General features: G+C 35.7%; 1 protein-coding gene across 1 annotated transcript; it reads left to right on the top strand.

The window, feature by feature from the left end:
- The first annotated feature begins 274 nt into the window (after window positions 1-274).
- Window positions 275-55863, top strand: LOC124645347 (inhibitory POU protein). The gene is made up of 4 exons (XM_047185157.1): window positions 275-364; window positions 456-635; window positions 42627-42809; window positions 53080-55863. Exons 1-4 carry the CDS (start codon window positions 275-277, stop codon window positions 53785-53787), a joined length of 1161 nt encoding a protein of 386 aa, XP_047041113.1. The 3' UTR covers window positions 53788-55863.
- The last annotated feature ends 10156 nt before the right edge of the window (window positions 55864-66019 follow it).

Raw genomic sequence — 66019 nt, forward strand, 5'->3', positions numbered from 1 at the left:
ATTTTAGGCACGTTTATCCAACTGCCCCGTCAGTCAGACTTCGAACCCACTATACATACGCTAGCCCGGTTGTCATGTGCACAACACAATACGCTGGGCCTTGCGGGCGCAGCGGGGCCCACGCGTATCGATTGTCGCACAATTAGTCGCCGCCGATCGTCGCAGGCCATCCGTCAACCTTTTTAGAGAAGCGTGAAAAGGTAACAAGCAGGAGAAGTGAATGGACCAATTAAATAATTCAGTAATTCGTGAACCCGCCGCCGGCGACGTAAACATGCGTGAGACGGCGAGGGGGGCGGTAGGCGGGGGCGAGTGGAGGGGCGAGGGCGTGGCCCGTGACGTCACCGCTTTCCTGCTTCAGTCGGTCACTACCCGGCGAAGCGGACGGTCGCGGCACCGCCGCCATTTATACACCCGAAAGTACGATAAAAATCGCCAAAATTTTCGACCGGCAGTATCACTCACCTTCCAAGGTGTTGAAGTTGGAGGACGACCCGTGGGGGTCATGTGCCATGTACTCGCCGGATAAGATGAAGTCCGGCGGGGGGCTGATGGCGCCGCCAGGGTGCTTCCCGGGGCGCTACAGCCCGACGTACCGGAGCTCCGACCCGCGCCGGTGCGTCCCCAACCCGTCCGTGAGTACTGCCTTTATACTACAGCCTCTAGTAGACCGACCGTGAAGGTCTCGCTTGTTGTCGTCGGACACACGGTCGCCAACGACGGAAAACAAAACAAATATTTTTTACACACGCAGAGACGGAAAATACATTCGTTACTAACCCTTAAACATTTTTTTCAGGATATATAAACTTCGTTTTAATAGATAAATATTTTAATATCTTCGTATATATTTGCTTTGCGATGTGTGTGATACCGCTCGCGCTGCGCTGGCGACTGCATGGAGCTCCATGGGGGGATTGTGTGTCAGCGAACTTGTCTGTGTGTCCGTCTTGTGCAGTTTTCAGTGATCTCTTGTATATCTTGTATTAAGCGTCGGTGGTCAATAATAGTATCGGTACTAAATATGGCATGACTGTTGGTTACTATTTACAAAATATTTATTAATTTTAGTTACCTATTTACTTTTTGTTGTTTTCTGAGAGACATTTTTTGTTTGCTGTATAGGGTTGTTTCTAACGAGTAAAAAGGTAATAAAAAGTTTATAAATTCCAGTAAATTCTGTCTTAATTATCCACCGGGAATCATTAATTAAATCTTCTGACTAGTATAAAAACATCTCTATAGAAATATTCCAGTATCTAATAAAACGTTCACAATCCAACATAAAAAAGGCTAATAATAAAACAAAAATTGCGCAACCTATTCGGAAATATTGCGAAACAAATGATTGCGGGCTATAACAGCAATTTAATTTTAAAAGTTTGAAAACGGTTCAATTGAACGGCCATTGCAGCCAATAATATACCAGGCCCTTCTCTCTTCAATTTCCATACAGTTTATTTAAATAGACAGTTATTTTTAAACCTTAAAATTACGCGCAACGTTCAAAGAAACCCACAGTTTGCCGACGGCGACTTCCAGTTTACAAATAAAGCTATCTAGCATTTCCTACTTAGTAATTTCATTTATTTTGTATGCAACAACCGGGTTATTTTTAGTAAGTCAATTCAACGTCCGTGTATAAACTGTAGATTTTTTTACTAGTTTAGAATTTCTTGGAAATTTAGAAATGAACTAGAATTCTAGAATAATTTCAGTAGTTTTCATTGATTCGCGTTCACCGTATAATGAAAATAATGAGCTACAATTTTCTCCTACAAATGACTATAATGTGGATCGGTAGGTAAGCGGCCGACGGCTACGGCGTAGCGCGTAGCGACGGCCGTAGCGACGTAGCATGCCTACGACGGCATTGTGTGGGCGGGGCTGGAATTTTCTTTCACTACAAGAATATAGAAAGCAGGTGTAATATTTCAAGCTGGAATGAAATAAAAGCAGTATTTTTTATTCAACTTTTCTTTTTCGAGTTTATACGTTTTTAACTGTTAAAATTCCAAGTAGGATTTATTTTTACTTAAGTATAAAGTATTTTAGTTTTTAAAGATAGTTCAAAATTGTATATACAGGGTGTATGTATTAGTAAATATTTTAGTGTGGTAATTAAATTAAAAAAAATAAATAAAAAAAATATATAGTCTGAAAAATAAGATTAGCTTCCAATTCCGTGTTCAAATAATTTGAATTAAAATACCTTTTGTTGTTTCATTTACTCGTAATGGATAGTCATGTCATTGGAACTTATTATTGTCTGAAAACTATGCAAGTGGACACATACTATAATGATGATTGGCGTGAATAATGATTAATTTTTCAGATCGCAGCCGGCGGAGCCTTTTGGAAGTTGACACCACGCTAATTGCTATTATGAAAATAGCCATCAGTTTATTTTAATTCACGAAATAATATTTTAATTTTAGTGTTGACAGTTTTTGTTCTACTTTTTTTGTTTCCTTCATTTAATGAGGATAAAAAAGGATATGTAGGTTTCGTTACGTCACTTTAACAGATAACATTAATAAATAAATGCTTCAGTTAATTTAAAAACAGTATCAAATAAATAAAAGTTAAATTAACAATAATTAGAGACAATATTAACAAATATATGAAAGTTAATTTAAAAATTATAAGAGTAAATATTGCCAAATAAATAAAAATTAAATCAACAATAATTGGAGACAATATCAACAAAAAAGTAAAAGTTAAATTAACAATAATAAATAAAATGAAAAACACAATAAAATAATTTTAATGTAAACTGACGGACTCGAACCTCATTTCAATAAAATATTGTATGTACTTTTATTGCATTATTTTGCATAAAGATACAATAAAGGATATAATCTGTTTGTTTTAAATAATAATATCGTACAAAATGTGGAAATGTGTCATCATTCGGGGATTTCATGCATTCATAATGTTTTACGTTCCGTTGTAAGTAAGAATAAAATTAGAAAGAGTTTACCGGAGAGTTAGGTTAATTTTTATATTGGTAATTACGGGTTTTTATATGGCGTTGCAATTTAGATTAGCTTCGTACCAAATTCGTACATATATTTTTGGGATTTTTCTTATTTTTTTTTCATTCAAACTGAAGGTTAGTTAAAATTAAGGTGGAAAAACTTATAGTTTGTTTAAAGCAGGCTTGGTGTTAATTGACTTTGATACCGTGAACAATTTATTTGTTGCACAGTTTTTTTTATGAAATAGGCATGACTTGAATATGGTTAAAACTATGAGAATTATGATGAGATTATAGAATTTTATGAGTTTTTTTTTTCATAATAAGTGTGGAATAAATAGCTCAAAATTTACCAAGTCAATATATAATTTAAATTATAAAATTAATTAAAAGTTCATACACGTATGTACTACATGGTACATACGTGTATGAACTTTTAATTAATTTTATATTAAAAATATTAAAAATATAAAATTGATTAAAAATGGTCAGGTATAGCTACCGAATATAAAGGCACAATACTTCAAGTTTCCCAAGTTTTCAAGTTTTCAAATATATAACTCATTTTCAACCAAGATGGCGTCGTCACAGCGATCAATGTAAACTAAACTAAGTATTACAGGAATAATAGTCTAGTTAAATATACAGTTACGACCGACGGGTGATAATTACTGGGAGAACGTTAAAATTAAACTCGTACGGGGAGTTGCACCATTTAACTGTAGCTATAATCGAAGCATTTGAGGTTGTCAAATTGCAAGTATACGGCTGGTTATGGTTTGGTTTTAGTGCAACTGAGTGCAGGAGTCGTAGGTACTTATTATAACCATTGATTCATGCTATATGCACTTACAATCACCATACCTACATTTATAATAAAGCCATCGTATTCAAGAAAAGATTTGCAATGAATTATCGAAGAATCTTCAAAAAAAATAGCGGCTTATGTGTACATGAGCTTATGTATCTGTACTTTTAATATTATCGGTGTACACAAAATAATGAAATCTTCCATCTTTGATATAAATTAGTTTGTTTGTTACCTTAAAAACGCTAATCTCAGGATGGATTTGAAAAAAACTTAGTTTTCTTTCGCTTATTTATAAGCTTAAGTATCGAATCGGGCTACTTTTTATCCTTTGAACAAACCGGTGATAGAAGCAAGCAAATAAAAGTAGACTTCGAATAGGTAATATGTTCAAACACTAAATCTATAAATTAGAATATATCTTTCAAAATTTTTGTACCAGCATAACAATTAATAAATCTATATTCGCAGCGACAATCACCAGTTGCTTATGTTTTATTGCGTCCCCGATAAACATACGTTAGGAACATAATGGTGCAATTTATGAAATTACTCGATACGTGCGATAAAGCTATATTGCTTTATAGTGTAGGATACTATTGCTTATGTGGGACAAACCCTAAGGTTGTAGCACAAACCCTCTGGCTGTACTTTGAACTTACGTGCGGTAATTCCCGTCGATCGATCAAGGATGTGTGGCGCTCGCCTTAATCTATGTATGTCATTAATGGTGGACGCACTCCTGTCAGAATCGACCGTGGCAAAGGAATTTAATTCTAGAATTCTTTATCGTGAAATTGTTTGAAGTATATAAATATAAGCCCGGTGAATGATATCATTTGAGTTACTTGAGTATAAACCTGGTGAGACTGGAAGCCGACCCCAGATTATGTTATTATGAAGTCGTTTGAAACCTCACATATTGAAACGGTAAATAATATTGTACCACCTTATTATCTCACACACTTAAGTATAGCACGCAACAAATCGGTCAAATCATTGTACAGAATTCAATTACAAAATTCTTTGCCACGGTTATGGCGGTAGATTCTGACGATGCGGTGCGTTCAACACAGGAGTTTTTCTTATCTTGGTAGTATTTCTTAAGTTAAGTCTAAAGAAAGTTGCACCAAGGAATGTCTTTTTTTAAAGAAAATCCTGATCCCTGTCAACATTGTTAGTCCGTCTAATATGATTTATGAGCCGGAACAAACTATCGGCCGACTAAAAATTTCCTGTTTGCCTTTAAGTTTTACCAAAAAAACGCATAAGTAGTCAATTTTACTGATACGAAAGACTTTTCAAACTAAAGATAAACAAATGGTTTTTCTTTTTAGTCGATTCGCTCGAATGTTCAGACTTGGCCTTGGACGTAGGTCGATCTTTTACTTTTTATATACAATGCAGGTTTCGATTAAAATAAAGCTATTTATTTCAAGTCGATAGCACAATTAGCCTAGTTTCTTGTGTTAGATATAAATAACTGATTATTATTAAGTAACTGTTCCATAGCACGTGCATAAATAAAAATATATTTTAGGTAGTGTTTAGTAAACTGATTTAAAAATAATAGTTTCTACTCATTCACATTATACTACACTACTATCTACAAAAAAAGTCAAAACGCCATAATTATTCCTCAGAATAGTACAGAAGATTACGAAAATGAGCAATAATTTGTGATTTATGTGGGAGTCAAACCCTGGTACCTCTGGCGTGGCAAGCATATACTCAAACTACTACATTACCCGGTCGTCAAAAAAAAAAAAAAACGTACATCTAATCTTAATTTTATACAGATTGATTAACTTGTCTTGTCGTAAAATAAGTAACTACACAACTACAAAAATTACATATCAACTGCCAGCCCAGGAAAAATACAGAAAATGATCCTTCAATGCTATGTGAAATCCACAGGTAACTACCGTTCAGTCGGAGCATGGGACGATTAAATAAATTACAGCGCGAACCAAAGTGAATATTCTTTTTATTTAAAAAGGAAGTTAAAAAAGGTTGTATGTCAGCAATTGTTGGCTCATCGAGGCAAGGTAATTGCGACTATTTTTCAGTCACATTTACTATTCCGTAGTCGGATAAGTGCATATCCTTGCGTGCCTTTGTTTTTATTTGTCACTGTCTTCTAGGTATAGCTAAGGAAAATTGCAAGGAGTAAGCTAGCAATTAATAAATGCAAGTTGTTTGTGTCATTTTTAATTGCAAATGAATGGCTTGTTGCTTGAGTAAACTATAGGGTTTTGTGGTAGTAGAAAAGCTACAGTTAAGTCCTTTCATAATGGTAATACAACATGGTTTTTATTGAAAAGAAAGGTGACAGTAGGAGGTTTTATTTTACGGGTTCTTCCGTGTCGCTAAACTTTTTGTAATTCATGTACCTACAAGATTCAAACATTGCTCTATCAGTATATATATGTTTTTATTATCGGCAGTTTAATCATTTTACTTTACAAAATAACATAGAACACAAGCTGAGAGGCACCATAAAGCTAAAAATACAAACAACAATATTAAGAACATATTTACTCTAATTTGACGGCTACTAAATCAATTGTCAGTCTACCGACCACGAATCAACATGAAAGTAAAATCAAAGTCTTTGAACCAACAGAAAATCAGTAAAGAGTTAAGTTAAAATCGATAGTAGCATTAACGTGACGCTACTCGAATAGCGTGACTGGCACTGACGCGAAATTGATTCGCCATTACTGGCCCGCACGATATGTTATGGTTCCATTACCAAATATTCCACCTGATTCCTACGCGTGGGTACAACCTTATCGATATATCGATATTTTTTTAATATAAAATAAATTGGTTTTTTAAAACAGCCCTTTAGATAATTTCAATTATTTAATTTAAATTTTCTCGACATTCCTAGTTTTTTTTCTAGAGTTTGTTCTTATCTGTCCAAGCAAACTATAGTCAGATTCGAATATTTTTAGTTCATGGATGGATGTTGCCTATTTCTTGGTGTAGTTTCGCCATTGCCGTCTCGCACGACATGTTATTGATTTGATTTGATTTGTTCCATTACCAAATATTCCACCTGATTACTACGCGTGGGTATAACCTTATCGATATATCGATACTTTTTGGAATGAAAGTTCATAATTCAAATATAAACCATTCATTTGCAAATAATGTATGTTTCAAAATAAGGTGGAAAATAAATTTATGTCTCAAAATACTAGAGCAGAGCTTAGAATAATTTTATATTTATGTAAATTTTGTCGACCCTTTATACTATTGTTTTATGATTTTACTAGGAACATATAACTCTTCTAGGCAGTTGGGTAATTTCAGAATGTTGTTGAAAGCAGGAGTTAGGAACGATTTATTCAATCAATCTATCTACACACAGCTCTTTACTAAATCTGACTACAGCACATCGATATAAGATGAATCTTTTCTGACATATAAATATTGTTTTTCTGGAAGATCCCTTAAACTATATTAACAAGTGTTTACTAGTTATAAGAGTGGCTCCATACTCAGCTCTTAAATTAATTATTATAAAGTAAATTCCCGAAGACATCTATCTTTCTTAAGATAATATTAATATGCTTCGAAGATAACAAAAATTAAGGAATGTCTTTAAAAATTGACATCTATATTTTTTTTTATCGAACAAAGTATACTAACTAAAGGTTACTTAGTTAGTTTCAGTATCTGGTTCGAGATAAGAAACATAGAGAAGAAATGAGAGAGGATTGGTCTTTCCTTTGCTTTCGATTACAGTATTCCTATGGCCATATATTTAATACTTTATTGCATTCCCTAATGTATACGTAGATAATAACAGTTTGGTTATATTTGTCCTGAAGCATAGATTATGTACCAGATGTGATTCGTACCGGTATGACACTCATTTCTATGAAATATCAAAACATTTTTGAAAATAGAATACTTTCGCGCGCTTCCATGTTCTTTGTAAGCTTGTATGGATTTGCAGCTTAACGAATATTGGTGCGTCTCTTTGTATAGGTTTCCATACTTTTTTGTATCAGTGCTCGGAGGTTTTAAAGTTCTTCACGCAACAGGATTAAGACTAAGCGCAACGATTCAACTGTCCCATCTATCAAAATCGGTGGAGTTTTATTTTTTTGGTAAAGTGTAAACAAAAAGAGTGATACATTTCCATATAAAATACAATGCACATATTATAGTGTCGACAATACTGTAGGTTTCCATCATTGATTGCATTTGAACTTGTAAGTCGAAATGTTAAAAATTCTGATGTAGAATGTAACTGTAAAAAAAACTACCAAGAAATTGAAAATAAACAAAATACATTTTGTTTCAATTAATCTCTCCACATGTTCCATGAAGAGGTCTAGTTAATAACGCTGCATAAACCTTACCTTTAACGCAAAACCATAAACATTATGTCCCCATTAAAAAGTAAGGACCATCGCAAAATTATCCAGCCATACAAGCCCAATAAATCATTTAAAATCTCAAACAATAATTCGTAAACGATTTTTACAAAGAGCAAGCAAATAAACAACATAATTATGTCAAATTAAATGGAAGTTAACACTTCCAAACGGTTTCTCTTTAAGCAAATAAAACATCCTCGCATGAAGAGAACTATACCACTCTATAGGCACAAATCTCCCGTGTAGGCATATCTGTTTTATTGCATTTCTACCCTTACTTACCGTCCCTCTCGCACTTGTTCCCCAACCCCACAAAAGAGCGAGACAGATAGCGGCAGTCAGTGTTATTTTATTCATGTTTGCTCCGACGTAGCGTGAGATAGGCATAGGGGTTGTACAATGGGAAAGAAAGAGATGGTTGCGGTGTCTGAAGGCCGTCTTTGAACGAAACGTGGGTGAGGGCACGCTACGGATTGTTATTCTTATGTACCTACGTACGGACGGTCGTAAAGGAGGCATGCTTATAATAAAAAAAATGCACTTATTGAATCGTAACCTTTGAAAATATGTAAACAAGTTATTGTTCCGATGCTGAGAGATGCTAGTTCCTTTATTGTTATGTAGTTACTATACATTCATGTTTTGGGTTATTGGTACATAGATTCGTACATTGTGGCCGGTTGGACCACGTTTCTTGAACACGGAGACTTAAAAAAAAACTTTTGGTTTTGTACTTAGATTTTCAAAATTTATGACACTTGACATCATTCTTCAGTTTTTTTTACAGTGAGCTCTTAAAAGACAGTATTATTGTAAATCGATATATTCGAAATTTTACTGGCATGTAGTCGAGTGGCAACCGATTAATAGTCGACTAATTCTCTCGAATAGGTATAATTGTTATAATCGATTCCGCTTTTGTGTGGTAAAGTCTGAAAGCTGAATTTAGTCGATATTGACAGACAAAATTGATTGTATTAAGTAGATAGTTTGTTTTGGGTTTATTTAGAGTATTATGGAGCTGGGGTATTTTATCTCTAGTTTTTTATGCAATCATCAGATTGTTAATTTTGTTTGGTTTATTGTTGCCGACTGTACTTTGTTTTATTCCGAGATTGAGTAGTTTAGATATTCATGTAGGTATTTGGTTATTTTTTACAGGAGGTCCTATGAATTTTAATGGAGTCGTCGAATTCTTGATACTTGCAATTTTGTCCGCAATTCAGGTCTAATTACAATAGTGAATTTTATCTTTGTTTATTTTTCCTTTGTAAGAGACACAGGTACTTTTAATAAATTACCTTTTAGAAAAAGGATATTTCATTCTCCTTTCAGAACGTTGTCGTCAAAGGTAAAATGTCCAACAAGGCTTCTGTGTGAGGCTCACTTCACACTAACTTTCATTAAGTCTAAAACAGCATGCCTGATATATCAACCTCTAGAGGGAATATTTTATTAAAAGGAAATATTACTTTAATGTACTGTAATTAATTAAGTAGCTAATACGCAATTCTTACGATTTTATTATTATTATGATAGGGACTTCAATTTAAATACTGGCAACTCTCTTTATTTTAAACGCAATCGAAAATGCTCTTTGACTAGCACAGAATAAAGTTCAAATTGATTCGTCAACGTTTTACAATTCCGCTTTTACAACCAAACTAAAACCAACTTTACGTGGTCGTTTCAGAGTTCATTTTTCACTTTGAATAATCCAAACACATAGGTTCTTTGTAATGTGGCGTTCTATTGTTTTGGTCGGTAAGGTTGACATTGCTTTCAACTATTACACCGTACTTACCTTTCTTTAAGTCGGATTTGTGTGAAACTTGCAGATGAAATTGAACCTTATTGGTTTTATTAAATGAGGAAGTATTTTTGAGAAAGGCGTTTATAAATTATTGATGAGTGTTTATTTGATGGGTTAAAAAAGCCTTTTGTTAGTCCTCTGGAGTTATACTTGTTTGTTGGTTTTTGTTAAGAGGTTAGGCTTTGTTGACTGTGGTTCTGCTAACTTTAGGGTCAGCAGCGTTTTTGTGAAACCTTGATGATTTCAAAATATTACTTGATATTTAAATGCTGTCACATTGGGAATAGGTACCTACAACTATTTACAAAAAGGGGACAAGTTTATTTGGAGATGATGATGATGAGATGTCTACTCATGTGTTGGTTAAATAAAGACTCTAAAGATATATCAATACGTATCCTGATACCTACACTGAAACAAATACGAATTTAATTAAGTATAGACATATCGATGGTTTCTTCAAGAAATAGAAAAAAATCTCTCAAGATCTAACTCAGCTCGCTGAAAATCAATTGGTTTTATTTAAGATCTATATTATTATGAACTTACATAATTCAAAAATATAAGGTTGTACTGTATAGGATGTAGGAATATTTAATCATATCTACCACTAAGGTATCCCCCAGAGATTGTGCACCTGATACACCATATTTTTCTTTAATTCCCAGGTAGGCAACATGGAAGCGAACATTCACACATATGTAAGTACATAAATACACTCTTCTTTTTATTATTTTAAAGCCTAAAAGCTGGATTCGCTAGGTTTCCAAAAATATCCCAAAAGAATGAACGAACAAAAGTAAATTTGTTTTTTGGATAAAAGTTAATCTAGAAAAATAAGTTTATTTAATGCTCTTTTCTTATCAATTCTTGTTTTATTCTATTTATCTCTATTACTTTTGAAATCAAAATCTTAAAACTTCGTATTACATTAGTATGCGCATGTCAATTATTATAAGTTCCGCTTCCAATAAAATAGGAAAAAATAATAAGTCCATTGCAAAACAAATAATTAAATAAAACCTAAAAGAATATAAAACCAACTAAAATAGTAATAAAACAACTTTAAGTCCCAAAGAAAACGAAGTCCGCAAATCATCAGATCATCAACATATACTTCATCAATAAATCCCATTTGACGATACCCACACGCCGTATCCACATGATTTGTCAAACCCAATGTACTAGACTTTACAAATGAACAGTCACGTACAATATCTAGGCATCAATATGTCACTCGCTTAATCCCTAAAGCACTAGCCTACTATCTATATGTAAATCTGTAGCTAGAGCGGGTATTACGAAGGATTCAATTCAAGATGATATTCTGTATCTCATTTATTCATCAGCATTGGTATATCAGTTGCTTAATCCTGCTATGGCTTTGTGCATTGATAGCTTGGGGGCCAAAATTTATTTAGTTTCAATACAATGAAACGATGGATGAATTGTGTGAAAGTCGACTTGTCTAGAAAGAATGTTACTTGTGAGATGACGGAAGAAAGAGTATTTAAGAAGAAAAACTTCTGCACTGGCCCGAAATAAAGAATAGGATAGAGGCAGGAGGTTGATGACAAAGTAAGACCGATGGTATAGTCTGAGTGAATTTGCGATTCTATTTCTAGTTATAAATTATGAATTCGTGTACTACGAACAATTTGTGTTTCAAATTCTAAACATATTCATTGTTTTAATACGGTGCTCCACCATGTTGTTATATGTTTTAGTTAGAATATGAAATGGAAGTTTGATTTCTAGCAGCACTAACTAACATTTGTGCAAACATACTCACCATAAAAGCTGAAACATTTCAGGCACCACACAATACTAAAACACATTATTCAAAATACCAAATTGAAAATTAAACTCGCAGTAATTGCATCTTTACTTCAAAATCTTAATTGAAAAGCCGCCACAATAAACGCAAAAACCGTCAGTTAAATTCCAAAAGCTTTCAAATAACTAACGAACCACGTAACTGTACAGTTACTAAGTTCAATTATGTGCTAACTGTACCCAATCACAGGTTAACTGGCCTGTCGCTAACTGCACTTTTAATATTTAACCAGCATTGTGTTGAGTGAGCTTTCCACACTTGGCGACTATTTGTGGAGCCAGTGTCGCTCGCTACTTTAAGATGTGTTTGCTTTTTTATTTCGTAGTAAACTATTTGATAGATATACTGAAACATATCAGATATTCAGTGTTTTTGGTGACAATACTGTACAGTATGCTTCTATAAGTGATTTTGAAGTTAAACCACTACAAGATTTCTCATCTTGTAACTATTGATCAAGAAAAAAACATACACAATAAATAGGCACCTAAAATAAACGACAAACAAAACCTAAGTCCAAAGCACCACCATATGAATAACGAACTTACCATTAATAACAGCAAACAGATACATTAACCGACTTTATAATTCAACAATGGTCCGCGTAAACGTGTCACGGTTTGTGACCGGCTTCACATTAAATAAACCAGTGATGTGACGAGATATTTAATCGTTTCTATATTAGGCTGTCTAGACGCGATGAGGCTCAGCCATCAGTCAGGCCGGTTTGACGGCAAAGCCAGGTGTCACGTAGACTTACATGCATTGACGATTTGTGGCGTCACTGCTAGCGGGGATTAAAGATGAGTGATTAGCGGGTTTGGGGCCGACGTGCAATTAGTTTGATGGGCTATGAAGTAGGTCATGTGATGTAGTGGGATAATGGAAATTGGAGAGAAGATGATGCGGATAAAATCATCCATAGTACGTGAATAGGTTTGACTTAATTCAAACTGGATACTATAACTACTACTCTGATACAATCTCATTTCTCGTCAAGGCAAGTTTTCTCACTTCTTATAACACTATCTCGCCTTTTGTGGCCTAGTCTCCATCTGGTAGCTGACATCAGATTTTAGGTAAAGTCATGGTACTCTCAATACTGTTGTAGTTTATTTCAAGGTTATTTGTAAATGTCTTTGTGATCTTGCCCCTCATTCATCCTAGGAGAGTTGTGGTGTTTCCAAATAATAAAACATTTTGCACAGAGTTGCTTCTACGGCTATTCACATTTTATTCTCAGTATTCCCGTCTGTTTGGTCGGGTTAAATTCAGTATACATAATTTTCTTTCACATTATAAACTTCGTTGATTCACGTTCGTTTACATAACTTAAGTCTTCTTAGAAAATCGCGATGTGGGGTTGACTTTGACAAACTGCTCGAGAGACTTGAACTTACATATTTTTATTGTTGCCGTAACTATTGAAAAAAAAAACGTGGTCATTAGAAGAAAGGTTGTCATTGACCACTTTTGAAATATTAAAAAAAAAATACAAAATAAAGAATCATTAGATTCTATCGTTTCTATTTACTCAGCGCCATGTTTTTCGTTCTTCAATTGTTTTACCAATTATTCTATTGATTTCAACTGTTCAACAACCTTCAACTGTTTTATCCAGTACTCCATTTCAAATCCTCATTCTCCCGCTATATGAGAAACTAAACCCAGCCCCCGCTGTCAATGGGACCTTATCTTCATTAACAATTCCCAGTGATGTGTTGTCAACGTAGCCAAACCGTCTGCAGACCGGTTTAGCGTTGAATTAGACTGCGCCTAGCCTTATTATTGCGTATAAATTGCTAGGTTATGTTTGTAGGTAAGCTTATTGTCATGTGCCTTTGCTGTGCCTGTATGTGATTGGCGGTTTGCTAAAATGGAGGGATGAGTTTAACTGTGGATTATAATAAGCTATCCGTAGTTTTTCGGTTAGAGATTGAAATTTGACAAAATTTATATGAAGCCAATGAGAATATTCTTATACTGTAATTCGCAGTAAGAAGTGAAGAACACAACTCTTATATTTTTTTCTCAATTTGAATATAGTTTTTATATTGAGACTTACTGAGATTTGGTTGGTCATACACTTCGGTAGGTGTCTACAATAGAAGTTGTATTTCAGTAGAACTCACTGAAGGTAATTAGTGATTGACTCTAAATTAAACCTTCACACCTAAAACATAAACCCTAAACTTCAAATAACGTAACCTGATTCCGAGTCTCAAGGGCCGATTCGTCAATAGTCAGACGTCTTTTATCTGAAGAACATGTTAATCGTTTTGACAGGCTTTGTTGACAGATGTTAACTGATGATTGAAAAATTAGCCCTATGAATCCTAATGGCATAAAGATGTGTTGCAAAAAGTTACATATCTATACTTATAATATTATAAAGAGGAAAACTTTGTTTGTTTGTTTGGTTGTAATGGATAAACTCAAAAACTACTGGGCCGATTTTAAATATTCTTTCACCATTAGAAAGCTATATTATCTGCGAGTAACATAGGCTATATTTTATCCCAGTGCGGGCAGTAGCTCCCAAGGGACGCGAGTGAAACTGCGGGAAAACGGCTAGTGTTACATATCGACTGCAAGCAAGCAATACCTCCTATCTGACTCCGGGTGGATTTTAAAGGGGAACAATAAAACTTAATAAAATCCTTATTCCGAGGAAGGTATAATGAGATACTGAAAATCCAAGTTTTCTTTTTCTAAGCATAGTATTGATTAATAAAGTTTTTTGTTTTTATTTTGAATCTAAAGGTAGTTTATGGTAAATACAAGTTTTTTGGTTTTTTGAAACAAAAATGTCAGATAGGAGGTATTGTTTGCTTGCAGTCGATATGTAGTTAGTTACATATGGAACGCAAATAAAGAATTGAATTAAAAGTTATCGTCATAAAAAATAGCTTCTCTTTTAACTTTAGCTAAAGGTATATTTTTGTCAGGATCGTAGAACTAAATACGGTAACAGTAACAGTTGTTTAAATATTTGTAGTTCCGTTACGGAAACGTTGCGTTTATCGTTAACGTCTCGTTAATATTTAATGTTAAATATCGTTATATTTTTACTCTATTTTCATATCGATAACGTAGGTGTTTAAAGCGTACTTATTTTAAATAAAATATGTACAACGCGTGGGTATTTTTAGAGTTGTCCATTTAAATTAATATTTTATACCGGGTTAACTGTAGATTGAATGAAGCTGATTATTTTTGTTGCACAAATTATTCAACGACCTGTTTACTTTATTCGCGAACATATTGTATCAAAATATTTTTCCTGTATACTTTATCGGAGTTCCTGACTGTTTATTAACTTGACTACCACTTTTTAAAACTAGGATTGTGCATTCTCCCACTTTGTCACAATTGTTTCCAAAAATACGAGTCTCGACTTCGTTCGTTCGTCGATCTTGAAACAGCAAAGTCATCATAATTTATTTTCGAGTTTTCTTTCGGTATTTAAGTCGTTCCTGTAACAGCAAATTCAACCCATACACTCATTTCCGAAATAGCCTGCAAACCTTCAATGGCAGCCACAACGAGCGGTCATCTTGAACCATCAAAAACCAACATCACTGGCGTAGGTACATACACCGTGCACCACAATGGCGCTTAAACCAACTTCTGCCACGAACTACAGTGTAAGGCTTCTAACAATGGCCTCGTACACCGTACCGTATTCATAGCTTTCATACAACTCTCAAGGGTATAAAGTTAATTTCAAGTTGCGCGAGAGCTCGTGACGATCTTCATTTATTAAAATACTAACGTCTTGAACTTAATAGGTTTTGGTAATTGTGAAAGTTACACTATTGTTCGGCTGGTATTATGCGCGGTTATTGGTTTTGTAGTGTGAGTTTTGGAATTGAAGTTCCTTTAATCTATTCGCTGGTATAAAGTTCAACATCGCAAAGAATCACTTGATTCATGGGGAAGATGAGTAAGTGATTTGTGTAGAATAGTGCAGTGAAAACTTGGCGCGAACGGTACTTTGATATTAGTATGTCTTCAGTTAAATACATCTTGGTGTTTATCTTAAAGAAACTATGGTTAAGAAACATGGTTAGGAATCTTTTGATAGCTTAAGGGCTGATTTTTCAATCATCAGTTAACTTCTATCTGAGGAATAAATATGGCGGTTTGACATATTTTCCATACTAATGCTGTCAAAACGTTAAAAATATTCCTCAGATAGAAGTTATCTGGCGATTGAAAAATCAGCCCTTAGTCGTCTAAACTATCAAAAGTTAAACTATTAAAATTTCATATTTACTCCACCACAGTTACATCCATTTTTTCTGCGTGTCCTCTTCAATATTAGCCAATTACTTCGCTCAGAATATAACTATTTAAAACTAACGCAATGCAATAAAAAAATAAACCTTTAAATAAGCAAAATATTTGGAATAATTCATACTGAAATCACGTGTGGAACCGCATAATATCGTTGCTACACATTTTTTATTGCCAGTTTTACGACTTATCATTTTTACGATTTTTCGTCCATATCTTGAAGGGTGTTCTGACCGATTTCTTCGTGTTACTCTATGCTATTTTGAATATGATTTTGCTTTTGATCCATTTATTAATATTAGAAGTGATCTACGAAGTTACGTCATGTTTTTATTAACTTGGTAAGCGACCAAATGAGGTTTTCACTCAACAACAACAACGGCGTCATTGGACAAAATTATATGGTTTCTTTCTAGTTGTAAAGACTTTAAAAAATGGTCAAGTATTTAACAAAATACTTCGTCGTCATATTTATTCATTCTAGAATAGAAACTAAAGGTAAACTGATAGCTGAAGTTAGAGATGTTAAGTAAGTATTAGACTAACCTTTTTTTTTGTAATTTTACATGAGTAATGTATTAGGCACAAACAATTTCATAAAGATAAGTCCTTTAGAAGCGCTTTCTGAGATTACCAGCTAAATCAACACAGGCATACTTGTTCTGTCTAGAATGTGATTAATTATACATTTACGAAGCCAGAATGTGGTTTCCAGACAGAGATTTTGTAGGATTTTCATCAGTTTAAATTGTCAAGTTTCCGTGAACGCTTTCTTCAATTTCAAAAAGTTTACACCATTCATTTTTCTGAAGAATTTTCCAAATCCTCTAAACATTATTTATGTGGTGACGATGTCTTCCGTGTGCTACCTTTTTTGGTCAAGATTTTATAATTCTGGACATATAACAGAGATATGTTAGCAGTACGTTAGAGTACCATAAAATCCCATATTTGGTGGTTGACTACCAGTTTATTTTCAAGGTGTGAAGTGAAAGTCAAACTGCGCTCTCCTATTTATCTCTGTACTGATTTCTAAGCTCAAGAAATCGGCCGACTAAAAGTTTGCTGTGTGCTCTTAGCCACCAAAATAATGAGGTAGCCTACCAATGTTTGTAGAAAAAGTTTTAGTAGTATCAACACAACCGATCACTTGCACTATCTTCGTAAGACTGAATGCTAAACAGTCGGAGACAGGTGGGGGTAAGTGGCCGTGCAAGGCGACCTCGCATCGTTCCTTAACCTCTACAATCGATCGCTAGGAGTCGTTGCCTTCCACGATGCATTCCACCTTCTTTGAAGACCAGCTCTTGACGTACCAGGTCATTTTAAGGGCAAAGAATAGCTAGAAGAGTGACTTGAACAAAGACTATGACGTTTTCAATAATAGGAATTAGTAGGAAGGCATTATCTTGTCGCTTCAAACTTCGACTTTTGACTTGACCTTTCCCTTGAAATACTAGGAAACTAGACTCGATTTAACACCCACACGTTTGTCAGTACACTGCTTGACCAAAAATTGGGCGTAGCATGTCATATCGATTGCACATACCGTGTCCAGTGGCAAATTATCGGTCCGAGCTAACATATGGTGTATCTCACGGCTGGTCACGCACGGCCGGCAATTACAACTGTTTGCCGACTGCTGAAGAAGGGTTCAGTTTTGTGGATTACTATAATTTTATAATTACGTTTTTTTTGGTTGTTTTTTTTTGTTGTTGTGGAAGTTTGTAGGACTCTTGTGCAATCGATAAAAATAACTTCTTGAACTATCTACGTCACAGTTTTTATTTTTATTTTACGCCCTTCTCTCTTAGAATTCCTAAGAATAGCTAACAAATCGCATAAAATGCATGTATATTTTGTTACCCTAGGCAGTGTAGTGATTACAATATATTCATAAAATAATATATTTTCAATTTTATATAGCTACAACACAGTAAATCCGTCAAGGCTTCAAAATAACGTCTTTGAAACTTATAATAACAACCTGCTATTTTCGTACCCTCTTATTAACACGAGGCTAGCAGACATGCAGCTACAAATTAATGCACCCAAATGACTTACAGTACTTAAAACTAATTAACGAGCAAAACTTCAGCTAAAGATAGAATCACTTTGTTCAATAATTGGCATTTTAATGAGAAAATTGCTGTCTGTACTTCAAACAGGGAAGTCTATTGGTCTAGGTCTTAAAGCTAACTTTAATAGGTGTTCAAGTTGGGAACATATGAACCGTTCCCATACTGTTATTTGCAGACCACTCGATTGGACAAACTTTTATTGGTCAGTTCACTACTTTGAAAGTTCCCTTGGCATACCTGCCATTTGCGGCTCAAGTTGAAATATAGACTCTGTTATTAAGTATATGAAATGGCGTTCATTTTACAATGGCAAGTTATTTTTGTTTTTATTGCCGGAGTGCAGGAGTTGTTCGTAGGTTTTGTATTTTTAAGATGATAGTTTCATGCTGCCTTTTCTATGTGCTGAATTAAGGTGGATGAAATACATTTATTGAAAATTTCGCTTCTCTTTAAGTTTATATCGAAGTTTCTTTCTTCTGAAAATGAGGATGATTTCAGCGTCGTTAAAGTTTTGTTTTGTCTTCATATGAAAAGTTACAAACTAGGCATTTCACCATGAACTACTAAAATACATAGATAATCTTAATATTGGGAACGTAAACATAATATTTGGAAAGTATGCAATGTCCTAGATATTGAGAGCCTTTTAAACATTCCAGTTTATTTGCTCAAAGATAAGCACCGAACCCGGAACCGGAACGTTGTTGGCTAAATTGAAAATTTTATACGAGTTTTAATCTGACAAAAGTGCTAGTTTTGGGTCCTGGTCTCTTGTAAAAAAAAGAAGGAAGAAAGAATTAAGTAAGTATTCAAAGTTTTATTTTTATCATCAAAGATTAATCTTAAAAAAAAACAGTGAAAGACTGATATTCTTGATGGTTTATTACTTAGTGCCTCACTAATCATATTGACTGGTACATTAAATATTTTCAACTGTTTTATTATACTTTTTTTGGCAAACATTGTAACTTCTTGCTCAAATGTGAACTCATCTTTCTCACTTTCTTTTATTCTACGAATTATATGGGTTTGCTGGACACGCAAGGAGTTTCTTAAGGTTCCGCTCTATAACTTTATTATTCTTTATTGCACACATAAATACATTTGACACACTGAATACAGAGAGGTAATGTAGAATGGCGAGCTTAACCCAGTGTTGGCTTCTAGCTTAACCCAGTGTTGGGTTCTAGCTTAACCGAGTGTTGGGTTCTATATTGGGATATAACCTTAGTTTTATAGGTACAGAATCCTGTTGGTACCACATAAGGCAAAGCTTAAATCGCAATCATAAGCGTCTCAGGGGCGTTATTGATTTTAGGTCGATCAACTTTAACTCAAGGTAAAAATCTAGCCTTCAGAAAATAAACATACCCTCCGAACTGTTGATTTAGACATATTATGTAACCATTATCGATTAATCTTTTAAAGGGAAATGTTGAAGTGATTTTGAGTGATATCGATTTTAGGCTGAAGGCACAATGTTGTATTTTTTTTTTGACGCTTTAGGTGAACATGGTCATTGAACAACTTTGCAGTCGTTACGGGTAGTCAGAAGCCAGTAAGTCTGACACCAGTCTAACTAAGAGGTATTTGGCAGTCGCTCCTTGAATAATACTGGTAGTCAGCTGCATCCGATTAGACTGGAAGCAGACTCTAACATAGTTGGGAAAAAAGGCTCGGAAGATGATGTGAATATGGTTGGACTGAAGTAAACTAATGTGAAATTCCAGGCTTTGAGTGTTTACTTGATTAAAAGTAGTTTTTCATCTTCAAATGTTCAGCAGATCATGCATATATATGCATAGATGCAGTTTCATAAAATTTAGGAGGCAGGGTTTCAGCTTTTGTACGGCTTAACCATTGTGAACTTTAGCCAGATATTAAGTATATATATTGCATGGATTTCTATCGTAAAATAATAATTTATTGATTATATTACATAAAAAGCCAGCAACGAGTTGGATCCACGCACCCAGCGATCCGAAAAAATGACATAAAAATACTCCTTTAACGAAATTACTACTCGTTTTTTCTTTTAAAGTAAAAGAAGCACACATAACAATAAAATAGCGATTATTATTGTCCATATTTGTGGCAACAATCGCATCATTCGAGTGCCCTTCAGTCGATAGGATCGGTTTCCGACGACAATAATTAGTCGCACGTGTCGAGCGCTCGATTTGTGGATGTGCCCTATGTGGCGCACGCGATGCCACGGGATTCGAACAGGTTTTTTTACTAAAAAAGAAATATATTTTTTTCGGTAATTTTGTGACAGTGAAAGTGTGTGGACAGAAATAATAATGTGGTTTTGATTGTTAGTAAGGCATTAGAAAAGCACGTGAAGTTTGCTTGACTTGTGAAAGGATTGTTCAGTTTGTTAATCAAAAATAAGCAGAGAGTCTTAGCCGAAGATATAGAATTATTGAAAAAAAAAAAACCAGTGGGTAGTATCTGAACGTCGCAACAGTTTCAACTTACTTTGTTTACGTCAATTTTAGATTTTGCTCGATTCGGAATAATTAGGTAATTGACAACCTTTAAATTGCAGTTTTCTTATATTTTGCGATAGAGGTTCTCGATGAACCAATATAAATATTGAAGAGTTTAAGATTTCAAATTCAAGAAGAAATTCCAAAAAATACCTACGTTCAAAATCGAATTTCCACCAATAACCGAAAAACCACATTCAAAATCAAAACGCAAGCATTTACCAGTTACCAGTGACCAGCTTCCAGCTCATAGAATACTACAGTAGTTATCCGCTTAAATATTCGCTATCTGGCTTCGATGACGAATGTATGATGTTCTGACCACGGATATGCCTCCTACTAGATTATTAGCGCGGGGCGGTTTGTGACGTCATCCACGCTCAGTTCCGGTCCAACGCACACATTCCCGGAACTAGCATCAATAAGTTTAGTCAATCGCGGTTGAAGTGGTTTCATATCTGCAAGTACTATATACTATAAATTGTAGCGCACATTCGAAGGTGATATTTTATGTATCGGTGATGCTGGTTTTGGTTACACTTCAGTTATGTTTTATCAGTAAATAAATATTAAATCGTTTTTATAACCAAAAACCGTAGTTTGTGCCAGAAAAGGAATAATTATTATTTTTGGCATTAACCTTACTTATATAGTAAGATACATTCATGACATTAAAACAATAATACCGATTCACGAAGAGACGGCATGCCTTTGTGGCATCCAATAAGTCGCTCTCTTAATACTATCTTACCGCCCGAAGAAAGACAAGATCCTCTACCAAACGAAATCCTATGAAATGTCAATAATTAATAAAAGATTCAGACCAAGATTTCTACAATAGCCACCACATACCCAAGTAAAAGTCTCCCAACATAATTATAGCTAACAAGCTAAACTTGGCAACCGCGTGTCAATATAGCCAATAAACTTGTCCAAACTTCTCTAACTGGCTGCTGAACGAAATATATCGATTTAAGGCTCTGCCACCCCATACATCAGTTAAGGTTGATATTGATAGTCGTTGACAAGACTGGCTTTGACATCCCCTGCTCTACGATCACACACTTACCCCTAACATAGAATCCTTGACCGCCAAGGGAATTTCAACCTTATGTCTAGCTCCATAAGAGTCTGGTGATATTTTTCCAAGTGTAAAAACAACGTTGTGAAGAAAACTCGTGCGGTATCCAAGAAAATATTTTCCTTTGAAAACGTACCGAGGTTTCCTTGGGCTTAGAGGGCTTTTATTTTTTTTTCTCTCTCAAACGCAGCCTTTTCATAACTGTCGAGGAGGGATCGATCCGGTCAGAGGCTTGTAATCCGGTCTCATCCATTACCGGACCGTTATGGTTTAAACCGGATCTTATAGTTTTAGTTTTAAGTTTATTTTCTTGAGTCGGAACGGATTTTAGAGTGCTAGATGGGATTTCAAGTTATGGCTCGCGGGGTGCAATACGAAATGTGGTTTGTGAGTTTGTGTTTGTGGTGTGATGTGATTTTTAAGATGTCTTATATTGTTATTTAGTTTACAGAGTAGGTATTGTTAATAATTTATATGAACACTAATTGTTGTTGATATCTATGATGCATAATAATTGATGATATCTTTCAAATGAAAGGTACCTACTATAGTTCGGCCATTCAGAGAATGCGTTCCTGACACGTCGCGATTGAACTGACGACGTAACTACATTCATTGATTATTGATATAATAATGTTGTTTTAATGCTCCTCAATTGTTAAAACGGTAAACAACCAGCAAAAATATTTTTATCGTAACTGCAACGCCATTGCAAAGTTACGTCGTCAGTTCAATCGCGACGTGTCAGGAACGCATTCTCTGAATGGCCGAACTATAATTTAATAAGACTTAAGTTCAAAAAATACAAGAGCCAATAGACCCAGATTTATACCTAAATCAAAGATTAAAAAGAAACGCACGCATATATACCTATGAAAATAAATCTCCAAAAAACAACCAACACAGACTTATAAAAAAACAGAATCGATAACCCACCTATCCAAATGTTTGCAAGCAGTGCGCCCGCACCGGAAGCGCGTATTTAAACAAGATGGCGGCCCGCCGGTCACGTGACCGCCGCCCGGATTCACCCCGGCTTCCGGCGGCGAGTTGTCAAGTGTATTGCGGGTAGTTTTGTGTGTAGTTTTGATAATTATCAGCGTTATTACTGCCCCTTCGAGTGGATCACGCATCTGTTATGATTTTTCGACGATCGAGTTGGTTGGACGGTAATCGTTTGTGGTCAGGTGGTACTAATTTTGTTTTGAAAGTGTTTTTAGTTAATTTATTGCTTTATTGTTAGTTTTGTCAGTACTGATGGCGATTTGAGGTTGTTATCAGGTACTTTCTGGCAGCCAAATACTGCCCGTGGATACTAGAAATAAACGCAATCGCTTTTTTCAGACTCTTTCAGAATTACCCAGTTAGCACCTTTAATCGTAAATTTTCATTTAATTTTCTGTCTTTTGCACCTCAAGTTCAAAAAGGAGGGCCACATATGTATACATTACCTATTGTTTGAGATTTTTTTCGTTTTAAAATGCATGAATTGATCTAGACAACAAGATATTTGTCTTAATTGTACGAAGAAACTTACAGTAAGTCTGACACCAGTCTAACCAAGAAGTATTGGGTTGCCCGGGTAACTAGGTAGAGAAGGTCAGATAGGCAGTCGCTTCTTGTAAAACACTGGCACTCAGCTGCATCCTGTTAGACTGGAAGCCGACCGCAACATATTTGGGAAAATGCTCGTAAGATGATGATGATGTACGAGGAAAGTTACCTATAAGAGTCAATTTTCACCAAGACGCATGAACATACTGACACTATAGTTCTACCTTGACATGCTACATATCAATGACTTGATCGCACCACTCGAAGGCTTTGACCGCTATCTACACGTATCTAGGTCTGGGTTATACGATAATGCCATAGATTATGCAGTGAAGATACAGAAATGCCAGTAGGTAAAATAGTGTGTGATAGTGTGAATTGTTATTGATCTGTGGTTATGAATGAATAGCAGATTTTACGCGTCATGGGGTAACTACTTCCTGCAATCGGATAAAAATTTGTCTATGTATTTTTTTGGTTCTAGACTATGTACCAAATATTTGAATGGGTTCTGTAGTTTTGGTTGTGAAAGACAGACAGAAAGTTACTTTCGTATTCATAATATTAAATTAGGATACATTATTTCCATCCGTCTATTTGACAATTTTTGTGTATTTATTTATTAATTCTATTGTTTTGAAGTTGAATTAGTTGAACATTTTTTAAAATAATTTACGTCAATTCAATTAGGTCATTTCAGTTCATTTTATAAACAACTTAACTAATTTATTATGTTGCATAAATATTCCTCATAATCCATTAGACAAATAAAACTTAAAAAAAAAACAATCTAACTAATTATTTTATTAAAAAACAAAACAATTAAACAAACAAACAATCCAAAAAAAAAAATACACCACGCACATTAAAATTAACCCTAAAAAGGCTACGTCAAAATTAAATCCAGCGACTTCAAGCAATAAAAAGCCGAACGCGTCTGCCTGTCAGTCCGTTTGTGTCAATCAATTATAGCTCGGCAGCGCAGATGAAGCACGCAGCGCAATGTAAGCCACGCCCTCTATCGATCGAGCCCGCCCAAATGCGCTGTTCAGTTTCGTGCGGCGGGCTCACTCCTGTTTCAGTGAAGAACGTGATTTTTTGAGGGTTAACCGGATGATTTTTGACGGGAGAGCATACTTTTTTTGGTGGTTATTGAGTTTGTTGTATTGGTGTAGCGTAACTGCCTTTTTTTGGCTTGGAGAAAGGCACGCAATAAAACAAAAAATGGATTAATTTTTTGCAAGAAAAATTGTAAACTACATAGACTTATTTTACTTAAGTTGCTCAACCTAAAAAATAACCATTCTATCGCTAACCCTACGCAAATTTACAACCATTCGAAGCTCTACACTAAATTTCAAATATAATATCAATTTTTTCTAACTAAAAAGCATTCTCACCCATCAATAGGAAACTTCAAACTAAGTTCAAAGTAACATCTTATTAGAGTTTTCCGTAAACTGACAGTTCCAACACGTATTTGTCAGCCTTCACGCCTTAATAAGGCTAGGCGTCAAGTAATAATTATATGTTCTACTGGCACCAGTAGGCGTTTTTCACTGTTAATGATTTCGTCCTGTCAGTCTTTTGGCGACTGTAATTGTAGCATTGGGTACTAATTTTAAAGTTCGTGTTGGAGGGTTAATCGTTTTGTAGTGGGTATCGAGCTTTTTTCTAAGTTGCATGAAAAATAAATAGAGTTGTTTAGGTGTGGTAGAGATGTTTCAAACTAATTATCTGATTATACGGGGAACTTCTTCTCGATACCCGATAAAACTTAGCCTATGTTATTCGAAGTTAGTGTACCTTCCTAACGGTGAAATATTTTATCAAATAATTCAGTGGTTTTGGACCACTTAGGGTACAAACAAACAAACAAAATTAAATTTATTACTAATACACTTTTCAAAACATTTTAGTTAAATAAAAGGCCTTTACAAACAAAAGAAGATTATTATTTGATCTTTTAGTCCTTACAAAGTGCAGGTAAAACCATTGAATAAAATAAATAAAGAACACTAATTACATCCTTCTTGGACAAGCCTTAATAATTAAAAGGAATTAATTTTTCTTTGTGTCTATGCACGCTAAATAATTGCTTTAATTTTGTTGCGTTTATAAACCGCAGTAATTGAAGGGTTGGCTCGGTTAAAATAAAAACGATAGTTATTCAATGTTCATTTAGACTACGCGCACACTGCACAAGAAATAGTCAGCCGACTATTCCCCCAATGGTTGTTTTTTTATAATCGTAAATCTTTAGTAGTATCAGTGGCTCTGAATGATTTGTTGCCGACAAACTCGATGCTTTATGGGGTCGAAATATACCTTGTCTTTAAGTAGATACCAAAACAAACCGTGAATTCAATCAAAGTTTTCAGTCGGTCTGATACCGGGCCAATACCCCATCGTTGTGACGCGCGTACATCCATCTTCATACTGATTTATGAGCCCAAACCAACTATCGGCCGACTAAAAGTTTGTAGTGTGCTCGTATTGTCACCGACGCGATTAAGTAAACCAGTTTTATAATTTTGTTTCAATTTAATTTAATAGTGATTTTTATTTGTTGTCACTGAATTATTTATTGGGTTTTTATGTTTAATCTGTTGTGTTTTTTGTGTCAATTTAAATAACTATTAGGTTTATTGAAATATTTTTATTTAAAGTCACGTTTTTATTCTGCATTAGGAGTTGATGAAACGTTTTCTTGTTGATTACCGATTATTGAGTTCTGGGTTAAATTCTATTGTCATTGTAGTCTCGAAAGTTTCTCAATTTGAACAGGGGCTAGGTACCTGTTGTTTGAATTTCCCATATATTTATTTATCATTATATAACCAATCCTACTTATATTATAAATGTGAAAGTTTGTGAGAATGTATGAATGTATGTTTGTTACTCAATCACGCAAAAACGGCTGGACCGATTTGATTGAAATTTGGTATGTAGATAGGTGATACCCTGGATTAACACATAGGCTACTTTTTATCAACATACCACGCGGGCGAAGCCGCTGGCGGAAGCTAGTACACAATATATGTAGCTTGTGAGATGACGGCAGATAGAAGAGTATGGAAGAAAAAAACATAGGTACCTACTCGATCCCAAATAAAATGGGGATAAGGGCTGTGATGATGATAATGATTATGCTACAAATTAAGAAACTATATAGGTAAGTCAATCAATGGTAGTAAAGGCAGCAGAACTAAAAAGCCTTCAAGCAATCTCAGGTTACCACAGTCCCCAGAAATGTGTAATAAAAATAAGAAACACATTAGCCATTTCCTATATACCACACAGCACATAGAAGAAAACTCCAACAGAAACCTATAAATGCCTTAACTAGTGTTACGGCAATAGCAATAACAATTACTGTAACATTAACCGTTACTGCTAACCACTAATGTAACGTTATTCGCTATCGTGTCCCATTCACGGCGCGATTCACGGTTATGCGACTAAAAGTCGTAGGTAGAAAAGTGCTTGCTATTGTTGGTTGAAGGTTGATAGTTGATAGTCATTTAAGTAAAATAAATGAAAAACTAATTAGATTATATATAGATAGGCAGTCGCTCCCTGTAAAACACTGGTTCTTAGCTGCATCCTGTGGGACTAGAAACCGACCCCAACATAGTTTTGAAAAGTATTGGGAGATTTTGATATTTTCATATTGAAGATTCTCGTGAGTTGGTTTAAGTTGCCTGTCTAGAAATTGTACAATAGACATTTCTCTGAGATTTTGAGAAATGTTGACTACCTACTACAATATTTTCAGTACTTTAAGTCAACTTTCAAATAAAATTCCAAAGAAAAATTTTCTCCTTATCATCATCTAACGCAAGAGTAGGTACATCAAAGCAATGGGATTACTTATCTCGCGTAAAATCCTAATCCTAATCCTAACTAATATTATAAATGAGAAAGTAACTCTGTCTGTCTGTCTTTCTGTCTGTCTGTCTGTCTGTCTGTCTGTCTGTCTGTCTGTCTTTTCTTCACGCCTAAACTACTGAATCGATTTGTGTGAAATTTGGTACAGATATAGTTTGAAACTTGAGAAAGGACATAGGATAGTTTTTATTACAAAAAAATATAAAAATAAAATTTATTCCGGACATATAGCGCTACCTATTGGTCAAACCAAAAATCTACCGGAAGTTACTATTCCACGCGAAAGAAGTCGCGGGCAAAAGCTAGTTGTAAATAAGATTTCAACGAGCTCTGTGTTGGTGTTTTTTCGTTTGTAAGTTTTTAAATAAAGTTTTACAGAAAAATACATCTATAAATATTTTTCACACTTTTTCCAATAAAATGATTAAAAACTCTAGGTATTTAAAGTTATTACTTATTACATAATATTCATGCAGAGGTATTAATGTAAGTATATATAAATTAAAACCCTTAAACAATTACCTAAAACCAAAAAATGGATAAACAATCTCAGCTAAACACTCAAGTCTCCGATGCAACTCAACCAGAATTTCTAATATACACAAAATCATAACTCAAATATTTTCTCGCACCATGAATAAGCAACACACACGATGCATCATTTATTACGATTACCACGGAAAGTTCAAGGTATGGCAATCTATTTTTGTAACCAAGTCGGCTGTGTCATAATTTGCTCGTGACGTCATTTGTCAATACATTATCTATACATTTCGAACTCATCATTGCGGGTTTCAATAATCGATCTATCTGTTCTTTTTAGATTGGAGATTGAATTTTAATATTAGCTTCATATAATGACACATTCAATCTCTAACCGCAACTAATAGTTGGTTATTGGAATAAGCAATTAGTGCAAATTTTTGAAGTTTGTCTTCAATTTTGGCAGTTGTATCGAAGTTTGAAATGAAAAGAAAGGGTTTCCAAAGCTTTGAGAATTAAAACAAAGGTATGCAAATACGAGTTTAATTTATCGTCAGAAATGCAATAAGACAGTAAACAACAATATCAAGTGCGTCCCGTGCCTCATAGAGCGAGCCATCATTAAATATTCAGAGGGCATCGGATCCCTCTGTAAGCTATGATTTCTATCTTTATTGATATTCTCAGCCATATGAAATGTTTCGAAACTTTTACCTTTGATACAAACACTTCCTTGGACTTATTTGATTAGTGAGGCATGAGTTTTTTTTTAAAATAAATATTGTTTTGAGGCATTTTTTTATAATTTCTGATGATTCTAAAATTTGTATTTGTATTTGTAGTACACACAGACGGCCCGATGTTTGGCATCTTTTAAAGAAAATCTTGAGTCCAATCAAAGTTTTCAGTCGGTCTGATATCGTCTAAATACCTGATCTTTGTAATGCGCATACTAAAAACTTATCTTCCCCCCAAAATACTGCAGTGTGCAAGTAATCAAAACCAAACTGCAATCTAAAACACAACTTTTATCATCACGACAAAAAAATCGCAACGCTCAATATACCTAACTACATTATAACGCGGCGAGAGTAGCTCGCCTTATCCGCCGAAACCACGACTACATCGAGCGAATGCCTCGTCTCTAATGAAAGTCATTAACCGTTATTGTTATAGGTTCCCGGCTGATTACCCGGTCACATTAACCGGGAGGCTGTAATAGCTATGTACAGTATACTGTACGGTACCTACAGTGTACTCTGTACTGTACAGTGAGCGTTTGATTTCGGGAAATAGACTTTGCGTAAGCACGGTCGTGCATTGTCGGCCTATGTAGGTATGTGTTTACTCCTGTTCTGTAAGTAAGTATAGGATTTTGTAGGTTTGGGCAGATGCTTGAATCTTAGTTTAATTGTTATAGTTATTAGATGTATCAATAACAGATAGGGAGTTGGTATGAACAGTGACTTTTTTACTTTACTGTCTAGATTTTATACGAAAGTCATTAAGGCATCGTTCAGACCAAACGTATTGTCGGCCGCTGACTGTGAGCGCGCGTTACGCAGTTTATTGCTTTTCCATATATATTGAAATTGTCGTTCATACCGAACCGACTATACGCTGTTACGTCGTCTGTTGTAGCTGATCAGTCTCAGTGGCCGATTATTTTACTACGCGACTATGCACGGCGGACGCGGATTGGCTACGCGGACGCAGTTGCCGAATAGCGCCGCTCCGCCGCGTACGCACCGCCGCGCCTCGGTACAGCACGTCGATAATTAGTGTCCCTTTTATATAAACTTAAACGTTTTAAAGATAGTAACTCATCGAATGTTTTACTGTCATACGAAAATATTTCTTGAACTTATTTGGATAAAGTCTATATTCGAAATATAAAGTATGAAATTGACCAAGAAAACATCTCTTCAACTTTAAGGGATGTACCCACAATCTCTTCTTTTTATTATTTTCGTCTTCCTCTAGAGCTTCGCAAATGGCAACTATCTGAATGCGCATCATTTAATTGAAATATCAGTAAAACGTCTGATTTGAAAAAATAAATTACGCTAGTTTTATCGTTTATAAAATACTAAGTGCAACTTCAAATACTGAGCCCTTTTATGTGTAGAATAGTCAGCCGCTCAGCGTACGCATCTAGTGTGAACCTACAAGAGCCTATTCTTTTGTTCACACATGTAGCGCATCGTACGCTATAGCCTATTGTCGGCTTGGTGAGTACGCGTACTGCAGATTGAGTCGACGTTCACACTGGGGCAGACAGTGAGTATACTCACAGTCAGCGGCGGACAATACGTTTGGTGTGAACAATCCCTAACCGTTATTGTTATAGGTTCCCGGCTGATTACCCGGTCACATTAACCGGGAGGCTGTAATAGCTATGTACAGTATACTGTACGGTACCTACAGTGTACTCTGTACTGTACAGTGAGCGTTTGATTTCGGGAAATAGACTTTGCGTAAACACGGCCGTGCAGTGGACTGGTTATGTGATTCGGAATGTGATTATGTATGTGTTTATTTTCTCGTGTTGTGTAGGTAGGTATTGGGTTTCGTAGATTTTGGCAGATACTTGAATCTTCATTTAATTGTTATGGTTATTAGATGTATCGATAATAGATCGGGAATAGGTATGAACGGTGACTGTTTTGTCTACACTGACAAGATTTTATAGAATGTTTTTTAAGGTTTGCTAGAATATAAAAAAAAAACAGCTTCACTTTAAAATACTACAAGAATTCAAGTCTCTAAGTTCATAGGCATTAAGAGTTTTTAGGTATGATCAAAATCTGGTCCATACATCCGCGGTAAAATAAGCTACCTGCGCAGGTACGACTAAAGTACTAAAAGCAGTCAAAGCGTCATACAAAAACAAGTTTTTAGGTATGATCAAAATCTGGTCCACACATCCGCGGTAAAATAAGCTACCTGCGTAGGTACGACTAAAGTACTAAAAGCAGTCAAAGCGTCATACAAAAAACAAAACACGCCTACCTATGTAGCACATAAACAAACATCCAGTACTAAGCACGAATGCCTGTACACACGGAATTCGAAACATAACCCTTCACTACCGACTAAAAGCCTAACTAAGTTCTCACTCGACACGGGGATACGAAAATCCCTAAAAACCGAAGCGATAGAGTGCACCCCAATTATCAATTCAAATCCCTCCCGAAAACTCCGCTTCGAACATTAAATACATATCTTTAAATTGGTTGTAAGTACCCCCACCCTCAATTTTTATCATTATCATAATCTTATAGTCGTCTCCTTCGCTCGTATTGGATTTCAACAGCTTAAGTGTTTGCGTCCCTGTTTCTCTTAAAGTCCGTAGAATTTAAGGCTCATTGTGTCGCGACAGATTGAGTTCTCGAGACTATAATGTCTCTGTAATTGTAGAATGAGTTTTGTGAGATACTTTTTTATTTGTTACGTGTGAAAAATCGCAGATGTCGGCAGGTAATGGCTGCTTTAACGATGGAATTGTATTACTTTTTACTTATTTGCCTATTTTTGTATTACGTCGCTTAATATAATAAGCTGTTCTGTTATGTGATTTGGATTTGGGAAAGATACTTATTTTTTGTAACTGGACTTTATATTAACTTACCTACTGTAGGAATGAATATATGGAATAGAATTCAGCTGAACATTATTGAATTCCTCACCTATGATATACTGTTATATATAAGTGTTTATGTTTCAAAATTATGTATTTTCACATAAATTTAACTCACAACAAAGAGTCTAAAAGCCTGTCTAACAAAGTACACAACAAAATCATCTATCGATGTACTTTTGACCTGCACTCAAAATTGCCCTAAAACAAACGTTCAGTATTAAAAGTTTTCAGCGGAGGGGAGACGGGGGAGGGTCCCTCCCTTATTTAGTCACGCCATTAAACAGCCGAGGCAAAGGGCTGCGAATTAATTATTAAAGGGCTTGTACAGGAGGAAGATGTCACTCAAAGAGGTAGATGGTCATATTTCGCGATACAGCCCTCTGTTCATACTTTCGCTTGATTGAGTGTAAATACTGCCTTAAAATATAACAAATTTTATAATAAAATAACGTTGTTTCAATTTTGAGTAATCTATTTTTATTTTAAAACGTGAAAAATATACAAAAACACGTTGTATAACGCAATGAAAATAATCGGCACGAAACTTTAATGCGCATGTTTTTATTCATTTACAGTCACGCGTTATATATTGCAATATTTAAACTTTATAAATACGATGTAAAATACATTTTAATCCTGCTTTAAATGTCACCGGCAGGCTGTTATTGAGTGTTGAGGCAGAATAAAATTAAAATAGTTAAATGAATGCCATTGGCAGTACACAATCGATTAATTCCCGCAATATGCCGAACATAATTCGGTTAAAACCGAGCTTAATGGAGGACACAGAGGTCAAATACTTACTAAAGTGTAAATGCTACTGTCGTTGTATGAAATTATTCATTTAATAAAATGCCCAGTGTATTGACAACGTCATAAAGTAACGTATTGTAACAGTAATGATTTAAAGTATTTTATTAACACAATGTTCACTATATTTTCACAAGAGTATTGCATAAATAGCCTACTTACTGCAGATTACAATATATCCATTTTTTTTGCGATTGGAGTTTGAATTTGGACATAAGCTTCATATAAGTTATGTTAGATTTCAATTTCTAATAAAAAAACAACGGATGGTTGGGTTGTAGTTATCCGTAGTGACTCCTGAAAACTTAAAATGTTATGTGCGTGACACCTCGCTTTCTAAATGGTGAATTGTAAACTCCCAATGTACATAATATCTATGACAAATGTATTGTTTACTGGCACAACTAGCAAATAAAAGTCCAGTTGGCATTATTAGAGTAATTGCTTTGTTGGTCCTTCTTAATTTTCTGGAGTGCAATCAATCATTGTACGGTCTTGGTCGTCACGCTCGGCGTGTAGTATGTTATGTTTTTATTTGAGCTTTACAATACCTACTCGCACACTGTACACAACACAGTCGGCCTATAGTTGGCCCCATGGGTGAAAAAAATTAAAGAAAATCGTGAATTTAATCAAGGTTTTTAGCCGATCTGACACCGGTTAAATACCAATGTAGCCCAAACAAACTATCGGCCGACTAAAATTTTGCAGTCTGTGGGTACTCTAAGGTTGACGTCGGCATAACTTCTGTGGTGAAGTATACATATGTGTTACTTTTAATGCTGGAGAAATTAAAAATCGATGAAATAAAAATATTAATTATAATTTTGATTGCCATGTCATGCAGAAAATTCCATAACTCTTGCATATAAGTAAAAGTACCTTAGAATTTTGTACAACAAGAGTGGATTCAGTTTCCGTGATGCTATCCTAATTTAAACTTTATGAGAAGAAGTTAGAAACTACTATAACAATGCCGATCCTAACAAGTTTATAATGAATTTAAAAGTAAATAATATTAATGGGCATCATATGGTTGAAGGATCAGGAACCGTTTCTTAGAAATAAATATCGTATTATCATTACTAGGAGTGTGGCTGCACTGATGAATGTAAACACAAGTATTAATAATTAAATTGCCGTAGCTAGAACATAGTGTATGGTAGTATAGTGTGACGTTTAAAACCCAAATGGGATCTTTGACTAACAACGTTCAAGTGGCATGGCCGGTGGTTATTTAAGAAAATAAACAAATAGTTAGACTAACAAATAGCCGGTTACAGTGTTAGTGTTACAAAGAACCATTACTCACGTTTTTAATGCAACCAGCCACGCCTGTTAACGGAGCGGTACTTAAGTCGGCCGTTTACTAACTTGTCTTATTTTTTGTTTTGTATGCTACATGGCTCCTTCGATGTGGATTATAATGTTTTTCATTTCTGGATCCGGTTTTTGTAGGATGTAATAATTAGTAAGCCATATTTAATACTGGAAATCTATTACATACTTCATGAAAAGTATGTAATAACAGGTTCATTCAGTGCTAGGAAAAGCGTAATTTTAGGTAGCCCGGGTAACTGGGTAGAGGAGTTTAGACAGGTAGTCGCTAATTGTAAAACACTGGTACTCAGCTGCATCAGGTTTAGCCCAAAAAATAGTTACAAAAAAGGCTAGGTTGATGATGATGATTTCCATACGTTATAAAAAATAAGAGCCAGTCAAAACATTTTCACATGCCTGCGGCGCTGAATTCTAGTATTTTTTTACAAAGTAAATTAACTGAAAGTGTTGTTTGTTTATTAGATCCCGTTTAAATCTCGTGTAGAGAGAGGCTAAACCCCATGCGACGGCAGTACCTAAATTTTCTTTTAGTACTAGTTGGTCGTTGCTATATGTTAGTACGTATATTTTGTATGGTGGACTCTCTGAACGCTAAGTAAGGCTATATTTCGCGACTGCTGTATGAAAAAGTTTTAATTTTTAAGACGGTTTTTGGGCAGTCATAATTCGTTTTTACGGATTCGTGAAATTAAAAAAAATCAATAACTTTGTAGATCACATCTCAAAAATAGAAATACAAAATGATTTCCAAAACACACGTCATAGTTACGATTTTCCTAAATTAAATAAACGAAACTTATGTAATTCAAACAATTTCACAATTATTTTTTTTCTACTATTCAGCAAAAGATAAATTCTTACAACAAACACGTGAAAGATAAATAATAAAACTGCATGTATTCATAATCTATCGTAATTTATAAAAAATGCATGCAAAAACTTGTGATAGTAAAAGAACCAAGATTTTTCTTTACAGAGTCGGATATTGGAAGATGCATCGTTGATGTGCAACTCATGGTCACCAAGACACAACGTAAGTCAAAATTTTAAGGCTTCCATACATTTTAGGATTTTTTTACAATGACTGATTTCAAGGTTTAACTGTGACATGCCATGCGAATAAGCTTGCGTTCATCTTTGGCCAAAGATGTTTCAATTTTTTTTTTTTTTTTGCTAAGCGATCTGATTTTTTTCGCCGATATTCTTAAGTATATCATGTATCTTGTATCCTTTCTTCTTTACATAGATTTATTGCCCTTTTTCGTAGTGATTTAATTAATTTTATTTTATAGATAGTTCATTAGTTTGGCGTTCTAGTCACTGGTATGACGTCATCGTACGTCACTCGTACTTTAGTAGGTAAGTTGTAAGTTCCTTGTAAATCGGTTCTTTGAACTGTAATATTGAATTCAGTACAATTAGTTCCAATTACGTGACATACTGCTCAGTGTTAGTGGGGCCGTGTTTATAAAATGAGTACTTCAATGTTTGTTTCTTTTATTTATTTTTTATTGTAAAAAAAAGAAGGAAAAATATTCTAACGTCTGTTAGCTTAAAATATTAAAAAATAACATTGCGCTATAAATACATTAAACAAAAATAAATCACATTCCAAAAAAAATATACTATTTAACAAAATGTTTATTAGTTTAAATTATTATAATTTTAAATCACCTAGTTTTTTCCCGATTGATCTTACAAATTCAAAGAACTCTGCATATTTTTTATTCCATCGTGAAATGAAAGGTGAAAGAAAAACGAATCTACGGTAGTTGAAAGTATTTAAAGCCATTCTTGGAGTTTCTTCTTAAATTCATTTCCAAGAACTACATTTCAACTGACTTCAATACCTGACCATATATTTATTTTAAATTAATTTTAAAGAAGGCTTACAGACTAATTACAAACTATGAGTAAACAAATTAATATTAAAAATATAAAAGCATTAATATTAAAATACACGCAGGTACTAAATGCAGGCTTACTTCGTTTTGTGTAGACTGAAATTTACTAAAAAGAATGAAACTGAATGTACTAATTAAAATCAGTGATGGGTTGCTTCAAATGAATTTCAACCTTTCATTTGTGAATGAGAAAAAATAAATAATAGTGTAAATGCTTTATATGTATATAAATGCTCACGAAATCATTTCATTAAGGAAACGGAAATATATATATACTGTAGGCCCATAACATGAACAAATAGGAATGGGAACAATAATATTTTGCTTGCTCTAGTTTGAAAACATGAAATAAAACACGTTTTAAAATAACATTTTCTAAAAATATAAATAACAAATAAATAATCACTCTCATAATTTGATAGACTTTTCTAAGAACATATTAAGAATAAATTGAGCCCAATATATATCGTGATATGCCATACGAAAGCTATACAATACTAGCAAGAGCTTTTGTAATGATTCTCCGAATTGCCTGAAAAACTGACATTTAATTAAATATAGACCCTAATTCACTAGATATTAGGTAGGAAATATTTTTGACGAGTTAATCAAGGTCTTTCATGGAAGGTTTATAACTTTAGGTTTGTGCAAGATGAATAAGTAATGATTGTACACAAATACACGATTTTATTTGTCTGTTGAAATAAAATATTTTCAACTCCTTTCATCCACTGATATTAAATCAAGCTGTTCTATCAATCATCCATCCCGCCTTTATTTCGCAACCATTGGTTTTCAAAACCTTTAAAATTTTTATCTAATTATTACTTGCTACGTTCACTTCGTTACGCCTCAAGTAATGCATGTTTGTAAAACTATAATAAACTCTCAAAAAGAACTAAGTACTAATAAATACTCAAACAATTAAAACTTAAAAAAAAATATATTTTCAATACAAAATGCAAATTCAAACTTATAATTATGATAATAATTTGTACGTACACAAAGAGACTATCTGTCTGCCACGGAGGAAGGAACGATAGCGGAGATGCTAAAGGGAAGGTAGGTCAGGCGCCTTCATGTAGGTCAAACAATGTACTATCAAGTAACGAACGGTAGGCGTGGTCAGTTACTGGAACTTACGAGACGTTCGGGTTCCTTGTCAAATCAAAATCTAATAAAAATTGTTCTTGATTGATTGGTGTTTTTATTTTAAAAACAATAAGCAGGTTCCATAGAGGGCGGAGCTAGCAACTTACCTCTTTCCACGAACACCGGCATTTTCGCGCTCTACTTTCAAGAGATTTAGCGTTATGACATATCCGCTAGTAATTTTGTTCTCCACGCTGTCTACCCTCGGAAGCTCCCCTATAATTGCAGTACTAAGTGCACAACGCATAATCCCAGTCGCAACGACTTGTACTCTCGCCGACTAAAGTGCTTCCGACAATTTGTTTAACGATTATTTGAATACGGAATAATCGTCGCGTAAAATTATGTTGATTTGTTGTCAATAAGTGTGCTGAAACTTTAGAGTAATTTACAGAAGTATATTAATTGAAATGTTCTGATAATGTTGTATTTATTGCAATACCTAAATTAAAGGTTTTAAAAAGATCTTGTCTAAGCTTCCCTAAGTATTTCGCAGAAGAAAATTTTAATTATACGTTTACCTGGTTGCGGGATTATCAGATGAATAGAGGTACTCATATCATTATTGTTGATACATTTATTGCTCTAATTTAAAATTTACAACACAAGACTTTTTAAATCAATCTTGTAACAAAAAACACCACTTCTAAAATTCGCCACTACTGACTCCGCAAAACGTCTAAAATTCGCCACTACTTATCACAAAATTTCTTACTTACACATCAAAACATTAGGTACACACATCTGCCGTACGTCTAAAATCCGCATCCCACTTTTGTCATCGACATTACACACGGCGGTCTAATCGACCGGTCTCTATCTCTGTGACATTTGATACAGTCAGCCGGGATCATGCCGCCTCTTAACCCTAAAACGCTCGGCTGATGAGCAATAATAGCGGGATTAGACCGGGACTAATGCTCCCAGCTTTTAGTGATAAGTTTTAGATTCATAAGCTTTGAAGTTGGATTGACTGTTCTGTTTTGTTGGTAATTATTTTGGAATGGGTAATGCTTTTTTGGGGTTTTTGAGTGGGGAAAAATGGGGAGTTAATGTTGTGAAGTATTTACCTACCTATTTATGACGTTAACTTTATTTTTTATATATCTTTTTCAATATTTTCAAATCATTGCGTGGCAAGAAGGACGATATTTGTTAAAAAAAATAGGAATTATCTTGAAGTAGAAACAATGAGATAGATAACGTTTACTGCTGCAAATACATACCTAATTTACCAAAATCTATCAATATGTAGGAAGAATGCCTTAGCGCTAGTTCAGACACGGCGGGAACCGCGCGATTATAGAATCGCATGGAAATCGCGCGGGTCTTATTTATATGAGTTAGTAAGTAATCGTTCAGACATAACCGCGCGGTTAATCAAGCCGCGCGGTTACCGCAACCCAACCGCTAGAAAATAGAATCGCGCTGCTCCCGCGCGTTTCTATTACTATGGAGTCTTTACTTCGCGTTCAGTTGCGTTGCGGATACCGCGCGGTGAGCACGTCACTGCTCGTGAGTTCGCCATGGATCGTTTCGACACTGAACTATTTATTGATGAGGTGGAGAAGAGACCTGCAATATGGGGCATTCAGTGTGATGATTACTCAAATAAAATTATCAAGAACCGAGCTTGGCAAGAGTTGGTGGAGATATTTGGAAACGTGGAAAAAAAGAATACTGACCATGACCTAGACTGAACTGAACTGACCATGTACTAGTCGGTCACGTAATATCGGATGCACCCAATACCGTCTTTTTTTTTTTTTTTAAAGGAGCAACCACAGTAAACACACTTCTTCGTCGACCTCCATTTTGAAACTGACGCTAACACGCACGAAATCGCATACTAACCGCGCGTGTCTGAACAGCATCACAATTTTGCGGTTTCAAACCGCGCGATTCGTAAACGCACGATTCCCGCATGTCTGAACGCAGCCTTATCCTTTCAGCCTAACATGAAATCGAAATAATTGTCAGTCTGTCAGAGATTTTTGTAGGTTTTGGCACTCTCAAATTCTGAAGTTCCTATATCAGAATTATAATTAGTAGAAGAGGTTTAAAAATAATGTATATCTAATGCCACAAACTACACGATATATCTGTGAAAATAACAGATCCGTGAGTCAGTGAATCATGACATACCTGCGTAGTATATCTTGAATGGCCTGATTAACTTGAAGTAAGCTTGAAGAAGTCAGATAGACAGTCGCTCTATATAAACCTCAACTCTATCCTGTAACACATTGTATAAATATTAATTGTTATTGTGTTGATAAACACGAGACCACATAACTTGGAGCGGACACAAATTACTCTTGTTGAACTAACAATTCATGAATCAGAAAGCTCTTCGACATGTTGGATAGTTACTTTTTTACAAAATGTAAAAAAAATATATGTTATTGTTTATTACTTCTACCAATATTTAAAATGTAGAATAGGTATAAAAAGTTCCCACTCATTCTTCTCTCAAATTACGCAAGGTCATATTGCCATTAAAAAAAAAACAAATTACAATTTATAATAAGTATTAGAGCGTCCCTCATTTTATTGCTACTATGACAATATTGCTGCTTCAAGAGTGACACCAATAATTGTTGCTTGACAAGGGGTCCAAATGCGCAATTGAATTAGGCTGGACCCCTGCTTACTCCCCTTTCAATGTAATATTTAATTGATTAACTGCTAGTTCATCGGTTTATTTTCTATTAAGAAATTAAGATTATTATTATTAAGAAGGTTAGTATTTAAAAGTTATTTAAAGTTACACTACATTGTCTGAACATACCGAGGTTTTGAGAAACAGTTACAAAAATTTTAGGTATTAAAAAAATCCACAACTTCAGCAATGATTGAACACTGCTAGAAACGTGAGCATATATAGTAAACAAACGTTAATCAAAACCATTGATATAGAATTCACCACTTAATTTAGTATGCGAATCTTTCGTTACATTCATAATGTTGGTCCGCTACCATCTATTAGCCCGTCAGTGCAGCGAAAGTGACACAAGCGTTCGCATAAATAACTAATTCAATATCAATGACTGCAAATTGAAAATACTCGTTCACACGTACTATTTATTTTAATTGAAAGCTTGATCGCTGTCCAGAATGACACAATGTACTTTTCGCATTAAACAACACTTTTGCTTCATTAAAATAACTTAAATTAATGTAATGTTCCAGTACGTTCGCTAAGCCTAGAATTTCCAATTTTAGCGAAACGGTGGACGAGTATTTTTAGCGAAAGTCGTGGATGCAAAATATTCTTGTTTTGCATCATCTGTTAGCGATACAACAGGGCTTTTAATAAACCTTTCTGTTTATTTAAACAGTTCAGTTTATTTGGTAACAATTGGGTCGAATTTGACGTAGCATCGTGTATTCGTTTCATTTGGCGACAACATTTTGCTATCTCGACGAATTATTTGCGGTTTGTTTTCGATTACTTGGTAATGTTCGAATTTTGAACACTTTGAAACATTTTGTTTTCTTAGATAGCATAGAGCTAGTTTGTAAGAAGAGGCCTGCCTCATTATAATTTGCATATCTGCAACAGATATGAAGTCAAATGAAGACCAAAGTGGGGTTATTTCAATAATGAATAATTATCAAACCGTAAACAGACGAGAGCATCAAAAGCCGTAGGTGCAATTCTGATAAATATAAAGCTTAATCCTGACACCTAACCCTTCCAGTCGGTGGCACCCGGCGACAAATTACTCGACGTTTCGTATATCAAATGGGCACTTGTTAGCAATTACAATGAGGGGTTATGCGAACTAATGGCTTCAGTGAGGGCATGCGAACAACCTTCTATTCCCACGCTCAATTGCTCCGGATTATATTTTCGATGTCGAATTTCGGACACTTCGCTTTTGAGGGTTAATACATTTTTTATGGAGTTTCATGGAAGCTAGAGTTGCGTATAACTTGTAGTAGTAGCTGCATCTGTTCTGATAAATTTACGAAAATCGTTTGTTTTATGCATGTCACTTTCTGAAAAAAGGGATTACAGACTTTTATTTCATTTCCGGCTAAAATATCAAAAGCTTCACAAAAAAAAGCAAAAACGCGACGCGTACTTTATGATTGAATATTTATATTACCTCCATTTAGGATAGGCTTTCCACACAAACTTACGCACAAAACAATTGATCAATCTCGTTTTATCTAACCCACCAACCCCTACAACTTCCATTATCGCATCAAAACACGACGTCCAGAAACCGAATCGATTTAAGCCCACAAAATTCCGATGCAAACAGAATCACCGGGGGCCTGCCAAATAAAACTAGCAAACGTGCTTGCCACTGGCAACAAACGTGCTGGCATTGCCAAACGGCATTGGCAAACCGGAGAACTAGCACTTTAAGAGGTCGGCCTCCATAAACCGGCCTGTTTGGAAGTCAGACCGCGGTTCAGGCATCTATCGGGACTCTAGACAAGACATTTGCACTTGACTTATGGTTTGGATTGCAGACTTTTTAATGTTAAATGTTTTTAAGGAAAATTGGCTGGAGTTCTAGAAGTTTGAATTTTTAGGAGGTTTAGGTTGCAACTTATTTTGTAAGTTTGTTTTTTATTGCTGTTTTAGGTAAACGTGAGGCAAAATGTGTCACTGGTTGTTTCATCTGCACCACACGGGAACTATTTCCCGCACTTGGATAAAAAGTGGTTTTTATCTTAACTCAGGCTTTAGACTATATGCGTACCATATTTTATTAAAATCTGTACCATAGTTTTGACGTGAAAGAACGAGACCGACCGTCAGAAAGAGAAAGAGAGTTACTTTGGCATTTATTTATTAATTTCTACTACCTTTACTTATAACACGTAATTCATTTCAAATTAAGTCCAACAAACACAAAAGCAAAATTAAACCCAAAACCTTTTTATTTAAACGCATAGGTACTTACATATTTGCAATCGGCAAACCATTTAATCCTGCAAAACAGCGTCTGAAACAAATATCAATTACGTTGACCAATTGAATTTCAAGTCGGGCTCGCGTCTACGTGCGAGCGCCAAGTAACAACCCGGAGTAAGTCATGGGTCCGAATTTCTCATAAATTATTTAAAATAATCCGGGAAAAACCCTGTCCGCGGCTGCCTTGGGTACTAGTATTTTATTTATTTATGTACGCCACATATTGCCTCACAAATTAGTGTAGGCGGCACTCGTCTCGTTTCGTGTGCTAATTTTTGTCGTCTCGTGAAGAAATTAATTTTATGAGTAATGTAATTATGAGGGTCTCATTTTTTTTTGACGTTCCAGAATTGTTGTAATTTGGTTTCAAAATTATTGTCGCTATGCATGAAATTAGTAGTGTCAGTATGAAAATTTTGTTGTTTTAAATAACAAAATATAGTTATTATATAACAATTGTTATTTATATGGAAAGGTGTAAAAATGTAGCTACATAAGCTAAAGTCAATTTAAAAGGTTATCAATTTAAATATTGCATATTTTATTACTTAGCTTGCGTAATTTATATAGGTAGTGTAGAGCAACTGAACGAATAGTACAGGTTCCTCCCAGACCAATCTCATATGGAAAATCACATACCCCCTTAAAATATGCCGTGTATGTATAGGCACTTTTATGTCTACAGAATTACCTTAGCTTTCCTCGGACTTTTAAGTAGTGTGCATGTCAGGAACTGAATGATTAGATTCGAAAAGTATTTCTTTGAATTATAAGTTTTATATGTAGTATTTTACTAGCATTTATTATAGTTATTTGAAAAATGCACCTGAATTTATTATTATTTTCCTATTTACTACAGCTTACATTCTTATTGTTCTTTCTTAACGACTTTTCTGCCTTGCGTCTGTCTCAAGTACATTAGTGTAGAAATACCTATACTTAGTCAATTTTAGGCATGAAAGTAGAACAAAAATACCAAGAAGTTCAAATTAAAAGACCATCGTTTAAGATTGGAATTTAAATCTGAGCATATTCCAGAACGCAAAATACGATTTAAAAATGTGTTCTAGAGCCAAATTCAAAATTATACCAGCCAGTCTCAATGTCCAACCTCCTTTGTCCAGGGCGATCTATTTGGGGGTCTGAACGATGGTCTACTGAGCAGAGCGGAGGCGCTTGCGGCCGTGGACATCAGCAAGCATCAAAGTGGGCCCCAGCCGGGCCCCCCACTACCGCAGCTCAAACACGACATGGTCTACCATCATGGAGTGGGGGGACCTTCACCACATAATGCTAGACCACATCAGGTAACATTTCTCCTAGACAATTCTTCAAATAACATCTCAACTTCTTCGTATCGTGTGAGCTGCAGTTTTATTCACTTCACAAGCCCAAGTATCAGAATCTTCTCAACTCCGCCTGTCGGCCCCTGACGTTGAATTTTTAACAACGGCTGTTACTGAGTACCTAGCAATTGTTTTTAAAAATTCCACTCTTACTTAACTAGGTAACTCATCCAGGTCATCATGTTGCCAGCTGGTAGGTACTCTAGAAGTACAGTCGTTTCCGCAGTAGAGTTGGGAGATCAGATCCTTCTTAGTGGCATTAGTGTTGTAGTTGTGGTGTAATGTAGGGGGAAACATGGACAATATAAGGACTCATATATCAGGATGGGTGCGAAAACCAATAATTTTGTAGTTGTTCCTTATCATACATACATATATACATCTATACATCTCTATATCATACCCAAGAAAAAGAGGGGTGATTAAAATAATGACATTTTATAAAAAGTTGTTCGAATATAATCGGAAAATAAAGTTTAGTACTTTTTTAAATCATAAAATCTGCTTCCTCCTCAAGTTTCGAATCAGGAATATCATTTCAGTCAGTCATTTGTGCAAAAATAAATAACTATGATGGTATAGCCAATGCTTACGATTTTATGATGACAATCAAATACAACATTTTAGACAACACTACACGAGTCCCAATAAAAGAAATACGAAACACATAAAACTTATATCTCCCGTACATTCACGCACCCCTCAGCATGGTAACTCCATAACCTTTACAAAAATCCATACATATCATACAAAATTGAGTTTAACATCAATAAAACTAAGGGATATCATAAAGTCCATAAAATTGTTGGCAAATTCAACCGCTCGGCGCCTGCCCGCCCTTCATAAAACACCCTTGCAACCTTCTTGATTTGCCAATATGCATCATATTTTAAGACCAGGGATCAATGGTAACATATTCTTTCTTTTTAATGTACCTACTTGAAGATCAGTTTAAAAAAGGCATTTTAGACTGTATATTTTGCCATAGTTATTTAGTTAGCTGATTAACTATATTCAGATGTGTTGGCCAGATGTAATTTATCTATTGGAAAGAGGTAAATTTTGAGATGAGGTCCGATTTAGACGTGTGATATTAATGTTTTAAATAAGCGAAGACGAATGATATTACAATGTAGGTTTTATCTTATCTTTACTTTTTTTAGGTACTCAGAACTTCACTAAGATTCATATGACAATCTAAAGATTCGAATTCGAAGCAACCGTTACCTCGAATAGACTATACCAAGACCCATTATCAAGAGAATTTTCCCAAAAACACAACAACATAAATAATAATAACAAATGCATTTCTGTATGCGTGTACCAAATCTTCGAACCTATGGGGTCTCGTTCCTTTGGGACCAAAAGGGGCTGGTAACGCAAGAGATATGTGCTTCCTACTATAAAAATGAACTAATATTATGCAGTATTTGCTGTAATGGCAAAGAAAATTGCTAGGGTGTAAATAATGTGGATAGTACTAGAATAATAGCACTTAATATGTCAATTTGCACTGATTTGCGGAAAGATAAAAGAGGTACAAGTGTAATTAGTATTGGAGTTTGATTGCCATAAAATACTTAACTTTTCTATAGTGACGCTCGATTATAATAGGAATAATGAATCGTTTGTTTTGAATCTTAAAATAGACTTTGATGTTCTGTTGTCTTGCTTTCTTCGTTCTTAAGAATGCCTTATAGGTCTCTGAATTTTCGATTATTTTGGTAGGACACGATTGAAACATTTTGGAGAATATTTATGATAATGAATTGCGCCATCGCCATCAATTAATTATTTTTATTCTGGCATAATCTGTGGGTCTAGAGATTTCTCGCGAATTTCCGAATACACGTGGATGAAGATAGCAGTAATTTTTTAAATGAATTATTGAAAAAGAAGTGAATTATTGAAGAAAAAGTAATAAGTTGACCTCATAAATTATTTAGTACTCTTTTCTGTTGAATAAAATAAGCTTTTTAAAGTGGGCGGACTATTTATTTGACAGTACGTTGTGCCACCATACCGTATCATACCGTTTAATATTACTTGACAATTATTTTGAGAATACTTCCAGTATTGAAATCTATTCTATTTGGATACATTTTTAATTTGTTTTCCACCGAAAACGAACCCAATAAAACTACGTTTAGTAGCTATTTGAATGGACAGTTAGGTGACAAACCTAACATTACATTAATATCACCACCAATTACCGAAAATATTGCAAAATAAATAATTTGCGCTTCGTCCAACACCTTCCACTCATTTATCATTCAATTGCCCACCGCAATTAGTAATTTAATTGAAACATTGACACTCTAAATACAATGTAACAAGTAATATTTATAAATTATTTAGCCTACGCGCACACTAAAGATTAAATAGTTGGCCGGCTGTTGTCCCGGAGGTTGGAAAAAAACTTTTTTTTGGAATACCGTGTGTTTTTAGTCTGTCTGATACCAAGCAAACACCTGATCGTTGTTACTTGTATACTTACATTCATCTACATACTGATTGATAAGCTCAAACCAACTATCGGCCGACTAAAAGTTTGCAGTGTGTACGCTTAGAGTTCACATGATAAAGCTTCGGGTCCGAATGTATTTGCAATTTTTCTTGGGCCCTCCAGCCCTCTTGGAGGGTTGTAACCCACGTAATGCCTTCTTTATTGCCCACGGAACCCAAACGCAAGCAGTTTGGGGTTCCTTACATGTCTCTAATCTGTAAATGTAGTTGTTTGGGGTAGTTGGGAGCTTGTAAAGTGGTGGCAACTAGTCCGCTTCGAGTTATGGGCGTTTGTTTTAAAATTGGGTTTGGTATGCCTGTTGTAAATGATTTATAATGTTCTTTTAGTCGGTTTCATTATTCATTTTTAGTCGGAAGTATTTGTAATACTTCAATAATTAATTAAAATAGTTGCGTCGATATTTGTGATTGACATTTTGACTTTTTGGAAACAATGACTTCAGAGTCATGCACAAAAGTGTAGTTTGTTTTTCGTTTGCAAGATTGATTGACCACCTAATTCAGGTTACGTAAAATTTTTGGGAATGATAGAGTTATGGATACATTTGGTAAAGGTCCACCATCAGCTGTGGGTCCGCTACTCCAATAGGACCTGAACATCAATTTTAAATCCAGTTTAACAAACTGACGAGGAAGTTAAAAGATAGTCGTTAGAACTTTAACTTTATCGAAACTTTAGTGGTCGCTAATTGTGGCTTCAGAAGTTCTCGTAGCATACGATGTGTAATTTTCGCATAAATATTCTTTGGAAAATGACATATGTCGAGGTGTCACATTCAGTAAATACCTATTTGTGTCAATCGCAAGCTATTTTAGCTTCTTCGATTTGTTCAAAATGACACGACAAAAAATTCACAAGAAGAATTTTATTTCCTTATAGTTGGAGTGCGAAATTAAACCTAATGGGTGTTGCATTTAGGTGTGTTTTATGATGAAGTGGTGTGTATTGTGTATATAGTTAGGTGTGCAGTTGTAATGACTGTGGCGGCTAGTTTCTTTCAGTTAGTCTTTAGACGATGGCTTGGTTACTGCTGCCGCCTCTTTGCTGTTGGATCGATTGGTGCGACCTGCTATTTTACATGCATATGAATCATGTAAGTTGCTTCTTTGTTGTTGGCTTTGTTGTTAGCATTTGACAGGTTAAGTTGTTACGTGGGGTAATTTTGTAGTTGTTGCATTGTAATCAAGATGTGGAAGACAAGAGAATTTTAAATGTATTGATTTCTAAGCCACTTGACCGAGTTGCTTTTGTAAAATGTTCTTGTCTATCACAAAACCCAATTCTTTTGTTAATTTTCCCCAATTTTTCAACTGAAACTATGTACAACTTTTTTCGTTCTATACAAAAACATGTTTACAAAGAAAGGGCTTTTCACTCAGCTTACCCTCTAAGGCACGAGCGTGAAGATAACCCTATTCGTGCAACAAACGTTGGAACTTAAACAACTTGTATAAAGGGTAAACAATACGGGGGTAACTCCAGCATTTTAGTGCGCAATTGTCGCTGCGGTCACAAGGGACTCACATGACAGTTTTTTTCTACTTTTGTTTAAAAATCGACCGTGTAATGTGAAGGGTTTATTGCTTAGGGTAAACCGGGTACGTACGCCGTACCTACTGGCTGTTATTGTTTTTTTTCACGTTAAATTACAAAGAGTTTTACGAAAATGTTCGTTCTTTTTCAACCTCTTTGGTATATGTTTTTTATATTATTATTTCATGAGCTTTATGCAGTCGAGGCAGTGCGTCCGTCATTTCAATTATGAAACGTAAATCTTCAGTATTTACGAATTTTGGTCCGCCATAAAGGTGAAGATTAAAGGCTCAAGGAATTAAATTCGTGATGATTTATAAGTTTCAGCACGGAAATAAAATACAAACAAAATATTAAGCGTGTTTTTGTAACGAAATTGACTGGTTGGTGTTCATGAACAAAAAATATTGTGATGAATAAAAATTGTACGCGTTTTTGAATTGTTGACACAAAAATAAACTATAATACATCAAATTGATATTATTTTGATCCTTTGAATTATTTGGAGTGCGTCAAATTGCCTTATAAAATTATGTCTTTATGTGTTTACATTTACCTACTTACTAGTTTTATCTTGGTTTACTTTTACTATCCGGCTCTATAAACACATCATCTGCCCAGCCTTTCCCCTACTGTGCTGGGGTCGGCTTTCAGTCTAACTAGGCGCAACTGAGTACCAGTTTTTTACATGGAGCTACTGCCTACTGCCTATCTAAACCCCTTAACCCAGCTGAAGAACGGTTGTCAGACTTTCTGAAGTCTAGTAATTTAATTAAACACCTCGGAACATGGAATGACTTTGATGATCACCCATCCACGGACCGACAGCGCCTAGCGCTTAACCTCATGCCTAGGGTAGCCACCTCTTTTTTTGGCAGATAAAGTGCATTGGTAATAATAGGTAAGAAAAAAAAAGTACACAGTATAAAAATAAAGTACAATTTATTTTTATTTGTTATTTTGTTTAAAAACATTATTTTTTATTGTTTTTTGCGGTTTTTATCAAATTCTACTGAACAATTGTGACAATGACAATAACATTGACATTGTAGACATTATGACATTTGAGGTTAGGTTGCGTTCAGAAATTATTTAAAAAGAGTATTTTCGTGTACTTTATTGTTTTCATAAAGTATAAAGTACAATTACTTGAAATAAAGTACAATACTTTATAATAAAGTACGGGTGGCAACCCTACTCATGCCCCGTATGGTTGTTAGCCACAAGCTCTATAAAGGTACGTTTTGAATGCCTGGTGCCAACTGCTACTGCCGACTGCACACACTGCGACTGCTTGAAAACAATTGATATCCAAGGGCGACTGCACGTGCCGCTTCGATCCGAAACGGTTTCATGTAAATACATATAAATCAGTAGTGCCGCTGCGGCCGATATCATGCAGTCGTGACATGTGCAGTTGCAGTCGGCAGTGAGCATTCAAAACGTAACTTTAGAAAACAAACTCATAACATATACTTATCATCCTTCATATTGAACTTGCACTCACTCAAAAACAAATGCCAACACCATTATTGATGACGTTTAATAGTTCGGTACACATTACCTTGTGAAGGGCAACACTTATAAAACGGTTAGCACAAGGCCAAGCAACGTAATAAATGCTAGATATTAGACTCCATTCGATGACGTAGTTTACTTGAGTCTGTTTACAATAGTGTAGAGGAAAACTTAAGGTTAGTTGGTGTTTTCAAAAATATTGACGGATTGCAGTGTGTTAACGGTGCGCGTGTGTGTTGATCTATGTATATGTACAGTAAGCTTCAAAAGCAGCTGAAGAATCTAAATATAATAAGCCTATCTACCGCATTACTACTAAGCACGTCCTGAAATGGTAAATTTAGGGTTGTGTGTGTGTAAATTTTCAAAACTGACAAACACAGTGTCGTCGATAACTTACCAGAGTATTCATCTACATTTTTAAGGTTTAAATAATAAAATAAATTGAGACTGTGCGTTGCAAAACATTTTTGGAAATTATGATTGGTCAGCTACGTTCAATGCTGACTGTATCGATCTGCGAATTCTCCACTAATGCAATACAAGCTTCTTTGGATTAGTATATCGTGGTTGTTCCAAGGATCTGAAATATTATTGCTCGTTTAGGGCTCGATAGTGTTTTTGTTTACTCACGTAAATGGTCAGGATGTGATTTGTTAAATCACCAACTACTCAAATTGATAACAACATAATTATCATTAGAACCATCAATTTGAAACAGTATTTGCTTACAGAAATAAAATCAAAACAGAAGATGCATCCGAAGCATCATAAAACTTCAAAATACACCATAACCTACATGAAACCAACACCGTTCTACGCCTGTATATATCGAAGTTCCGCTTATCTATCCACCCATTTCCGGGGTCTATGCCCAAATATATGCCATAACAACACAAGGATCCAACCACGGGGTAACAGTCAAAACACAATTCAATTGTAATCGTACCACTCTTGTAAAATTTTGCCTCGCAAAAATCAACCTTACGGCTACAACAATAAGGGTTGCTGATTGATCTCTGATGGTGTCAAAGGATTTTCGACTTTATTTCTTGAAGCATAGAGGTGATAGATATAGAGTTTTATGAGTGTGTACCATCTGATGGGGTGGGAAATGGTCACGGTGTGGCCATGAAGTTTTTTTTCGATTCGATTTAGATGTTACTGGAATGCAATAAACTGTACAAACGATTGTTATAGTGGTAGAATAGAAACTATGTATTAATAATATTTAATTTATCAACAGTGTATGTAAAACTTTAAACATACTATTTCGGAAACTCACCAATTCTAAAATAACGCCGTAACAAGTAGATATTATCGTATCTATCCCTTAAAGAAAACTAATCAAATCTAATCAAAGCGATTACTTTTTTATTGAACCACAATATACATTATATCGCACTTGAAAAGAAATTCATCAACTGGAATCCAACTTATACTATAATGTAGGTACATTAGAGTACTATTTTTGAAATTATCATTTTCCACTTTATAAATTAAGTTGGAATTCTCAAATTTTTGATTAAAAATATATAAAAAAACAACTACATCTTAACTTATGGAAAATTCATCCAGGAATCTTCATACCTTGATACTATGATACTTAAATCGACATCGCTGATGCATTCGCTGCACTTATAGCCACCCCTTAGAACAAATTTGGCCACTTGTCCCAATCATAATGTAGCGACACAAATCACTATTAAAGGAATATAATTTATTTAATATCCACTTGCAATCCGATTGCCTAGAGAGGGGGAAATAGTCGATAAATAAAAATAATTTAATTACAATTTGTCGATAAAAATAATTATACTTGTATTTGTCGCATAATTTGCATGGTGCTTGAAAGTAGCAAAACCACTTCTTCAAATTAGTTGTTTTTATGTAGAAGAAAAAGTTCTTAAATGATTAACTAAAACAAAATCAAGGAACTGATTCGTCATGAACCAAACTTTTGCGTTCATTTTAGTGCTATATTATCATTTGAGGAAATAAAGATACCCTTGAGGTAATTGGCGTACCTCGAAGGTCGTTATGTAATGTGGTATTTATGTTTTATTAGAAAACAATTTTGAAAGTTATTGATTGTTGGTCTGTCATCTAAGAATAGTTATAAAACCCAGATCTCTTGATTTTTGCTATTATTTGTTAGCTGAAGCAGTTTAGAGCAAAGGTTTAAGTGATTTTTTTTTAATGAAAATCTCTAGTCGTATAATTAATTATCTATTACTTAAGAATTTAATGAACCATTTATATAATAAAAAGAATATCAAAAGCGACCGACTTACCTACATAAATGTAGATATATTTTTTTACACTCTCACAGTTCCTTCCACATTCATGGATTTTTTGATACATTGCTCGGCCGGTCACGAATATTGCGCTGACCTTTTGTGGTTATCATAACCTGACCTACTTGAAAAACAATAAGTTTTTGATGGCATTCGTTCAAATACAACCAGCCGTTACGTGTATAGGTCAGAAGAAACGTGGTGTCTGAAATAAGTGTAGTTCTGACACGAGTTGTCGTAGAAAGTGGAAGTTTCTGTTTTTTTTTTTACGAAATGAACCCTGTTTTTAGTGACATCCGCAAGTGTTATACAAAAAAAGTGTAAAAGTTTAAAAATATGAAGATGCAACGGTTAAATGTCAGACGTTTTCTCAAACAGGTACCTATACAAAAACTTTTAAAACACATACCCAAAAAAAACTACAGAATACAATTTCGCAGCCACTGAGACAAATTATTTATTTCATAACTTTTTTTAAAATACAATAAAATACTTATCGACTACCACCAAAAAATTCTATCGATAGTTCCCAAAAAACGTGCGTGTCCCACCACTACGCAATGACATACGTGTCCCCTACGCGTGTATCGAACACAAGGGGAGCCAGAATTATAGCCTTACGGTGCACCTGTGAATCTAATGTGGTTAGATTTTAATTAACATCCTCCAAATACGAATTTTAATAACCCCTAGTTAACAATTAATAAAGGGTTACGAAGAAATTCGATAATATTTTTGGTGATGGTAATACAAAAATAGGTACTTTATTCTAAGATATTCTAACTTGCTTTACTGTTCTCCAGATACTAACTAAAAAAAATGTATATTTTTATACTTGATTTTCTTAAGTGATTTTTCTAGAAACTGTCTCCGAGGGATGTGGTCGTTCGGTCGAAATCGTACCGTTTTAAGAAATCTAACTATAACTCACTTTTATTTAACCACTTTTCAAGTATGGTGTACTAATGATTACCTTAATAGAAACAAATGATTTACTGTTTAGTTAGAACATAGTTTCAGGTTTAGGTGATTGATATTCCACTTTTTATGAAAATCAATAGCTCACCTAATTCAATTCGCTGACCCACGCATCCAAACACAACGCGACATAATTTACAGCGCACCTGAAAACCCGACAAACTATACCTTTCCATAGCCAGTAAGAAAATGCCGTAAAAAATATATGTAACGTGCAGCTAGCTTGCAATATCGTGAGGCTTCTTAATAGAGAGTTAGTGCGCCCCTGGGAGTCGGCAGACATGCCAGACTTTGTAATGGATAGTGCACTTTTTATTTTTTTCCTACAGTTCGATTGTGAGTTGGAACAGTGTTATGAATTGGGAACGTTGAGAAAGTTGGTGGTCGGTTTTGATGCACGTGAGTGTAATTGGTGGTTTTGGGTATTTGGAAAGGGTTTGGTTAGAATAATCGTTTGTAAGGTAGTCCTCGTTAAAAGTAGGTCCTATAGCTTGGCTAAATGCGTTTTTCAGACTGTCTTTTGAGTAGACCATTGATCAATTCTAATTGGACGTAGTTATGCAGAAACGTTCCAACCCACTGTACGCGTAAATGCTTATATCTCAAATTAAACTTGAATTTGAGATATAAGCATTTACGCGTTTCAGTTGTATTCTTTTTTATTCTAACTAGTAAAGGTACTAGAGGTTTTATTGTTGAATTATATTGAGTTTAGATAACCATATGCTAAATTTTAGGCTGTTCAATCACAATAACTCGATTTCGGGTGACTTGTGGGTTGGAACGTTTCTGTTTTCTTGTAATTTTAACTGGTACCGATAATTCACTTATACACGTAGACCGTGGCTAAGATATAAAACTGAATAAAATCTGATAAATATTCCAGTTACTCGCCTATTTCGTCTAGTGGGATACCAAACAATAACATTTGATTAGGTGCCGAACAAAAGAAGTTTCATCATAAAAAATCAAAGCGCTTGTCCCAACAGGGGATGCAGCAAAATATTTATAGCGCGCGCATATGCGACGGCTACACGACAAACATTCATTTCGGCTACAATGCCGGCCAACAACTTAAGCATATTGGCTGAACACTCACTCCCAATCAACGTCACAACACTCGCCCCCATCTACAAAAAAACAAGTGTTTACTCTCATAAAGAATGAGTGCAAATCTGCACAATGATTGTTTATGTTTCCATATCGTCCCGAGCACCATTGTTGCGCCGAGCACCCTCCTTTATTTACAATAAAACGTACGATTTAACATGAATGCAGAAGTTAATACGGCGGACAAGTATAATGGCGACGACGCCCCTCATAATCCTCTTAATGATTAAAATATTGACAGGGAACTGACGAGTGCTTCTGTCCGCAGATGGGGCACCACGGCATGGAGGGACTGGACATGCTCGACCCGCTAACCTCGTCCTCCATGACGACCCTGGCGCCCATGGGCGAGGCGGCGCCTCCGCACCACCAGCTGCACGGCTACGGAGCCATGAACCACGTCATGAACCACCACCACCACGCCGGCGGGCTCGCGCACGCACCCCCCGCGCACCTCGGCCATCCCTCCGCAGCGCTCCACCCCGACACCGACACAGACCCTCGCGAGCTGGAGGCCTTCGCTGAAAGATTCAAACAACGAAGAATTAAACTAGGCGTCACGCAAGCTGATGTCGGCAAAGCGCTTGCAAACCTCAAACTTCCTGGCGTGGGCGCCCTCTCACAGAGCACCATCTGCCGCTTCGAAAGCCTAACATTAAGTCACAACAATATGATAGCGCTCAAGCCAATCCTGCAGGCGTGGCTTGAAGAGGCGGAGGCGCAGGCTAAGAACAAAAGACGGGACCCCGACGCGCCGAGCGTTCTTCCAGCTGGTGAAAAGAAACGCAAGAGAACTTCCATCGCGGCACCGGAGAAGAGAAGCCTGGAGGCGTACTTCGCGGTGCAGCCGCGGCCCTCCGGGGAGAAGATCACGGCGATCGCCGAGAAGCTAGACCTGAAGAAGAACGTGGTGAGAGTGTGGTTCTGCAACCAGCGGCAGAAACAGAAGCGGATGAAGTTCGCGGCGCAGCACTGACCGGCGGGCGGCGGCGCGGCTCTCCTGTACCCCGGCCCCGGGTACGGCTACTGAGCACGCCGCTCCGGCACGCCACTCCCTACACAGCAATAAGGATCTCATTCCGATCTCATTCTTATACTCCCTTCGAGTCGAGCAACTTAGTACTTAGTGTAGATATTATACCTTTCTTGAGTTTGTCTATACACTTTCCACGGATTCTGATATATTTTTCGAGACACAGGGTATATAATAATCGATTATATACATATCATTACACTGAGTAGATGTCGCTTCAATCGTTCAGTTCGTGCGCGCCGTCTTAACAAATGTTTTCGGAGCATCGAAAATGTACATGAATAAAAATTGAAATTCAGGATTTTTAAGAGAATGTGCCTTGCAAATAATCAATATTCTGTGTTTTAATGTTAGTAACTTCATTGCTGCGAGTCGCAGGAGTCGCACCAGACAGCCGGACGTCCGGTGTCCGGCGCAACACGGCACGGCCCGGACGGGCAGCGAGCGAGAGACACAAGTTCTCTTTAAATGTAGTTGAAGGTATTATTTTGATGAGTAAGCTCATTGTTTAGAAGTGGATGTCTCGCGCTGTTGCCGCCCGGTGTCTGTGCGCGGTCTAATGTTTAAATATTAAAAGATAAATTTGTTAGGCCTTTTGTTCTCATTATATTGATACTGTACAAAATAATTGTAAGAAAATTATAGTTTCAAGCCTAAGTTGTAGATAATATTCGGTAGAATTTTGTACTATAATGAAATTATTTGGTTTCTGTTCGTTCGTTCGTTTTGTATGATTATAAACATTTTCACGAAATGGCACAATTTCTAGTTTAAGAGGTTATTAGTGACATTTAGCCAAAATAGTATTAACAATTCATTTGTAAATAGATCACCTTTCAATTAACAAGTAGGCGTTAGTTTAAATACACATAGTTACTAAACGGAAGGAATTAGTACAACGCGCTTGGATTCATGCACCTCATGTCATACTGTGTTCTGTTTGTCTGTCACCCTTGTAATGTTCGGAGAGAAACACTCGATGCCAAAATCTTACCTTGAAACGTCAATAAATTATAAAATTAAATGCGGCCAAAGTATTGACGATAATATGAAATTGTTTTAAAACTTTCATCGTTCCTTTATTTCTTCAATGCATGAATCCAATATGGTGTAACGCACCACGGCTTACGTAATAGAAAACCCGAAAAAAAAATACTCATAAAATTTTTGCGAATTATAAATAATATTTTTAAAAGATATTTTGTAAATATAGATTTAATAAAAAGACTTAAGTAATGAAACGTGCAATTTAGACCTCGGTAAAATAACTGCTAGGAATTTATGGGATCTAGGTACCACAGACAAGTATAACGTTATTCTTTATAAACGGACTAGTCATAGATTAATTTGTATTCAAATATTTATTGTATTGTTTTTTTATTAATTAATTTTTATAATTTATAAATGTTAAATATTGTTTTACTCCGATGTACAATTTTACCAAATTCTTTAGTGTAATTATTAAGAGATTTCTGATCCAAGATGTACCTACTTTTTTGTTAACATTTTGTACTTATTGGTATTCTGAAAGAATGTACGATATCTTACGTCACCACTCAACATATTGTAAAATAAGATTCGTGATATTACAGCGTTAAAATTAGAAATAATTACACGAATTTTACTTTGAATATTTTTTACTAATTAGCTTAGGAAATATTCGGGAACTCTGAAATTGTTATGTAAAGGAAACTCGCTCCTATCTCTTGTAAATATATAAATGAATGAAAACCTGTTTAAAAAGACAAACCTAAATTGTGACGTAAGCTATGTACAAAAATAATTAATGTATTATTTTAATTTGTATATAAAAATGAGGATATTACATAATAGACCGAACGTAACTATTATTACTATTAGTTCTTGTAACTAAGTCAGTAATAATTTTAAGTAGACATTAGAAAAAAGTTTCTCTTGCAATTATTAATTCTTAATTAATTATTATTATTAATAATAAAAAGAAGACAATCTTATTTCGAAAACCAATAAACAATAAATTGAAAATAGAAATATTAGTAATACCTGTTGTTTTATTGCACTACCCTTATATAAAATGTAAGACTCGCAAAGCCGATGGGTTCGATTCCCATTCGTCGAATTATCTCTACCGTTGTGTCTCACATAAGTCATGACTGAATAACTAGGTGTCAATAGATTGTTTCTTGAAAAAGTAATTAACGACGACCAAACCTAGTGTAGAGCTGGATGCGAGAAGCCGAAAATCGATCTCAGTGGCGTGCACTTGGAGAGGCCTATGTCCAGCAGTGGACTGCGATAGGCTGATGATGAAACCTAGTGTGTCATGCAGGGCACAAGACTTTCCATACAGAGAATGATTCAGTAATCACTTAAACTCCAGGTTCCATCAAGTTTTCCTTCACGTTTACTGAGTAATAGTGTCTAAACTACAATTAATAAATTCATATATATAAATTAGTAGTTGCTGACCTAAAATCGAAGCAATAACGAGAGGCAGTTGATTTTTATATGCCACCACGCTAAAGGTCTAGGCAGATGTGGAAACAGTACAGATTGAACTTCAATAACATTGGAGTTACCAACGAATCTACTGCATAACCTAGAACAAAATAGAGCCCTTATAAAACTCGATGAAAAATCATTGACTTTGAGGTATACCTTGTAAAGGAATGCAGGTTCAATAACATGTTCAATAGGCGCGTCAGCTGCCTAAGACCCTGAACATGTAAGAATCTATCTACTTTTAAGGCGAGCACGCACTACAAACATTTTAGTCGTCCGACTGGTAGGGTTTTTTTTTAAATCGTGAATTCAATCAAAGTTTTTAGTCGGTCTGATACCTAACAAATACCTAATAGTTGTTACGTGTGTACTTCCATTCATCTTGATACTAGTTTATGAGCCCAATTCAACTATTGGCCGACTAAATCTTTCTAGTGTGCGCGCTAGACATATATAACAGCCAGGGTATGACCGCTATAGTTGGCTGCTTCACTGCCATACCCCGGCCGATCATGACAGAGTAAGTTCATGCCTATTTTAGACGGCGCTGAGAAAGTTACGATAACTAAATACGTATCTAAATATAGGAATTGCAGATGTCAGATTTAATTTACTACACTAATATAGTAAAGAGGAAGCTTTGTTTGTTTGTATGTACCATAAAGGCTCCGAAATTACTGAACTGATTTGAAAATTTCTCTCACTTTTGGGACGATAGACTATCATCATCCTCCGAGCCTTTTCCCAATCATGTTGGGGTCGGCTTCCAGTCTAACCGGATTCAGCTGAGTACCAGTGCTTTACAAGAAGCGACTGCCTATCTGACCTCCTCAACCCAGTATCCCGGGCAACCCGATACCCCTTGGTTAGACTGGTGTCAGACTTACTGGCTTCTGACTACCCGTAACGACTGCCAAGGATGTTCAATGACAGCCGGGACCTACAGTTTAACGTGCCATCCGAAACACAGCCAATGGTGTCTAAGATATACTTAGAAAGTACATACAAACTTAGAAAAGTTGCATTGGTACTTGCCTGACCTGGGATCGATAGACTATATCCGATTAATATAGTCTATATTTTTTCTATGTACCGGCAGTACTTACCACGGGACGTTGGTGAAACCGCGGGAAAACGACTAGTGTTTGATAAAGCTTATCTAACTTTCGATTAGGTGTCACTCACTTAATACTGTTCAAAGGCCAATTCTTTAAAAACCAGGGTTATAAATTCTATTAACTTCTTTAAAACATTTTCTGACGAAACATTATTCTTTTTTCAAAAATAATCAAATGTACATTTATATACAATATAAAAGTTCTTTATATACTTAGATATATTATAAAAAATAATTAGAGTCAGCTTATACGAACAAAGGAGATATTGCGTTGTAATGTAAAACATTTTAACTTCACTGAGCTACGAAGCTGCGCTTGCTACGCCGTAGTCAGCTACGGAAAATGTTTTTAAAATTAATGATAGGTTTTACTTACTTTCGCGTGTGCTCGGTGGGAGGTGGACTGTAAATTGTGTTCAATGGTTGCGGTAAGAGCACCGAGAAAGAGAATGAATTAAATGAAATAATAATTTGTAAAAGATAGCTTGAAAACGGTGCGATGACAACTACTAAAACAAAAGCCGAACTGAGAAAGAAAACCGCTAAGCCGCAGTGCTGCAAGGAGTTCGATGCATGCGAGCTTTGCCCTCGTTGTCATTTTATTTGTTTAATGAAATTCAAAAATCATACAGTAAAATAAAAAAGGTAAAACAACAAAACTAATTAAGTACGTCGTTTACATCGCGTTTCTTAATATAATAATTTCAGATTGGAGGGTGTACTAGCTACTATAGTTCGGCCATTCAGAGAATGCGTTCCTGACACGTCGCGATTGAACTGACGACGTAACTACATTCATTGATTATTGATATAATAATGTTGTTTTAATGCTCCTCAATTGTTAAAACGGTAAACAACCAGCAAAAATATTTTTATCGTAACTGCAACGCCATTGCAAAGTTACGTCGTCAGTTCAATCGCGACGTGTCAGGAACGCATTCTCTGAATGGCCGAACTATATCCGCTACTTCGTCAGCGTGGGCGATATAGAACTGTCCAAATATTATGCTTGCGTTGTCGTTTTGAAGAAGGTGGGGGATGGTGGATGGATGCGGGCTGCCCACGACTGGGATGGTAGGCGTTCCTTGATGGAGGCCTACCTTCAGCAATTTACGGCAATTCGCTGATATGATGATGATTATCGTTTTATAAAATGACGTGTGTATGCGAAATTATCTTCTAACCTAACCTAACCTAACCTAACGGAAAACTCTCAGTTATTAGGTATCAGAGTTTAATATTTGATTGAAAAATATTAAGAAAAAGATACGAATATTTATTTTCAACTGAAATTCCATATTGACCTTTTCTCCTACATGACAGAATTTTCTAAAAACAAAAACTACCACCTTACTTCATTCGTAGCTCTCTGCATGTAATTTTGTCGGCGGCTCGTAAAGACACGGGTAATCACTCGCCGACAGTTGATTAGCTCAAAGCGCTCACTACGCTCAACCCGAAGTATATACAGTACAGTCCAGTGAGGTTGTAACCTGGTGTAGAATATTATTTCAGTTTGTTTGTAAATGGTTAAATTATATTTGTATACAATCATATTTACAATCGATTAATAGTTATTTCTGCAAGGTTTTATTCGCGTGATCTTCGGATACATAGAGGTTTTTTAGACAGGGCACCAATCATCTCCTTGACGATTTTTATAATGACCAGTGACGGAAGTTTATCATTAAACAAAAAAAAAACTTTCATGTTATTTTTTTTCTTCAAAGAATGACCTGATCTTGAATTCTCACGAGTTGATGATGCTGCAGCTACAAGAAAGATGAGAATTGATTATTTTGCTTGTTTCATTAGCGGGTGGTTGGTGCTCCAAACTGATTGGGGATGCTTGACATAAAAAGAATCTAAACTCCACTCACAGTCGTAGAGGGCAGTGTCAGTCAAGCGATGCTGTGGTTTCCACCTAACTAAGTGGAGAAACTCTATGGCATAGCACCTCGGGCACCTACGGTGAAATTCGCTCGGACCTTTCAATCGAATACTGTACAGACTTCTTGGTCAATCCTCATTTCTTCCTTTTATATTCTTCCTGCCATGACGGGTTTCGCTTTTGTTTTTTTTTCTCTTCTGTCTGTCAAAATATTGGTATCGCCCGCGGTTCGTCGCGCGATTAAAAAACTATAAAAAAGCCCTCGCTAGAAGTGCTGACCGTTAGTGCCTGTATTACCCTGACTCGTGGAAAGACATTACTGAAGCAAGTGCGGAGGAAGTTTCCCGATGGCCCGCCGGCATCGAGTGCCCCGTCGTTGGTAGATTCTTTCCCGTCCACTTCCCTGTTCCCAGGTAAGTTTGTCTTTTCCAACCATACTGAGAGTCACGGGGTTTCAACGGGGACTTCAACGGAGATTGCAGTAACGCCAGTAACTTCTCCAGCGAGTACTGTCCAAATAGAAGACCATCATGGAACCTGAAAACCCACGAAATGCTGGTACCCAATGAACGAAGTCCCAAAACATACAGTTTCTTAGAAAGCCTTGGTATACCAGTCTAAATCAACGATAGAAAGGAACGTCAGAAGTGATTTAAGGCGACTTCAATGCGATCAGTTCAACAGTTTCCTGGTAAACTTCGATGCAATTTAATTTGATGTCAGACGATAGTTTTAGATATTCTTGTATTACTTTCGATGTTCAGGCCTTAAATAATTGAACTTTGTTTGAGCAAATATATATTATTTTATAAATATATACTTTTTTTTTATTTTGATTGATTTTGATTTTAGGAAATAATGCAGAAGATAGTAAAACATGTAAACAATAACCTGGGTATTTAAAATTATTGATGCATAGTTCCAGTACCTACCAATGCATTCTATATTGTTCGATGAAATAACGATAAACAAAGTCATTTTTGATTTAATTATTTATGTGATTTAATTTAACTTTTATACCCAATTTTATGCAGCCAAAAGTGTACCTACTGAAATCCCAAATTTTCCTAAAGCTGCAAGTAAAAAATAATCAAAAATTCCTAAGAAAACAAATCACAGGCAACACAAGGTACTTCAGACAGTCAGACGCTGTTCTAACAATTCTGACAGCGAACGACAGTCGTTATTAGACATGAAGTATTGTTTTTATGTTAGTAGTTCATGTGAATTGTATCTTTAGTGCTGTAAGTGAGCCGTCACGCGCCGCCATCTTGTTTTGAGTGATAGTAAATGATAAGAGAGTCGAGACGTTTGTGGCTTAGTATTGTAACTGTAATTTCGCGTCAAATTTTTAAGTACTACAGCTTTCAATAAGTGTTTCATCGTAAGTTTTTGCGCGTTCAGATAAATAACTTACCTATGTAAGCTTCATTCATAAATGGGACATTTAATACTGAAAGAAAAAAAACGGTCTAGTAAAATCGGTATTCCTGTGATTAGCGTGTTCAACCCAAAAAGAAACAGATCAGCTTTATAATAATTATTTTTCATGACTAGCATGAGGTAACAGTTATAAATATATTAGCTTTCTATATTACATTATGCGTAATATGCTCTTTAATCCTTCGAAAATATCTTCATCAATATCATAAGCGTCCAGCATCTGATTAATTCCATACTCCTCTATCTAAAATCATCTCTCCAGCAAAGCTCTTACCAGCCTGATTGAGTTTAGACAAGTACCTACAAATTTTTGAATAGTCATAGCTATCTGAAGAACTAGTTAATAGGTACCTACATTTCTTTTCTATTGTGAGTAGCGTTTTTACAGAGTAAACCATAGAAGACACAAATTTTACCGTGCCCAAGACTCGAACCTACCTTTCCCAGTTCCGAGTTCCCATTTCCACCGGTCGACGAGGCATGCTAGTGTTCGAGACTGAGTTAGGACCGCCCCGCGCCATACGTCACGCGCCTCCAGGGAATAGAGCATAGCACGTAACTGAACGTGCTCGCGATCACCGCGTGACTTTAGTTCCATATTGCTTGTTTTATAGTCAACTAGCTTCCATTCGCGGCTTTGCCCGCTTGGTATGTTGATAAAAAGTAGCCTATGTGTTAATCCAGGGTATCACCTATCTACATAACGAAATTCAAGCAAATCGGTCCAGCCGTGAAAGAAAAACAAACATATATCCATATATTCTCACAAACTTTCACATTTATAATATTAATAGAATAGTAGGAAGGACTAGCGAGCCCCAGCTTCGCACGGGATAACAGTACTTCCACACTATTTAATGGATGTTATTATACATTCAAACCTTCCTCTTCAATCAATCTATCTATAAAAAAACCGCATGGAATCGGTTGCGTAGTTTTTAAGATTTATAAATCTTAAAAACTACGCAACCGATTTTCATGCGGTTTTTTTATATAGACAGAAAAAGCTACTTTGTCGTATTTGCAAAAAAGAGGTTATTTTAGACAAGTTTTTCAATTAGAGTACCCGTACAGTGTTATACAGACTCAACAGTCGGCAGACGGAGCACGTTTGGCGTTTAGTACTCTATACAACATGATAATACCTATCTTATAAATATTTCAACGTAATAGAGATTAAAAACGACAGATTTTTTTTTTTGCAAAAAAATCCACGTGTTAGGATTTAACATAAATAAAATAGTAATTATGTGAACATCAGACATATTTTATATTATTATAAATTCAAATAGTCTATCTTATAAATTAATAAATATCTGTTTTAATATTACACCTACCTTACTTTATATTACCAAATTAGCCATATTTATTTCGTCAAGCTCTCCGTCCCACATAACTTTTTACCTACTTATTACCTTCGACGCCTTCCTTCCCAAGGCTCTTTGACACGTGTTCGTTTACGTCCTACGATCATAGTTGGGGTATCTTGGACGATACATTTTGTTGTCGGACGGCACCGAATTATATTATATAGCGAGTGAATGTAGTTATAGTACAGCGGTCGTGCTGAAAATGGCCCGTTTGTTACTTGAACTAAGTCATATTATGGAATATCTTAAGTAAGTAGTAGGTACCTATGTGGGGTACTGTTGAAGTATGGTTACCTAAGTGGTCTTGTTGTAGCAGTAAATATATCAAATATTAAAAAAAAACAGACATAACAAAAAGTTAGGATGTATATAACTAATTTAGGTACTGTATATATGCAAACACTTTTATTTCGCACATGTTTCCAGCCAGTAAAAAATTATGTCATTTTAAAGTGAAAATAGTAAAAAAATGGATTTGCCGCGTTTCTATAAATCTGAAGTTTATTTGTTTGGCCGCGCTAATCTCAAGAACTGTGGGTCCAACTAAATATTTCCGTATTAAACAGTCCATAATATTGAGAAAAACTCGAGTCAGGCTATTTTTTATCCGGGTGCGCGAAGAACATAGTTTCCACAGTACGGAGATAAGTCGTTAGCGGAAGCAATTTCTTAAAAAAGATCATAGAAATGGTTACATTACATAATTGATAAGCAGGTATTTCAAACTGCAAATTGTGAATAGGTAAATAAGCAATATTCGGTTAGCATTAGGTAACCACATTAGGCAAGTGACGCGGTCACTTCGATTATTGCGTGGCTGCACGCCCGTTTACTTATGTACAACATTATGACCTATACTTACTTAAGGAGAAGATCTTTCTAACAACTACATAGTACTAAAAAAATAAATTATACAGAAGCAAATCACGGAACCCCGACTGATTTGTTTTAGGGTACATCTACACGGTGCAAGTAGCTTGCGCATGTTGCGGCGCATGACTCGCGCATGTACCAAAGCAGAATACCCACCCGCGTGCTCCTGGTACTGGTCTGTGTAGACGCACCCTTAAGTTCTTATCCATCATCATCAGTCTTACATCATCATCGTCACACTGCTGGGCACAAGCCTCCTCTCACACATAGAAGGATTGAGCATTAACCACCACGCTTGTTCAATAAGGTAATTTAGGTAGTAATTTCAGAATGTATAGTTCAGTTTTCCTCAAGATGTTTTCTTGAAAGTGCCCTACATACAAACTTTCATTGGTATATATCGGACCTGGAATCGTACCTTTAATACGTACACTAAGGCTTCATTTACGGAGACGCGGGGCGTCTAACGTCGCGTGTGGCGTGGCGTCTCGCGGCGCGTCGGACGTTTTTTCTGTTTACGGTGGGGCGGCGCGTGAAGCGGCACGCATCATGGCACGCGTAAACACAAACTTATAGCAATATACGACCATGTTCATAGAGAAGCGAGACGGGAAGCGTGGCGGTGCCCGCCGCGGCACCCGCGGCGTGTCCTCTAGCGTGTAGCGAAGCACGCCGCGGGCCATAGCTTCATCGAGAATTGCCGCTGCGCGCGCCGCCGCGGTAAACGCCGCGTGGGAAGCGTCGGTGCCATCCGCGGGCTTGGCCGCAAAAAACGCCCTAACTCAAACAAACGCGTCTAAAATCGCTTCTCCTTAAACGCACTCATACAACGCCATCTATTTGAATTCAGTGCGGGCCGCGCCGCTCAACGCAACGCGCGACGCCCCGCGTCTCCGTAAATGAGGCCTTAGGTATACTTGAAAGGTTAGTTCTTTACCCACTAGGCCACCACGACGTTTTAAGCCTTATTAACTCGTAAAATTTTAGTGGCCCGATAGTTTGATCGGGCTCATAAATCAGTGCCTACAGGTGAGGTTCTTAGCCGGTATCGGGCAGACTAAAAACTTTGAATGGATTCACTTTAAGCTATTATATCTCGCTTGCAGTTTCATGGCCAACGAACGGGTGAAAATTTAGGGTGTAATGTGCCTTTTAGTCCAGTCTAACAATTCTTTCCGCCGCCATAATTTTATTGCTTTTTTCCCAGTGTTTTTTTTTGTTCTAGCACAGCGTTACACCATAGGATATATTTATCAGGGTGTAGGAAGTACCTAAGTAGTAGACCAATGGATAATAGTTTTACAACTAGTTGTACACTAAAGTCAAAAATCAGTCAAAGAACATATTCAAACTCTTGAGATTCACAAAATTAATTCCTAAAAGTTAACAAGGGGTGCAATATCACAATAATTACAAACACAGCAAATTAAATGCAAACATCAAATCAATTGGTACTCAAACTAATAAATGTGTACCTCTAACACAAAATTGTTCCAACAGTTTGCATTAAAATTCTATGGCAAAAGTGCCTGGAGCATTTAGTGAGCATGTTTGCTTCTCTTAATTCTACGCCAACTAGTTTAAATATCGGACCGATTTTGTTTGTATTCATTCATTGGCTGGTTCCAGTTGACGCGGTTTGCCCGTTACCGAAGTTTAAGTCCTAATTGAGGAACGATGAGGTATTTTTAAATGAGCTGTATTTTGTAGCTTTTGATGTGAAATCTGAAAAGTCAGAGTACCTCTGCAGACTTATTACTCGGCCTACAGTTGAGCCGAAAGTTTACCTTTTTTCAAAGAATTTCTTGATTACAATAAACGTTTTCAGTCGATCTGGTATCGGCTAAATACATTATCTTGGTAATGTGCGTACCACCATTCATCGTCATACTGATTCATGAGCCCAAACAAACTATCGGCCAACTAAAAGGTCTTAATCCTTATTGCGTAAAGATGTACTGAGGCATTTTTAAATAGTCACAAACTTGTAATATAGGTATAGCGTTGCATAAAACAATTTCATGGCATTCTTTAACTCCACTCCCCTACATCCAATTTCAATACAAACCACCTTTCTTCAAACAGTATTAGCCTTAATGATTAGCCTTAGGCATTCAATCCCCCACAACATTGGTCGCAAACAGTGGATCATCCAATTAGAAGTCAGAGTAAACATCTGCAGATTAACCAAATAATGTTTGTGTTACAATGGTTGGCGATACATTCGATATTAGGCCCTGATCATGGGCAAACACGCTGCATCCATTGTTCGTACTCGAAGCTGGTTGGTTCGGGCCCTTGTGGGTTTGTGCTCAGTTTACGTAGTACTATAGGTGTGTAGGTAGGTAGGTATAGCACAAATACTGGCTTTTGTTCTGTATTGGAGTGTGGGTATTGTTAAGTTCTGTCTTAGATGGAGATAATGATGCATCGTGATATGGTTATTGATATAGGTATTCTTAAATTAAATTATAGCGTCGTGTTTATGGTTGTTTTCTTTGATATCATAATTAAATAATCAAGGAAAAATAGACCATTTTGAAAACTATCTTGTACTGTGTACCTAACCTAATAGTTATCTTCTAAACAGTAGGTATGACCAGATATGACACATTTTTTAATCGATGACGAACTTTCTAAAGCTTCGCACGTTCAGTAGAAACTATCCCTAACTTTCAGCAAAAAGGCACAAGCCATACCAATCTTATTCAAAAAGGCTCAAGCTACACCAACCTAAAGCACAGTGCTCACTAGCGAAACACCACCACAGCAACAGCACCTCTAAACCCATATGTCATGTATCCGTAACAATAATTCACACAACGCACTATTTGCTCACAAACACAGTTCCAGGGGGTAATTCACCGGTGTATCTACCACTTTATTGCGCTATGAATATTTGAAGGGTGGCCAGAAGTCGACGCCATTTGATTTACTAGGTTCCTGTGATAGCATTTGAAGTTTCGTAGTTGTTTTTTGAGTGTTTTGTACAGAGATTTG

The sequence above is a fragment of the Helicoverpa zea genome, chromosome 31 (genome assembly GCF_022581195.2).
Source record: "Helicoverpa zea isolate HzStark_Cry1AcR chromosome 31, ilHelZeax1.1, whole genome shotgun sequence".
In the NCBI taxonomy this organism is placed as follows: Eukaryota; Metazoa; Arthropoda; class Insecta; order Lepidoptera; family Noctuidae; genus Helicoverpa; species Helicoverpa zea.

What these genes read in the sequence shown, in the direction of transcription:
- LOC124645347 (XM_047185157.1), top strand. Translation starts at nt 275, where the DNA reads ATGCGTGAGACGGCGAGGGGGGCGGTAGGCGGGGGCGAGTGGAGGGGC. An exon ending in GGTGCGTCCCCAACCCGTCC is followed by an intron (nt 636 to 42,626) that starts GTGAGTACTGCC and finishes TCCTTTGTCCAG; the next exon opens with GGCGATCTATTTGGGGGTCT. An exon ending in ATAATGCTAGACCACATCAG is followed by an intron (nt 42,810 to 53,079) that starts GTAACATTTCTC and finishes TTCTGTCCGCAG; the next exon opens with ATGGGGCACCACGGCATGGA.